Raw genomic sequence first — 72,089 nt, forward strand, 5'->3', positions numbered from 1 at the left:
GCCGATATCGGACCTGATCTTCCCCTTCCGACAATCTTAAGGACGCCCCGACAATCGTGATGACGTCAAAGATAATCTTATCAGATATTCCTGCCGTGTGTGGTGTGTTCAGAGCGCTCTGCTCTGCTTGGAAGGGCACTTTTAAATAGTCCACAAAGTACTCTGTTTGTTTACTCTGAAGTCACGTTTAATCTCGAGAGATTTTGCGAGATTTCCTGTCTGAGCTGTGATGTCCGTGTGTGAAATCTGTTCATGTGTGGTGTTGCTGTCCTTACCGTGTGGCTGAACACCACACACTGTACGACCAAACCTGTTAGATCTATGATTGTTTTTTTTTTTTTAATCTTCACATGTTGTCTCTCAGGTTTTGGAAACCTAAAGATAATTTTAACATCCTGCCGTGTGAACCAGGCTTAAGTTTTGTTTGGGTTCTGAATGCAACATTAGCTATTGTCATACAATATGTGACCATTTTTAGTGCTGTCATGGAAGCAATTTGGGTCAAGCCAAAAAAAAAAAAGTAATTTCTTCTATTACTGCCTAAGATAGGGTTGATAGATAGGCAAAACTTTTTTTTATATATATTTTGTTTTACATTGCAGGCTTACCAAATCAGCCAGCTTTTGGGTAATATTGGAATGGTGACATAGCGATAACAAACATTATTACTCCTCAAAATGAAGCCTGAAGTCAAGCCCATGCATTCAGCTTCATGTTTCTCTCTTTGTCTGATCACAGAAAATCCTGGGCATATGTTAGTTTCTACAACCACAAGATTGAGTAAATCAACGGTGAAAAATAAGTACAAAAAGTCCAGATAGGTCCAGGCTTCTTCTAGTGTTGCGTTGTTCTTCTCCATTCTCCCGTGAGCTGCAGAATTTTGGGTCCAAAATGCTATTTGTCCAGTTTACATCGTTGAGATCATCTGACTCTAAACACAGGAAATCATCATTGAAATCTTCTGTTGTGAAGATTTCCCTGAATAATTCCCTATTCTCCCATTCTACGTTATCTAGAATGCTGTCTTTGACAACAGTATTTCCACTTGCCACAATGATTCAATCGATTTTCTTTGTTCTGACGTACGCAGTTGGACAACTCTTTCTATATCGGGGAAATGGACTTGTTTAATCAATCAAATACGAGCAATAGACCTGTATTTATGATGTAAGCATGGGGGTCAGCCTTCAGATGATCCTTGGTGTTCATTGGTTATAATGCCGATTCTGAGTGTACCCTGCAAACACTAAATACAGCGGACCGGCAGATAATGAAAGTTTCTCCGGGGAGTGATATTTCCAGGATCGGCAGAGAGTATAATGCGTAACCGTCCACTGTATATCAACGACCGGCAGGCCTAGAGTTAAACAGAGTGAGATGTAATGCATCCTGATGATTATTTGTGCTTTTAAAACAGAGTTGTTGTGTATTTGAAGTGAAGGAAAGCATCACTGCTTTTAAACTGTGCACCTTGTCTGCTCCGGATGAAGCGACAGCAAAGGCTGACAAAGTGCTGCCTGCACAGACTGCTGATACTGTGCTTATGAATCAAAATCAGACAAAATGTACACTGATTTGTTGACTCCTGTTTTAATTTATCTGACAAATTAAAACATGGAAGGTTGGTCTGTCTTTTTTTTTTTTTTTTTTTTCCATTACTGCATTATTGAACACATTAGTCATACAAAGAAGCCCACGTTACAAAAATAGTATTGAAGCACTTTGGTTTAAATACATTGAAACATGCTGCCTTAGAATATTTTGACTGTTGATCTGCAGTGAGTATAGAAAGTCAAGACATATTTTGGCTTTTACGCATTTTAATTTCAGTTATATAGCATCCCCATACTTATGCATTCTATTATTTTGGGTTTGATATTTTTATTTAGTTTATATAGTGTAGACATATGTTTTTAGTGTGAGATTAAACATCTGCTATGGCAAACAAAATGTACCAGTAAAGTAACTTGAACTTGAAGGACATTGTTTTTAAAATTTTCATAGAGAAGTCTGTTTTGTTTTTGTTTTTAATGGGTCAAGTATTAATTAAAAAAAAGTGTAATTATTAAGGATACATAGATGTTCTACATCTGCTGTATATTTTAGTTTTCATGTTCTTATTTTGAGGCCTGCAAAGCCAAAGTGATATTCAGCTGTAATCATCTGCTCTTTATTTGTTGGCTGTGTTTTGGTTTTATCGTTTGTCCACTGCAGGAAGAGCCGGTGCCACTGGCGTTTTTTGTGCGTGGAGAAGCTGAGGTGGTGTCCAATTTGGGGTCTTGTGTGAAAGCTCTAGGCGTGGAAACAGAACAAGTGTTGCCGTGGTATATCAGCCTCAGGCTGTGTTCAGGGTTCGGGCTGTGACCCGGTGCACCACCAGCTCATTACAAGGACACACAGAAGCAGTCATCTCAACAGCTTTCAGCCCTACTGGCAAGTGAGTAAAGGCTGTCGGTTACTTCATCAAACACTGCCGCATGATCTGTTAGTACATTTTTTTGGCCAGCCACACTGAGGGATAAAATTATCATTAGACCACCAGGGGACAATTTAGGCAGTTTTCATGTTTGTCTGCAGAAGAAATCATGCAAGTAAAGTGCAACACGTGATCAGAAGAAATACAATTATATGTAGAACCACTTCAACAACAGGTTCAGGTTCTTATGTAAACCTATTTGGACAAAATTCAACATAGAATACACCTGCATTGCTTTTTTTGGTAATCCTGTTGCTGAAAGTTGCTTAATGCTGACGAATTATACCTTAAGGGTAGTTTTTCTGGCCGACTGATTCAGGTCCCCCCCCTCTGTCTGAGATGCTGCTGGAACCACGTGCTGGATTAGATGTTTTTGTAATGGACGGGGTACAGACTCTGCTGCAGGAACAGATCCACTGAGTGGCTTGATGTCCCCCCCCCCCCCGCCCGATTGTGGACTGGACACCTGCATGGACTCTCATCAATTGTTGTTGCGTTGTCTGTATTGTAAACTTTTGGTTTTTAGAATGGTCTAAGCAGTGTATCACCCCTTTGAGTCTGGTCTGCTTGAGCTTTCTTCCTCAATATTGTCAGAGGGAGTTTTTCTTACCACTGTTGCCTGTGTGCTTGCTCTGGGGGTTGGTAAGGTTAGACCTTACTTGTATGAAGCGCCTTGAGGCAGCTTTGTTGTGATTTGGTACTGTGTAAACTAAACCAAACTAATCCTTTCAGATTGGCTATAGACATGCTTGACTTGTCACCCTGTTGGTCTGAAAGGGTGTGTTGGAGTTACACAGTCGAGTTTTAGATTGAGAGGTTGTATTTATGAGAAACAAGTTTAAAGTGCATTGCTTATGTTTTATTACTTACTACTTTTTTGTTTTAGATTTTGGCCAGTGGTTCAGGTGATACCACAGTGCGTTTCTGGGACTTGACCACTGAGACACCCCATCACACTGCCAGAGGTATAAAGTCTTAGAATAATTATTTCATTAATCACAAGCGTAAGGCATCATGATTGTTTCTTGCACATGTCGATTACTGATGTCACTGAGCTGGGATATCCTTTATTTAAGGGCATACACATTGGGTATTGGTCATCGCCTGGTCACCTGATGGAAAGAAGTTGGCTTCAGGGTGCAAGAACAGTCAGGTGTCCATCCAACATGAAGTGATGATGTGACCTGTCTGACGTGTCCGATAATGAGTTAGTGTTTAATGTAAATTTTTGTTGCCTTTCTGTAGCTCTGTCTTTGGGACCCAGTGACCGGGAAACAAATAGGGAAGACTTTGACAGGACACACCAAGTGGATCACGTGGCTTTGCTGGGAACCACTTCATCTGTGAGTGATTCATTTGTTACTGACTTAACTGCTGATCTTGTTCTGCACCTTATTCTCATGCTACGTCCCAGCTTTGGTTATATAATTTTTTTTAAACACTGATCACATTGAAAATATGGCAACATAAACTAATCCCATTCAGGTGGTATTCCTTTTGTTGATCTGCCCTTAGCTTTGTAAATACATTTCCATTTGGCTAAATATTGGCAGCTAATATAGTGAGAGATTTTTCACAAATAACCAAATTTGCGCAAATGGAAGAAATTGGTACAGAATGTACTAATTTCTTCACCTCTTTTCCATGCCTTCCTCCGTTTCAGTAACCCAGAGTGCCGGTACTTAGCCAGTAGCTCCAAAGATGGCTCTGTACGATTTGGGACACAGTGCTGGGACACTATGAGAAGATCCTGACTGGACATACTCAGTCAGTCACCTGTGTAAGTGGGGAGGAGATGGACTTCTCTACACTTCTTCCCAGGATAGGACAGTCAAAGTCTGGAGAGCTAAAGATGTACGTGTGAGGTTGAGATGCTGATAAAATGTTCTGAATGATCACTACACAGATAGTAACATGGACTTAATGTTGTGCTATGTGTCTGGGTGTAGGGTGTTCAGTGCAGGACTTTGCAGGGTCACGCTCACTGGGTGAACACCCTGGCTCTCAGCACCGACTATGTCCTGCGCACTGGAGCTTTTGAGCCTGCCACTGCGACAGTCAACCCCCAGGACATTACTGGATCATGTAAGTGGGCTGTTTTGGATCTATAGCTAAGGATTTGAACATCTCTGCTCGGAACTGATAAAATGGCTGTTTTAAGGAGCACATTTGCTTTTGTGGCGAGGAAGAGTGCAGACTTAGATGTTTACAAGTCCTTTTTTTCCCCCACAGTGGAAGAGTTGAAGGAGAAAGCCTTGCAGAGATATAATAGAGTTCGGGTAAGTTGAAAACTAACATTTAGTGTAATTATGGCATTTATAATCATGTTTTATGAGTCAGGTCTAGTTGTTGGATGTAGTGTTATGTCATTGCATCAGCTCTGTTCCCCTGCTGCAGGGTACAGCTCCTGAGCGTTTGGTGTCTGGCTCGGATGACTTTACTTTGTTCCTCTGGAATCCTGCAGAAGAAAAGAAGCCTTTGTGCAGGATGACTGGCCACAGTGCTCTGGTCAATGAAGTGCTCTTTTCTCCAGATACCAGACTTCTTGCCTCTGCTTTTGACAAGTCAGTTAAAGTCTGGGATGGACGCACTGGAAAGTAAGCAAAGTTTGCCAGTTGTTACAGGACATACAGCCCAACAAAGCACACACTCCCCTTTGTGATCTGATTTTAGCAGTTCAATTTATACTCTGACCAGCTTCACCCGCAGGCATGTGGATGTCAACTGAAGTAAGGTGGCCTCTGCTGTGCTCCAAACTGTTTTGTAAATGTAGCTCAAGTGCAAAATGAATTTACTTGTTTTAAGGCTTTTTTTATGTCATTTGTGGCTCCAAATTTTATTGAACTAAAGGCGGATTTTTCCATTTCCGTTGACACAAACTTAATGGGATGTTTGGATCAAGCTGACATTTTAATTAATTAATTCCACATGTCTGCTAATATAAAAACAATTACAAATGTAAGCCATAAAATTCTTTGTTCCGTCGGTTTTCTTCTATTGCTAATGTAATGTTTTGCTGTTAAAGGACCTTTCACAGATTTAACAAATCATACATGTAGTGCAGGCATTTATTCTCCTCTTCCAAATGCAAATGGAACAAAACCACCACTTGCACTAAGACTGTGTCCATATTGACACAGTGATCTGTGAATCACTGACTACGAAAGGAAAACGGCAGCATTCAGAAGTATCTCTGGGTATTCACAATCATGCAACTTTCTTCTCCCTTTCTAGCACTCTAGTGGAGAACAAAATAGTGTTCATCAGTGCCATCATGTGGAAAGGAGGGGGATCCTAGCCAAAATGATTGAACTCAAGGAGTCAGTGTCTCTATTTGCTGTGTTGTGATGTGGAGATGAAATGGCTACTTGAAGGATGTATTGCTTGCTAGGTTGGGCCACTTAAAAAGAAAAAAAAAACTACCTTTCCTGAAACCTGTTTCAGACTGCTTTACCTCTGTGGCAGTTTGTCTGCATTACTGCAAGTGTTTTGTGTTTCTACCTGCTTGTAGGTACTTGATGTCCCTGCGTGGCCATGTGGGAGCTGTTTATCAAGTAGCATGGTCAGCAGACAGCAGACTGTTGGTCAGTGGCAGCAGATAGTACACTTAAAGTTTGGGACATCAAGACCGGGAAGCTGAACATGGACCTTCCTGGACATGCTGATGAGGTGAGGGAAGGACAAGTGAGTCTTCGATGATGTAAAGGTTGCAGAATAGAAATGTGAAGAAACTCTCGATAAGGCTTGGTCCCTTGTTTTTGGGGCCGTGTACTTGATCATCAACAGATTTCTATTTGGAGTGCTTAGAGTGCTGTGTTACTTTAAAAAGACACACATTTAAGTTTCCTATATATATATACACACACACACACATATATTTCTGCATTTTTATTATAAGTTATGATTTAATGTTTTCAGAAGTCTATACACACATTGTGGAGATCAGTGTTATGCCAATAGTAGAATATTTTATATTTGTTTCACAGTTTTTGTTATTAGCCTATAAAGTTGTTCATGGACTGGCACCGACCTACTTCGTTGATCTGATTAAACCCTATGTACCGTCCTGGGCTTTGCGTTCATCTGATGCAGGACTGCTTTGTTTCCCGAGGGTAATGAAAAAGTCTGTCGATCAAAGGGCATAATGTAGAGACCTTCAAGTCAAGACTGAAGACACATTTTTTTCGTAGTGTTTGGTTAATATAGTGTGTTATTCTGCTTTTTTATTCTTTTTAAATTTTATTCTTTTTATTTTTGCATTTGTGTTTTTAAACTTGTTGTTTTTAATTCATTTTAAACTGTTTTTTAACTGTTTTGTGTGAGGCAGCTTAGGACGCTTTTGTCGTGATTTGGCGCTTTTTTAAAATTGAAATTAATTGAATTGAATTGAAATTGAACTGCTGTGAGGAGCAGGAAGTCACGATGAATAAATCAACTAAAAGTTCCTTCAGGAAGCAGAGGATGAAAGGTCGCTGTTGTCAATGGCACCTTCTGACCTTTTACATCAAGTAGTGATCCAGTAAAGTCTCTGAGAAGACACTTCTGGTGAAGAAGTCTTTGTGTTGTTTATGTTTGATGTCATTAATAGGCTAAAAAAAAAAATACTGCAAAATTGGTATAGTTTCTGAGTGTTGAGGAGCTGAGTTAGGAGGGAGCAAAAGGTCTGCAACCTAACATCGTTTTTATCAAGGTTTCTTATTTAGACCTTTTTAAAAACGGTTTTGGAGATCGGATTTTATTGTTTTTATTTAGCTACCACTCTTGTGTATATTGTTTGAACTATTTTATTGAATTGAAGTGGACTTATAGTTCGGCATGTGGAATTTTCCACAACCTCGCAAAATCTGATGACCTGCATCTGCTCAGGTGTTCATACAGTAGTGGTTGTTTTCTTTCGTTTTGTTGTTGTTTTGTTTTGTTTTTTGGTTGTTTTTTCCAGCCTGCTCCATTCCATTCGTAAAAATGTATTCACTCAACAGCCTGATGCTCTAGAGGGCAGCATTATACTTTTTAGTGTACAGCTGGAAATAACTTTAGAACTTTGTTAGATGCCCACTGAGAGTTTATGGGCCAAGGGAAGCCAATTAAAACGAACTTCGGAGAACAAGTAAAGCCTCTGGCAGAAAGGCTGGGAATACTTCAACGTGTGCGCAGGATGCCTGTCCCTTCGTGGACTATACTGGATCCTATCGTTTACTTGACTTTGCTGCAAGCCTCCAAAATAAAGTTGATAATTTGCTTGTTCTAGTGAGTGCTAAGTTGTATGAAGAGTGGGTGGGATACTCCCAAGGACCTGCCAAATGGCAGTTATACCTTTAAATCCCAAGGTGCTGCCAAATGGCAGCTGCACTCCCTGGATTTACATCTCAACGACCCCCTTTCATTTGTAAATGCAGCCATTAGATCTGTTTTTTACTTAAACTTTCATAAAAACCTAAGTAAAAACATCTTATCAAGATTTTTTTGTCTTGACAAGTCAAATTTCTCAATTTAAGATAAAATATTATTTTTTGAGCAATTTTAACTTATCAAGATGGTACTTTTTGCAGTGCTTCTCTTCCAAAAACACAACAGCCAAATACAGGCAAACGAAAATAGGAAATTTGTGAAATCTTACCAGAAGAATTTTCAGAGTTGGAAGTCAGCGCAAGGGTTATTTCTTCTCCATCGGAGTCACACGGGTCAACATGGTTCAGGATCATGTCCAAAGCTTGCTCTGTGCTATAAAGCTTAGCCATCTCTGCGTCTCTCAGTCAACAGAGTGAGTATGTGTTGTGAGCTGTCTTTCCAGCACTTGCACATTCTGATCTAATGGCCCCCATGTACATAACAAAAGGTGGCCTAATGAGATGTAAAGTACCCCAGTGCTGCCATTTGGCAGCGCTTGGTAGATAGAGGAGTAGTGTAAAAATGCTGGCAATCCCAGGTTTTTACAGATGGATCTAAGAACCAGGAGACTGGCAAAGTGGCATGTGGGGTGTATATTCTGTAATATGAAGTCAGCAGAGGCCTGCGTGTAGAAGACCAAATGTCTGTATACACAGCTGAGATGATGGGTGTTCTATGGGCATTATGGTGGGTTGAGGAAAATGGAGTAAACTTGTCTTTATATGCAGTGATTCATCTTCCGTTCTTGCAACTGTACTGGAATGGAAATCTAGGTCAAGACCAGAGCTTTTGATGGAAATTTTTCATTCCTTGCATGGAATCCATGAAGCTGGGGGTGAGGTGGGATTTCTATGGGTTCCGGAGCATGTGGATGTGTAGGGCAATGAGGCTGCTGACACTGTTGCAAGGAATGCTTTGGTGAACGGAAGTGTTGATATTTCACTGGCGGTTGGGTTCTCCAGTGTTCAGAAATAATTAATAGATCGTTGAGAGAGAGTTGGCAGTTCAACTGGACACATGATAGTAAAGGCAGATCTTATTTTGCTATTCAAAACACTGTGATGAAACCAATGGAAATTTTAGCTGTAGCAGGCGGGAATGTGTAGTCAGGTTGAGATTAGGGCATTGTGGGCTGAGGAGTGGGCTGGCTCTGATAGGCAAACACCCAGATGGAAAGTGCGAGTGTGGGCAATTAGAGACATGTCCTGCTCCAGTGTGGCAACGTACTCCAGAGGAAACAACTGTACAGAGACCTGGGAAGTGCTGGTCTCTGTTTTACTCTGAAAGAACTCCTTATCATGAGCAGTTGGAGCAAAATGGAAAAAGTGCTGGGATATCTGCGGACCATTGTACTCTTCGGCAGAATCTGATCCACGTGTTTTTTTTTAAGCGAACTGTTGGGTATTTTCTCCTCCAAACATTTTTAAAACCTTTAACAAGACAAACAGAGTCAAGAAACACCAGTGAGACAGAAAGTCAAATTTTACGCGCGGAGTGCGGCCAGGCTGTACACCAAGGCTACACTAAAGTCTGGCCTGCTTTTCCGCTCTTTTTATTAAGAGACGCCCTCATCACATAAACAAAAAACTTGTCCTAAGGGGGGGGGTGATGACGCAAGACAAGTTTCTTCCCGTAACATAAACGCATACGTCAATAAGTGCAGCTGTAAGGAAGGACACTTTCTTTACACAGGTCAGCACATCTCGTTCGTCTGTTGCAGTATCAGCTGTTCTGCATCTGCCTGAAGTGTCCTGTCCTTCACACTCCTTCACACTAAGCACCACATCACAACAGTCAAAACGTTCTCTTACTCCCAGTCGTTAAGAGGCTGCGAAAACAAAGTTATATTATAATAATAAGTACATCCAGCCCTTCATTCCCAGCTCAGATTGACCCCAGAGTGCTAAAACAAAATTGAATTCTCAGGCTTGGTTAAGACAGGTGCAAAACAGCACAACACCGTTCTCATGAGAAAGAAGACAAAGCTAAAACAAGGTTGAATAACACATACATTCTCAGGGTGAAGTGCAAACAGCACAACACCGTTTTCATAAGAAAGAAGACGAAGGTACAAATGTTTAACAGTGATAACATATATATATATATATAATATATATATATATATATATATATATATATATATATATATATATATAAATAAAATCCTTAACATTTCCCACCTGTTTATCACCTGTTAAACATACAGTAGGCATCACCCAGCTTAGTTAGTTAGTTTATTAACTTAATCTATTCTGTCCATGTTTTTATTAATTGAACACCACCAACAGATGGAAGATTCGAATCCAGCTGCTATTTGATCAACCAGTTTATACTCGTCAGGCACTCCTCTGGGGACTCCTATTGCGTCAATATATGTTGGATTTCCTACTCCTTTCCAATCTCTTTTTACTCTATGTCTGGCTATGCCTTTCTGCCAATTCTCAGGAATAAGAGAGGCTGCATATGTCGTAACGTCTTCAGGGGTCATGGGTAACAATAATGATATTAATGCACAATAACCTGACACATTTCGTGGCAGTCTGTCAAAGATTCTGTTATCACCACACCACCACCATACATCACTCCTACCGACTGGTATAAATGAACTGTTTTTTCTGTATTATTCGACTACACCACTTGTCTTATTACTTTTTCAGCTCAAGCTTCATAGGCTAAGAGTGTGTTAACTCATCACGTCAACAGTTCAAGCTTGAACTGGAGTTGTGAGCTTTTCAATATCATCATAATTCTCAGTACAGTCATTACAGTTTTCTCCACTAAGGTCTGACTGTTTCAATGCTTGATATTTTGGCATAGTTTGTTGGAAGGCCAGATTACACTGTACAAATGTATTTGACACCATTTTGCCAACCATTGTTTTGATATAAGGGATCACACAACACATGCAAAGTCCAATCAGAATTAGGACTATAATAACTGGTGTCACCATTTTCAATAGTAACTGCCAACATGGTCCTGAAGTCAACCAGGACCAGGGATTCCACCGGTTCACGGCTAGGGTGTCTTTATGCATTGCATCACGAAGTTTATTCAGCTCTTCCAATGCGTCCTGCATATCCACTGAATGAATGGAGTCTGGGATGAAAGTACAGCATGTTGTGTTCAGCAGAACACAAACTCCTCCCTGTGAACCAGTAAGCAAGTCTAAAACCATGCGATTTTGCATCACCATGGTACGTAAAGCATCTATTTCAGTGTTTTGAGCTGCTACTATTTTTTTAGTTACATTCATGAACAGACCCAATCGATAATTCAGAGTTTCAATCAATGAATTTTTTCCCACTCCTATCCAGGGGAACAATGAATGTGCTATTTTATCTCCTACAGACCACAATTTTTTGGTCCTTTAGTACATCCGAGCCCCACATGTGATCATGTGGTAACACATCTGGGTATATCAATCTCCTCCGTCTGGTGCTGCCATTCTTCTCTGTGGAGGTCCTACCACATATGTATGGTCAGTCACCTGGGTAGGTGCACACACACCACCCCAATTTGGTGGGAGACTCATGTACAGTCTGGAACCATAAAGCCAATAGATGTCATCATACACCGGAGTACCATTTATAGGTGGTAGCAAAAACTTACTAACATAAGCACATGATTCATCCGTTCCCCATGGACAGGAGCCTGTATAATTACATCCCCGTCCAATGTGATGAAGATAAGTACCATCCACATATTATGTTTTGGTTAGGCTTAAATTATTTGATAAAACATACGTTTGGGTACACAGACGTTTCTTAATTTTACCTACATTTTTATTCCCTGTCCCGTAAAAGCAAATTGGGAATGGCCGTTGTGATGACAATTTAACGTGATGATATTTTTGCATTTCCCTTCAGTCTAGTCAATGGAGCAGCACTTGGGCACGCTTGTACGTCCTCTGTTGAAATCCCTATCATATAAGTGGTTGCACTGAGGCAAGTGGTGTTACATCTTATCAGATTTGCTGAGAACTGCTGCCCCCGAAATACAGTTTGATTATGCATCCGTATGATAAGACATTCTGTCACCCTAGCAGGGTACGGTTTAGCCGTCAGAGCTGGGTGTGTTGAGGATATAGGTATCTGTGAACAAACATAACAATTAGTAACGTAATTCCATTCCACCAGGCCAGGAATCCGAGGAGCACGAAACACACTAAGATCACAACGCAACCGGCTGCCCTACCAACAGTCCGGCAGCGGCGGCGCTGAGCACGCCGCTCCGGGGTCTGCTGTAGTTCAGTCATGATTGCTAGGATACAGTGTTGAACCACCTCACCTAATAGTGCAAGGATCTCCCTGCTTCACTGGCATTGAGACAATCTATTGCTAATTAAATAGACTCCCTTTGTAGCCAGACTTCCCCTTCCACTGTGGAGGCCGCCAACACACGCTGTATCTTACAGTGATGTATCCACGTTGATCTCTCCGCTATCTTTACTGCAGTTGGTGTTGTTAACAGCACTTGGTATAGACCTTCCCAACGAGGACTGGACTCTGATGAACACCCAGTCTCCTGGCTAGACTACTGGAAGGCCGTCCTGTGGAAGATCAAATTATTCGGCAGTAAATGTGTTTAAGTTATCTCGTTCTGTGTTAATGTCTTTTTCATAAAATTTGCTAATGTTTGTTCCTCATCTGCTGTTTTAGTATCCATGTCAAAATTGGTAGACGATATGGTCGTCCATAAAGTATCTCAAATGGTGGTTAACCCTGATGGTGTTGGGGTTATTCTCATATACAATTTTACTAGGTCCAACATTCAATCCAGGTTTGTTTTGTCTCTTCTCTACATTTCCTTAATCTTATTTTTATTGCGCCCTTTTATGTGCCCTTTGTCCTTTCCACTAATCCGGCACTGTGTGGTTGATAAGCACAATGATTTTTGAGATTGACCTGTAGCGCTTCTCCTACGTATTGCACTATTGTATTAACAAATGCGCTCCATTATCGAATAGACTGTTTCTGGTATTCCAAATCATGGAATGATGTCTTTGCACAATGCCTTAGCCACTGTAAGTGCACCTGCATGTTTTGTAGGGAACAATTCTACCCATTTTGAGAAGGCATCAATTATGACTAAACAAAATTCCTTCCCTTCATGTTTACTCAGCTGTATATAATCCATATGAATCACTTGAAGGGATATTGTGGTGTTGGAAATTTGCCTCTTTGGGGTCCTCAAATTGCCTTGTGAGTTGTGTTTTGGCACATGTCATGCATGCTCTACAATGCCGTTTTGCATATGCATCGAACCCATAAAGACAAAAATAGATTGCAATTGCGATATCATACCCCTGATGAGACACGCGTCACGCCATGGCTCATAATAGCTGCCCATTTAAACATATTTTTTGGCAATATGGGTTTCTTTTGTGGTCATATCCGGAGGGGGGGTGTCATATAGGAGAAAAATAGAAAGAGCTGTGCCGCCTTTGCGGTTTTGTCAGCAACGTCATTTCCTTTTGAAACACTGTCAGAGCCTTTGGTGTGAGCCGCACATTTGCATATAGCAATTTGTTGAGGCAACTTCACAGCTTGCAGTAGGGCAGTTAGGAGAGTGGCATGAGTCACTGGCTTTCCAGATGATGTCACCATTCCACGCTCCTCCCACAGTTTTGCAAACACATGCACTGTGCTGAAAGCGTACTGGCTGTCTGTATAAATTGACACAGCCGTACCTTTAAACAGATAGCAAGCTGCAGTAAAGCAACTAATTCCGCTGCTTGTGCGGAAAATGACGATGGCAATGAAGCCGAATCCAATACTTCTTGAAGTTGTGACAACAGCTATCCAGATTGTGTTTGTCCCTAAGCTTTGTCAGTGGAAGAACCATCCACCATACCAATTGTACTGTTTGGGATGGGGGTGTCCTGGAGGTCTGGCGGTGCTTTCGTACAGACCGTAGCTACATCAAGACAATGTGCGGCTCACCATCCTCAGGTAAGGGTATCAATGTGGATGGATCAATGTCGTACAGCGCTCTACCGTAAGTGTGTGGTTGTGATAATAGCAAGTACATGCACGAAAGATGTCTTGCTGGGGACAAAAAGGCTCATTTTTCGTCTGCAACAGAAGTGCAGAAACTGCATGTGGAACTTCCAGTGTCAACTGATGGAATAGAACAACATTACTGCTACTTTGAACAGCCATAAAGGCTGCAACAACAGCCTGACACATGGTGGTAGAGCACTTGCCACTGCATCCAATTTAGATGAGTAGTAGGCAACTGGCCTTAATTTTGAGCCATACACTTGAACCAAAACACTAGTCATGGACTCATTCTTACAATCAGCTGTTTGAATGAATGGTTTACTATAATCTGGTAGTGCCAAAACTGTGGATGACACTAATGTTTGTTTTACTTTTACAAAAGCTTCCTCAGCTTCTTTGTTCCATTCCACACGGTTGACATTGAAATATCATCCTTGTACATCAAATCAGAAAGTGGACTAGTCAATTCTGCATAGCAGGGAATCCATGCCCTGCAGTAATTAGTCAGTCCAAGAAATGACATCATCTGCTTTTTGGTTTGTGGTTTTGGAGCGTGCAAAATTGCTTCCTTCCTGTCAGACAGGATAGTACGCCCTGTGGCTGATAATTCATGTCCTAAATATTTTACTTTATCCCTACACAACTGAACTTTGTTTTTACTCACTTTGTGGCCATTATCAAATAAGAAACATAATAATGCTACTGTGTCAGTTATGCAGTTTTCTCGTGTGTCAGAGGCAATCAGAATGTCATCAACATACACTAATAGTTGCTATCTGCCGGTGGAACGAAATTGGCTAAACATGCTGACATGACTTGAGAATAAATAGTTGGACTCTCTGCGTAACCCTGCGGTAATCTGGTAAATGTATATCGTTGTCCTTTAAAGGTAAAAGCAAACCAGAATTGACTATCTGGGTGTACTGGTACAGAAAAAAAAAAAATGCATTACTGATATCTATTACAGAAAAACAACTAGAATTTAATCTCAATGAGCTTAACAGTGTGTGCGGATCTGGTACACATGGTGCTCTTTTAATCACAGCAGCATTTACTGCCTGCAGATCTTGAATCTATCTCCATCCCACTGAGGGCGGAGCCTTTTTTTACAGGAAATATGGGTGTGTTACATGGTGAATCTGGACATGGCACTATTACTCCTGCTGTTAATAAATTCTCTATTACCGGCCTGATTCCTTCAATTGCATCAGGTTTCAATGGATACTGTCTTACACATGGTCTGTATTCTGTTTTTGGTCTTATAACTACAGGTTGTGCATTTTTTATCAGTCCTACGTCTGAAGGACCTGTTGTCCACAATCCTGATGGTACAGAAGAGAGAAGATCATCCTCTTCAGTTGAGTCCTGAAGAGGATGATCGAACAACAGATGGCAGCACCGTGACTTGGTTGCGTCTAGTCTGCTACATAAGAGAAGAAGAAGAAGAAGAAATAACTAGACGAAGAAGAACGTAAACTGGTTCTTGCAGATGTACACGTGGGTTGGATTTAATACCTGTTTTTGTTTCTAAAGGTAAGCTTAATCTAATTTAAGGGACGATGTGGACATGCGTGATGTTGGCTACAACTTTCTGTAAAAGTTACCTTTCTTTTGTTGTACTGTAGTGGTTGAAACGAATTAATGCTTAGCTAACTGACAACAGACTAGCTGTGTGTTAGCGAAACGCTCAAACTTCGTGATAAATGTGTAAATTGGTCTCTATAGGAGTGTTTGTGAATTTGAGTGAGTGTAGCGATCAGGAGTACAGAATGATCATGTGAAATATGTCCACTTTTTGGCACAGATCAAGTTAAACGCCGGCTGCTAAAACCCTACAAAATCTACCTTAATACAGTTATAATGTACAGATATAATTGGTCCGACGATTTACCAAGACTGACTCCAAATATGAGTAAATTAAGTACTTTTATTTATTTATTGGTGGTTTCTTGTGGCATTTTGAAAGCGCCAAGAGAAAGAGTCCCCTGATGGAGACTAATCCACGGCGGAGTGTGGGAGCGTCAGCACAAACTGTTTGGAGGATGGAGGTTCAGTATTCGTAAATTCTTGTAAAATTGCGAAAATTGTTGGGTTCCGTGCGCAGCATTTGTATTTTTTATACATTTATTTATACTGCAATGCAAAATAAAAAAAAAAAAAAAAATTGTACAATGTTGAGTGAGGGTATCTTGACTCAACTCTAGAAATACGAGGTCTGTCAATAAAGTATAGGTCCTTTTTATTTTTTTCAAAAACTGTATGGATTTCATTCGTATGGTTTTACGTCAGACATGCTTGAACCCTCGTGCGCATGCGTGAGTTTTTCCACGCCTGTCGGTGACGTCATTCGCCTGTGAGCACTCCTTGTGGGAGGAGTCGTCCAGCCCCTCGTCGGAATTCCTTTGTCTGAGAAGTTGCTGAGAGACTGGCGCTTTGTTTGATCAAAATTTTTCTAACCTGTGAGGCACATCGAAGTGGACACGGTTCGAAAAATTAAGCTGGTTTTCAGTGAAAATTTTAACGGCTGATGAGAGATTTTGAGGTGATACTGTCGCTTTAAGGACTTCCCACGGTGCGAGACGTCGCGCAGCGCTCTCAGGCACCGTCGTCAGCCTTTTCAAGCTGAAAACCCTCCACATTTCAGGCTCTATTGATCCAGGACGTTGTGAGAGAACAGAGAAGTTTCAGAAGAAGTCGGTTTCAGCATTTTATCCGGATATTCCACTGTTAAAGGAGATTTTTTAATGAAAGACGTGCGGACGGATTGCAGCATCGGCTCGCAGCTGCCGCAACGCTCCGCCACAGGAAAAACACCTCTGTTGGAAGCCTTAAGGACAAGTTGGAACATGTCCAGCTGTTAAACAATTTCTCATATACTCACTCCACTGAAAGCCATCAAAAGCCGCCTGGATTTTACAAATGTTATCAACACGGAGGTGTTTTTCCTGTGCTGCCGCACCGCGCCGGCTACGTCCCGATGCGCGGACCTGTCTGCACGTCTTTCATTTAAAAAAATCTCCTTTAACAGTGGAATATCCGGATAAAATGCTGAAACTGACTTCTTCTGAAACTTCTTTGTTCTCTCACGACGTCCTGGATCAATAGAGCCTGAAATGTGGAGGTTTTCAGCTTGAAACAGGCTGACGACGGCGCCTGGGACCGCTGTGCGACGTCTCGCTCTGTGGGAAGTCCTTAAAGCGACAGTATCACCTCAAAATCTCTCATCAGCCGTTAAAATTTTCACTGAAAACCAGCTTAATTTTTCGAACCGTGTCCACTTCAATGTGCCTCACAGGTTTAGAAAAAGTTTGATCAAAGCGCCAGTCTCTCAGCAACTTCTCAGACAAAGGAATTCCGACGAGGGGCTGGACGACTCCTCCCACAAGGAGTGCTCACAGGCGAATGACGTCACCGACAGGCGTGGAAAAACTCACGCATGCGCACGAGGGTTCAAGCATGTCTGACGTAAAAACATATGAATGAAATCCATAAAGTTTTTGAAAAAAATAAAAAGGACCTATACTTTGACAACCCTCGTATACAACCCCTGGCAAAAAATTACGGAATCACTGGCCTCGGAGGATGTCATTCAGTTGTTTAATTTTGTAGAAAAAAAGCAGATCACAGACATGACACAAAACTAAAGTAATTTCAAATGGCAACTTTCTGGCTTTAAGAAACACTATAAGAAATCAGGAAAAAAGTTACTGGCAGTCAGTAACGGTTACTTTTTTAGACCAAGCAGAGGGGGAAAAAATATGGAATCACTCAATTCTGAGGAAAAAATTCTGGAATCATGAAAAACAAAAGAACGCTCCAACACATCACTAGTATTTTGTTGCACCACCTCTGGCTTTTATAACAGCTTGCAGTCTCTGAGGGCATGGACTTAATGAGTGACAAACAGTACTCTTCATCAATCTGGCTCCAACTTTCTCTGATTGCTGTTGCCAGATCAGCTTTGCAGGTTGGAACCTTGTCATGGACCATTTTCTTCAACTTCCACCAAAGATTTTCAATTGGATTAAGATCCAGACTATTTGCAGGCCATGACATTGACCCTATGTGTCTTTTTGCAAGTAATGTTTTCACAGTTTTTGTTCTATGGCAAGATGCATTATCATCTTGAAAAAATGATTTCATCATCCCCAAACATCCTTTCAATTGATGGGATAAGAAAAGTGTCCAAAATATCAACGTAAACTTGTGCATTTATTGATGATGTAATGACAGCCATCTCCCCAGTGCCTTGACCTGACATGCAGCCCCATATCATCAATGACTGTGGCAATTTACATGTTCTCTTCAGGCAGTCATCTTTATAAATGTCATTGGAACGGCACCAAACAAAAGTTCCAGCATCATCACCTTGCCCAATGCAGATTCGAGATTCATCACTGAATATTACTTTGATCCAGTCATCCACAGTCCACGATTGCTTTTCTTTAGCCCATTGTAACCATGTTTTTTTTTTTCTGTTTAGGTGTTAATGATGGCTTTCGTTTAGCTTTTCTGTATGTAATCCCATTTCCTTTAGGCGGTTTCTTACAGTTCGGTCACAGACGTTGACTCCAGTTTCCTCCCATTCGTTCCTCATTTGTTTTGTTGTACATTTGTCGATTTTTGAGACATTACTTTAAGTTTTCTGTCTTGACGCTTTGATGTCTTCCTTGGTCTACCAGTATGTTTGCCTTTAACAACCTTCCCATGTTGTTTGTATTTGTTCCAGAGTTTAGACACAGCTGACTGTGAACAACCAGCATCTTTTGCAACATTGCGTGATGATTTACCCTCTTTTAAGAGTTTGATAATCCTCTCCTTTGTTTCAATTGACATCTCTCGTGTTGGAGCCATGATTCATGTCAGTCCACTTGGTGCAACAGCTCTCCAAGGTGTGATCACTCCTTTTAGATACAGACTAACGAGCAGATCTGATTTGATGCAGGTGTTAGTTTTGGGGATGAAAATTACAGGGTGATCGCATAATTTTTTCCTCAGAATTGAGTGATTCCATATTTTTTTCCCTCTGCTTGGTCTAAAAAAGTAACCGTTACTGACTGCCACAATTATTTTCCTGATTTCTTATAGTGTTTCTTAAAGCCAGAAAGTTGCCATTTGAAATGACTTTAGTTTTGTGTCATGTCTGTGATCTGCTTTTTTTCTATAAAATTAAACAACTGAATGAACATCCTCCGAGGCCGGTGATTCCATAATTATTGCCAGGGGTTGTATAATGCATATATCAGAATATGTAAATCATATATGTAATATTAATTACTGTTTGTTTTTTTTTTTTAACTTAGGTCAGTGGATGAAGTTTCATCTCTTGAACACCAGAGGGCACAGCCGCCCAAAAAATTACATACGCGTATATGTAGCTTTTTGAGGAAGTACCACATTTCCAAAATAACACAAGAAACCACCAAAAAATAAATAAAAATACTTAATTTACTCCTATTTGGGGTCAGTCTGGCGAAATCGTTGGACCAGATATAATAAGGACACTGCTTTTATTTTGAGACTGTTTGTTTGTTGAACTAATACTTTAGGTAATTTTACATTAAAAATATCATGTCTTCCTTTGTAAATTTAAAAATTAGCACTTGTTAAAATTGGAATTTCATTAACATTTGTACAACTGATGCAACCCAGTCTTGTTCTGACTTCAACCTTTGCAAATACTCATAGCAAGACATTGTCTCTAGAAGTCTGTGGATTTATTCTTTAAACAGCTACTGTATATGTGTAAAATTTTCCACTTGTAGTTAAGAATCTGAACTGAACTGGAGATGTCGGCAGACGATGTGGAGCGGCTGTTGATCCAGTTTCAGGATGAGAGCGGGGAGGTTCTGGGTTCACCTTTTGATGTGCCTCTAGATATCACTCCAGAAAAGCTCCAGCTGGTTTGCAATGCGTTGTTACAAAAGGTAAATAGCTAACATAATATAAGCATTTAGACATGTTGGTGTTTGTCAGTGTGTGTAGGCATTTAACATGGGAAGTGGCTATTCATACACAGCCCGATTAATAACCCCAAATTCTATTCATACAGCCTTGTTATGGTTAGGATTAATAGTTGTGGTTAACGTAGTTTAGGACTCTACATAGCAATAGCAAGTGCATGTATAAGTAAGCAGCGTCATGATTATGTGACATGTATTGACCACTTAGAGACACTAGGTACCAGTAGAAGCTCACTATAGGCCTAGTTTAAAAAATAATGAAGCCTAACTGCTGATTTGCATTGCATTTGTCATGAACAAGCCATTATTTTATTGAGCACCATCCAGTTTTATTTGTGAGTTGCCTTTAGTCTTTGACAGGTACTGAAAATTTGATGGAAAAATTCCGCACGGTTCCAGAGATATGCACGAAATGTACCCCAAAAATAGCACCTTTTTCCATTAATTTTGTGTGACATTGATATGTAGCATTATCATTTAAAGTTGAATGTTAAAGAAATAACCTTGTATTTTGTCAGTGTGTTAGTTTGTGGTTCATACTAACACACAGTAATGCATTTTTGTAAAGGTAGAAATGTCATTTCCTAGAAAAACCATGTTTTTAAAGCAAGGTAAAACTGTCGCAAGCGTAACCCTCAGAATAAGTCCTTGATTTATTTGTGTCAAAACCTTAGCTATATCTCCTCTGCTTCAATAGAATAATTATATTACTTGTTCAGTAATACCAGGAACTAATGGACAGAATTTCTTTGTTTCAGGCTTCTGCAGACTAAAGAAGATACGTCCAACTGTTGTTGCAAGAGTTAAGCTCTAGCACATTATAGTGTATATGCATTGATAATTTCTAGCAATGACTGAACCGAGACCAATAGAAATAATGAAACTGATATATAACCATACCTAAAATGATAACATTTCACAAAAAAAGACCACTTTTAAATTTTGACGGTTATGCCACACTTTGGCTTCATTATTTTTGAACTAGGCCTATATGAATATGGCTACGTACAGAAAGCTACTGCCTTTAACACATGCACACTGAACTAAAGCCGGGTTCACACGGCAGGATAATTAGGCCGATATCGGACCTGATCTTCCCCTTCCGACAATCTTAAGGACGCCCCGACAATCGTGATGACGTCAAAGATAATCTTATCAGATATTCCTGCCGTGTGTGGTGTGTTCAGAGCGCTCTGCTCTGCTTGGAAGGGCACTTTTAAATAGTCCACAAAGTACCTCTGTTTGTTTACTCTGAAGTCACGTTTAATCTCGAGAGATTTTGCGAGATTTCCTGTCTGAGCTGTGAATGTCCGTGTGTGAAATCTGTTCATGTGTGGTGTTGCTGTCCTTACCGTGTGGCTGAACACCACACACTGTACGACCAAACCTGTTAGATCTATGATTGTTTTTTTTTTTTTTTAATCTTCACATGTTGTCTCTCAGGTTTTGGAAACCTAAAGATAATTTTAACATCCTGCCGTGTGAACCAGGCTTAAGTTTTGTTTGGGTTCTGAATGCAACATTAGCTATTGTCATACAATATGTGACCATTTTTAGTGCTGTCATGGAAGCAATTTGGGTCAAGCCAAAAAAAAAAAGTAATTTCTTCTATTACTGCCTAAGATAGGGTTGATAGATAGGCAAAACTTTTTTTTATATATATTTTGTTTTACATTGCAGGCTTACCAAATCAGCAGCTTTTGGGTAATATTGGACTGGTGACATAGCGATAACAAACATTATTACTCCTCAAAATGAAGCCTGAAGTCAAGCCCATGCATTCAGCTTCATGTTTCTCTCTTTGTCTGATCACAGAAAATCCTGGGCATATGTTAGTTTCTACAACCACAAGATTGAGTAAATCAACGGTGAAAAATAAGTACAAAAAGTCCAGATAGGTCCAGGCTTCTTCTAGTGTTGCGTTGTCTTCCCTTCTCCCGTGAGCTGCAGAATTTTGGGGTCCAAAATGCTATTTGTCCAGTTTACATCGTTGAGATCATCTGACTCTAAACACAGGAAATCATCATTGAAATCTTCTGTTGTGAAGATTTCCCTGAATAATTCCCTATTCTCCCATTCTACGTTATCTAGAATGCTGTCTTTGACAACAGTATTTCCACTTGCCACAATGATTCAATCGATTTTCTTTGTTCTGACGTACGCAGTTGGACAACTCTTTCTATATCGGGGAAATGGACTTGTTTAATCAATCAAATACGAGCAATAGACCTGTATTTATGATGTAAGCATGGGGGTCAGCCTTCAGATGATCCTTGGTGTTCATTGGTTATAATGCCGATTCTGAGTGTACCCTGCAAACACTAAATACAGCGGACCGGCAGATAATGAAAGTTTCTCCGGGGAGTGATATTTCCAGGATCGGCAGAGAGTATAATGCGTAACCGTCCACTGTATATCAACGACCGGCAGGCCTAGAGTTAAACAGAGTGAGATGTAATGCATCCTGATGATTATTTGTGCTTTTAAAACAGAGTTGTTGTGTATTTGAAGTGAAGGAAAGCATCACTGCTTTTAAACTGTGCACCTTGTCTGCTCCGGATGAAGCGACAGCAAAGGCTGACAAAGTGCTGCCTGCACAGACTGCTGATACTGTGCTTATGAATCAAAATCAGACAAAATGTACACTGATTTGTTGACTCCTGTTTTAATTTATCTGACAAATTAAAACATGGAAGGTTGGTCTGTCTTTTTTTTTTTTCTTTTTTTTCCATTACTGCATTATTGAACACATTAGTCATACAAAGAAGCCCACGTTACAAAAATAGTATTGAAGCACTTTGGTTTAAATACATTGAAACATGCTGCCTTAGAATATTTTGACTGTTGATCTGCAGTGAGTATAGAAAGTCAAGACATATTTTGGCTTTTACGCATTTTAATTTCAGTTATATAGCATCCCCATACTTATGCATTCTATTATTTTGGGTTTGATATTTTTATTTAGTTTATATAGTGTAGACATATGTTTTTAGTGTGAGATTAAACATCTGCTATGGCAAACAAAATGTACCAGTAAAGTAACTTGAACTTGAAGGACATTGTTTTTAAAATTTTCATAGAGAAGTCTGTTTTTGTTTTTTGTTTTTAATGGGTCAAGTATTAATTAAAAAAAAGTGTAATTATTAAGGATACATAGATGTTCTACATCTGCTGTATATTTTAGTTTTCATGTTCTTATTTTGAGGCCTGCAAAGCCAAAGTGATATTCAGCTGTAATCATCTGCTCTTTATTTGTTGGCTGTGTTTTGGTTTTATCGTTTGTCCACTGCAGGAAGAGCCGGTGCCACTGGCGTTTTTTGTGCGTGGAGAAGCTGAGGTGGTGTCCAATTTGGGGTCTTGTGTGAAAGCTCTAGGCGTGGAAACAGAACAAGTGTTGCCGGTGGTATATCAGCCTCAGGCTGTGTTCAGGGTTCGGGCTGTGACCCGGTGCACCAGCTCATTACAAGGACACACAGAAGCAGTCATCTCAACAGCTTTCAGCCCTACTGGCAAGTGAGTAAAGGCTGTCGGTTACTTCATCAAACACTGCCGCATGATCTGTGTAGTACATTGTTTTTTGGCCAGCCACACTGAGGGATAAAATTATCATTAGACCACCAGGGGACAATTTAGGCAGTTTTCATGTTTGTCTGCAGAAGAAATCATGCAAGTAAAGTGCAACACGTGATCAGAAGAAATACAATTATATGTAGAACCACTTCAACAACAGGTTCAGGTTCTTATGTAAACCTATTTGGACAAAATTCAACATAGAATACACCTGCATTGCCTTTTTTTGGTAATCCTGTTGCTGAAAGTTGCTTAATGCTGACGAATTATACCTTAAGGGTAGTTTTTCTGGCCGACTGATTCAGGTCCCCCCCCCTCTGTCTGAGATGCTGCTGGAACCACGTGCTGGATTAGATGTTTTTTGTAATGGACGGGGTACAGACTCTGCTGCAGGAACAGATCCACTGAGTGGCTTGATGTCCCCCCCCCCCCCCCCCCCCCCCGCCCGATTGTGGACTGGACACCTGCATGGACTCTCATCAATTGTTGTTGCGTTGTCTGTATTGTAAACTTTTTTGGTAGAATGGTCTAAGCAGTGTATCACCCCTTTGAGTCTGGTCTGCTTGAGCTTTCTTCCTCAATATTGTCAGAGGGAGTTTTTCTTACCACTGTTGCCTGTGTGCTTGCTCTGGGGGTTGGTAAGGTTAGACCTTACTTGTATGAAGCGCCTTGAGGCAGCTTTGTTGTGATTTGGTACTGTGTAAACTAAACCAAACTAATCCTTTCAGATTGGCTATAGACATGCTTGACTTGTCACCCTGTTGGTCTGAAAGGGTGTGTTGGAGTTACACAGTCGAGTTTTAGATTGAGAGGTTGTATTTATGAGAAACAAGTTTAAAGTGCATTGCTTATGTTTTATTACTTACTACTTTATTTGTTTTAGATTTTTGGCCAGTGGTTCAGGTGATACCACAGTGCGTTTCTGGGACTTGACCACTGAGACACCCCATCACACTGCCAGAGGTATAAAGTCTTAGAATAATTATTTCATTAATCACAAGCGTAAGGCATCATGAGTTTGTTTCTTGCACATGTCGATTACTGATGTCACTGAGCTGGGATATCCTTTATTTAAGGGCATACACATTGGGTATTGGTCATCGCCTGGTCACCTGATGGAAAGAAGTTGGCTTCAGGGTGCAAGAACAGTCAGGTGTCCATCCAACATGAAGTGATGATGTGACCTGTCTGACGTGTCCGATAATGAGTTAGTGTTTAATGTAAATTTTTGTTGCCTTTCTGTAGCTCTGTCTTTGGGACCCAGTGACCGGGAAACAAATAGGGAAGACTTTGACAGGACACACCAAGTGGATCACGTGGCTTTGCTGGGAACCACTTCATCTGTGAGTGATTCATTTGTTACTGACTTAACTGCTGATCTTGTTCTGCACCTTATTCTCATGCTACGTCCCAGCTTTGGTTATATAATTTTTTTTAAACACTGATCACATTGAAAATATGGCAACATAAACTAATCCCATTCAGGTGGTATTCCTTTTGTTGATCTGCCCTTAGCTTTGTAAATACATTTCCATTTGGCTAAATATTGGCAGCTAATATAGTGAGAGATTTTTCACAAATAACCAAATTTGCGCAAATGGAAGAAATTGGTACAGAATGTACTAATTTCTTCACCTCTTTTCCATGCCTTCCTCCGTTTCAGTAACCCAGAGTGCCGGTACTTAGCCAGTAGCTCCAAAGATGGCTCTGTACGAATTTGGGACACAGTGCTGGGACACTATGAGAAGATCCTGACTGGACATACTCAGTCAGTCACCTGTGTAAAGTGGGGAGGAGATGGACTTCTCTACACTTCTTCCCAGGATAGGACAGTCAAAGTCTGGAGAGCTAAAGATGTACGTGTGAGGTTGAGATGCTGATAAAATGTTCTGAATGATCACTACACAGATAGTAACATGGACTTAATGTTGTGCTATGTGTCTGGGTGTAGGGTGTTCAGTGCAGGACTTTGCAGGGTCACGCTCACTGGGTGAACACCCTGGCTCTCAGCACCGACTATGTCCTGCGCACTGGAGCTTTTGAGCCTGCCACTGCGACAGTCAACCCCCAGGACATTACTGGATCATGTAAGTGGGCTGTTTTGGATCTATAGCTAAGGATTTGAACATCTCTGCTCGGAACTGATAAAATGGCTGTTTTAAGGAGCACATTTGCTTTTGTGGCGAGGAAGAGTGCAGACTTAGATGTTTACAAGTCCTTTTTTTCCCCCACAGTGGAAGAGTTGAAGGAGAAAGCCTTGCAGAGATATAATAGAGTTCGGGTAAGTTGAAAACTAACATTTAGTGTAATTATGGCATTTATAATCATGTTTTATGAGTCAGGTCTAGTTGTTGGATGTAGTGTTATGTCATTGCATCAGCTCTGTTCCCCTGCTGCAGGGTACAGCTCCTGAGCGTTTGGTGTCTGGCTCGGATGACTTTACTTTGTTCCTCTGGAATCCTGCAGAAGAAAAGAAGCCTTTGTGCAGGATGACTGGCCACAGTGCTCTGGTCAATGAAGTGCTCTTTTCTCCAGATACCAGACTTCTTGCCTCTGCCTCTTTTGACAAGTCAGTTAAAGTCTGGGATGGACGCACTGGAAAGTAAGCAAAGTTTGCCAGTTGTTACAGGACATACAGCCCAACAAAGCACACACTCCCCTTTGTGATCTGATTTTAGCAGTTCAATTTATACTCTGACCAGCTTCACCCGCAGGCATGTGGATGTCAACTGAAGTAAGGTGGCCTCTGCTGTGCTCCAAACTGTTTTGTAAATGTAGCTCAAGTGCAAAAATGAATTTACTTGTTTTAAGGCTTTTTTTTATGTCATTTGTGGCTCCAAATTTTATTGAACTAAAGGCGGATTTTTCCATTTCCGTTGACACAAACTTAATGGGATGTTTGGATCAAGCTGACATTTTAATTAATTAATTCCACATGTCTGCTAATATAAAAACAATTACAAATGTAAAGCCATAAAATTCTTTGTTCCGTCGGTTTTTCTTCTATTGCTAATGTAATGTTTTTGCTGTTAAAGGACCTTTCACAGATTTAACAAATCATACATGTAGTGCAGGCATTTATTCTCCTCTTCCAAATGCAAATGGAACAAAACCACCACTTGCACTAAGACTGTGTCCATATTGACACAGTGATCTGTGAATCACTGACTACGAAGGAAAACGGCAGCATTCAGAAGTATCTCTGGGTATTCACAATCATGCAACTTTCTTCTCCCTTTCTAGCACTCTAGTGGAGAACAAAATAGTGTTCATCAGTGCCATCATGTGGAAAGGAGGGGGATCCTAGCCAAAATGATTGAACTCAAGGAGTCAGTGTCTCTATTTGCTGTGTTGTGATGTGGAGATGAAATGGCTACTTGAAGGATGTATTGCTTGCTAGGTTGGGCCACTTAAAAAGAAAAAAAAAAACTACCTTTCCTGAAACCTGTTTCAGACTGCTTTACCTCTGTGGCAGTTTGTCTGCATTACTGCAAGTGTTTTGTGTTTCTACCTGCTTGTAGGTACTTGATGTCCCTGCGTGGCCATGTGGGAGCTGTTTATCAAGTAGCATGGTCAGCAGACAGCAGACTGTTGGTCAGTGGCAGCAGCGATAGTACACTTAAAGTTTGGGACATCAAGACCGGGAAGCTGAACATGGACCTTCCTGGACATGCTGATGAGGTGAGGGAAGGACAAGTGAGTCTTCGATGATGTAAAGGTTGCAGAATAGAAATGTGAAGAAACTCTCGATAAGGCTTGGTCCCTTGTTTTTGGGGCCGTGTACTTGATCATCAACAGATTTCTATTTGGAGTGCTTAGAGTGCTGTGTTACTTTAAAAAGACACACATTTAAGTTTCCTATATATATATATACACACACACACATATATTTCTGCATTTTTATTATAAGTTATGATTTAATGTTTTCAGAAGTCTATATTACACACATTGTGGAGATCAGTGTTATGCCAATATTGACGTTTGACTGATTTTCTTTGAACTGTTCTTTTTCTGGGGCAGCATGATTGTACAAAAATCTGCGAAAAACTAAATAAATTAAAACAAAAAAAAGGAATTTGGTGCACACATTTGATTCAATCGATTTTTGTTCTGACGTACGCAGTGGGACAACCCTTTCTATATTGGGGGGGAAATGGACTTCTCTAACCAATCAAATACGAGCATTAGACCTGTAATTATGTAATTTGGGGTTTTTGACATCAACACAGGGTCAAAAATGAATCCACTTGGATTAGTAATTCACTGGTGCCAGGTGTTCCAAATGATGTTTTTTAACTTCTCAAGGCCTCTTAAATTCTTGTTAGTGATCATTTTACGAGGTCTGTCCATAAAGTATAGGTCCTTCTTATTTTTTTTCAAAAACTATATGGATTTCATTCATATGTTTTTACGTCAGACATGCTTGAACCCTCGTGCGCATGCGTGAGTTTTTCCACGCCTGTCGGTGACGTCATTCGCCTGTGAGCACTCCTTGTGGGAGGAGTCGTCCAGCCCCTCGTCGGAATTCCTTTGTCTGAGAAGTTGCTGAGAGACTGGTGCTTTTTTTCAATTTTTTTTCTTAAATGATCCCCCCCCCCAATTTCTTAATATAGGTATATGCAGTGGACTGGAGCCCTGATGGACAGAGAGTGGTCAGTGGTGGAAAAGACAAATGTCTCAGAATGTAAGATGCTGCAATCCCTTTTCTGTTATTTAAAAACCAGGCTCCAACACAGAATACCTGTCTTTCTTTAGATTTAACCCTTTGTTTTGTGTTGTTTTTTTAATTTGTTTTTTTTTATATATATATATTTCCAGATGGAGAAGGTAGCTGCACCTCTGTGCATCTTAATCTTCAGAGGATTTCCTATTGTGGCACCAAACAGTATTCACATCTCTCAAAGAGCCTGACAGCTGGAGCGAAGGCAGCGAGAATCTACTTAAAGCCCCTTTCACACTGGGGCTGTTCCCAGTGTTTCCTGTTGCGTCATGATGACGCAGGAATGTCTGCGTCAGGTACATGTAGCAGGGAGCAGAGAGGAGGTGAGAACGTAGTCTGCAGGTTCTCTGCACAGAGGAATCAGAGTGCAGTTGGATTGCAGCCAGACTGCACTGTCCTGTCGCTGACAATCAGTCTGTGAGTAGGACTTTTATGGATTTTATTTAAACACATTTGTGAGAGAAGAAGCTGCAGCTGCTTCACAGTGCCTCTCTTCACCAGACAGCTCCACACAGAGGAGGAGCTGCAGCTGCAATCAGCGTTTTTCTTTTCTGTGCTGTTTTTTTTTTTTTTGAGCGTGTTGTGTTACTGCATTGTGTAAAAAGTAAGTCCCTTCGGCTGCTCCCTTGTTTGCACTCAGGGTTGCCACAGCAAATCCGAGGTGGATCTGCATGTTGAATTGGCACAGGTTTTACGCCGGATGCCCTTCCTGACGCAACTCCACATTACATGGAGAAATGTGGCAGGGGTGGGATTTGAACCCGGAACCTTCTGCACTGAAACCAAGCACATTAACCACTTGGCCACCACTGCATTGTGTACACTGTATAAAAACAATCCTGCATGATTTATACTGCAGGAACATTGGAACACAGCAGGAATCATAAATTAGCGTCGTGTAACGTTGTCTTGTGAGGACTTGTGTGTGTGTGGCTTCCAGTCACGCTGAGTACTGTCCTGTTGCTCTGACTTGCACTGAAACCACTTAATTCTGTGTCGAGCAGAGGACGCAAACAAAAATGAAACATGTTTAATTTTTGGCATCCGATTTGCTTCCTCCTTTGCACCCCTCGCACTGTTGTGGCACCGAGCTGCATCGTCTCGGCACTAGGCTGCTTCCATGCGGAGTCGTCATAACGACGCATGACGCAACTGGGAACAGCCCGGTGTGAAAGGGGCTTAACCTTGTATTGAGGTTTACTGTGTTGTCAGCAATGACACTGTCATGGACTGAAGATGCATCTTGGTATTGGCATAGTCACATATTCATACTCTGAGGTACTGGCCTCAAACAGAAATCATCAGAGGGCCACTATCAAGCTCCTGCCCCTGTTCTGCAGCTGTTCCTGATTGCCAACATACAATATATCTTCCAAAGACCTGATCTGAAAATAAAAGTCACTTTGGTAACGTGAGCAGCTGTACGCATTGTTTCTTTATGTAATGTTTAGGGGAAAAGTACCTGTTGATTGGAGAGTATTCTTTGGTGTAATGATCGGTGCTTAAGTGCACACGCTTTTGTTTATATGTTCAAAAGGGAAATGGTTGTGCGTGATCGGGCCGAGCATCAGCACATCCCTTTTTTAGAAGAAGAAGAAAGTTGGTTAAATGGCCTCCTGAAATTACAAGGAACATATTTATCGAATGGGAAAGGACCAAAAAAAACAACAAACAGGTGAGTTATTTGTGAATTATTTTATATTTGTGATGAAATCAGATGTTTTATTGAACTGGGTGTCCTGACGAACATAATATTGGCTATGCTCGTGTATCAGCCCACCCCCCCTTTCAGGCAGAATTTCATGTGAAGAGCCCTGGGTGCTCCAACGGGTGAACGTGTGTGTGTGTGTAAGTATGTTTTTGAATTGTTTTGTGTGAAGAGCCTTGGGGCGACACTGTCGTGAGTTGGCGCTTTATAAATTGAATTGAAATTATGTATGTGTGTATATATAAATAAATATCTGCAGCCATCACCTGCTGACTTATTTTAAACTGCAGAAATCACAGCACAACTCTTGTTCTAATTTTGTGCAAGAGTACTTTAATTTCCAATGGAACAAACTGCATGTGCTCCCACATGGTGCGCCGCAATGGCAAAAAAATCGCTGTGGAAATGATTTTAGGTGATCGGCTATTAAGGACAGCCATGATCCTCAGCACATAAGCCATTTAGATTGTTTCATAGATAAACAGACTAGTTAGCTTTTATTGGAACGCTCAGCTGAGCCTTTGCGTTGCAAACAAGTGCTCCATCATGTAACCGTTATGTTGGGGTGTTTGTTTGTTTTTTAGACTGACATTAAAAATGGTGTTCAGCTGGAGCCAGAACTTGTCACTACGTGCTTCTTATTCTGTGATGTCGCATATAACCCAAAAACAGGTGGTTTTCTGTTTCATTCTCGAGCGCAGCATCTCCAGCTCTGTACTGTTCCCTTCTTCACGTATTTGCACGCACACGCACTGTTTGGTGACGTGTGGGACAAGACGTGTCAACGTGACATTTTTAACTAATTGTACCAAACTCGTACCCAACCATAGCATCTATACACAAATATGAACTGAACCGTGACCTCTGTGTAGCGAGACACCCCGAATAATAATATATAACTGTTCTATGCATAAATGTCTTTAATGTCACACTTTGGAACTCTGTATCCCTGGGGAGCTGTAACAACATCTTGGACAGTACGCAGTGTTATGACATTTAATTTAAGGGCCCAGTGTTCGCCACCATTACCAACTAGTATAAAATCAATAATAGCAAGTGGGGCAGTGTGGATCTAACGAACCCTGTCACTGGTTGTGCATAGCACAGTGCACCATCTAGTATGGTTTGTGGCATGCATTCAGTCTTTTATCTTGATGTTAAGTGGGTGAAAGGTGTACTGGCTAAGTAACAGGTGGGAGCACTAATACCTCTTCTGATATTAACACTGACGGCACCTCTTCAGCCTTTAATCCTCTCTGTCCCGCAGAAACCAGAGCCACAGACGACTGCTGCTTTGTCTCTCAGGGAACAGGTTCCACAGCATCTAATCTTAGCTGTGTGGTATCATATCCAGTCACCTGGCATTAATATTATTTCATGTTTGTCAACACAGATGTCACTGGTTTAATTCTTGTAACCTTATGCATTACCACATATAAACGAAAGCTATTTTTTCATGTCCACCAAACTTATCGGGCACCGTTTTGAGTAGATTACTTTTTGAAATAATTGTTTAAAATGACTCATCTAAACTTCACTCGTACAATTTTACAAATTGAAATTGAGTTGTTTTTTTTTTCTTAAGTGTTTTCCTGGTTGAAAATGTGTTAAACTTTTGAAGTTAAAATAACCCAATAACCTTGTGGTTTATATCTTATTGTTATTCGCCTTGTCCTATCAGTCACCACCACAGAAGCCCATCACTCCTTCAGAGTTGTCACAGGTGTCTTCAGACAGATTCATCACGCCATATCACAGTTTGTATTTCTTTGACTGATATAAATGAAGTCCAAGACACATCCAGTGATTTAGAAATGTTCCTGTAATCATCCCGTGATTTCTAGAAAGAAAGCTGACTGTAAACATAATCATTTAATCCTTATCGTGAGAACGGCTAGTTTGTCCAGCTACTTATGACCTCTGAAAATAGAGCAGTTGTATAAAAGGGATAGAATTCCTACCTAGTTAATGCAGTTATTCCCCCAACAAACAAACTAAAAAATAATTGAGGGGAATGCAGGGATGGCACAATACCAATTTTCCACATCCAATTAGACAAAAGTACTGTAACCTTCGACATCTGCCAATAGTAATTCCAATCAGATATTTTCTGTGCCTTAAAAAAAAAACAAAAAAAAAACTAATCTGTTAATAAATAATATTAATGGGGAGCTACTTTGCATGCTAACAAGACAGCCGCTCAAAATGTGACATTCTACAGCCAAAAAGAAAACAGTCCACCCTTAGATGTACAATAGAAGACTGATCGGATTTTGATTGCCCCCTCTTATCCAGTCCAGTAATTTTGGCCAATAGCGAACAGACATTGATCCAAAATACCAGATCAGTGCACCCTAGTATATTGGAAACAATTTTAAAAGCACGCATCCCAAACAGTTTGGTCAATTTCAGTCAAATGTCACGCAATGATAGCACAGCATATCAAGATATAAGTGAAGGAAAATAATTCTGGATGAGCATCCTGTTTATGTTTAATTGATGGATCATACTGTACAAGATTGACTTTTAGTGCAACGCCTGCTCACCCGTTTCATGGATTTCAGTGAAACTTAATACAGTGGTAGCACACCATGTGAAGATTTACATGAATGAAAACATTTCTGGTCCAGAATCTTGCAATGGGAGATCAGGTACATTTGTTTTTTTTGTCATATGTCAATAACATGGACAGTGGTTAGCAGATTTGTTCATTCAGGTGTTTCATTACAAAAGATTTATGGAGCTGGAAAGTATTCAGTGCTTCACTGTTTCCACATTTTATGTTACAGCCTTATTCCAAATGGCGTAAATTAATTTTTTCCCCTCAAAATTGTACTCGTAATACCCCATAATGACAACATGACAAAAGGGCTTTTTATTATTCGCATATATATATATATATATATATATATATATATATATATATATATATATATATATATATATATATATAAAAACTTAATCATGTACATAAGTATTCACAGCCTTTGCTCAATACTTTGTTGATGCACCTTTGGCAGCAGTTACAACCTCAAGACTTCCTGAATATGATGCTACAAGCTTAGTGCACTTGGGCAGTTTTGCCCATTCCTCTTTGCAGCAACTCTCAAGCTCCATCAGGTTGGATGGTGAGTGTTGATGCACAGCCATTTTCAGATCTCTCCAGAGATGTCCAATCGGATTCAGGTCTTGGGCTCTGGCTGGGTCACTCAAAGACATTCACAGAGTTGTCCTGAAGCCATTCCTTTGATATCTTGGCTGTGTGCTTAGGGTCATTGTCCTGCTGAAAGATGAACGGTCGCTCCAGTCTGAGGTCAAGAGTGCAAGTTTCTGGAGCAGGTTTTCATCCAGGGTGTCTCTTTCCCTCAATCCTGACTAGTCTCCCAGTTCCTGCCACTGAAAAACATCCCCACACCATGATGCTGCCACCACGCTTCACTGTAGGGATGGTGCCTGGTTTCCTCCAAACATGACACCTGGCATTCACACCTTCTTCTTCTTTGTCTTTCGGCTGTTCCCGTTAGGGGTTGCCACAGCAGATCAATCGTTTCCGTCTCACCCTGTCCTCTGTATCTTCCTCTGTCACACCAACCACCTGCATGTCCTCTCTCAGCACATCCATGAACCTCCTCTTTGGCCTCCCTCTTCTCCTCCTACCTGGTGGCTCCATCCTCAGCATCCTTCTCCCTATATACCCTGGGTCCCTCCTCTGCACATGTCCAAACCATCTCAATCTCGCTTCTCTGACTTTGTCTCCAAACCGTCCCACCTGAGCTGTCCCTCTGATATGGTCATTCCTAATCTTGTCTCATCAGACCATAGAATTTTATTTCTCATTGTGATTCCCCCCCCCCCCCCACATTGTCCTTATGGGGTGTTTGTAGATGTTTAAGGACAAAAATTAATTTCATCCATTTTGGAATAAGGATGTAATGTAAAAATGGAAAAAGTGAAGCACTGCGAAGACTTTCTGGATGAACTGTATAACACATGCATGCAACTGCTATGGCACACTTTTTTTTATTAAGTGGTTCAAGATGTTTCACAAGAAAATTCACAAAAAATCTTGTGAATTTTCTAGTAGAACTTACATTTTCAACAACAGTATTTTAAAGATGTGACCTTTCAAAAAGCAAACAATACTTAATATTTTTGCTGGACCATGAATTTTTTTTAAAGCATTTCTGTGGTCGGCATGATTGACAAAATCAAGAGACAGTGTGCATTATTTGCATGAAGAAGAGAAAAGTTGAGTTGGCAGGATACTGTTTTCATTGCTGCAACTAAAAAAAACAAAAAAAAACTTAAGAATTAAATGCACTGACTGACTAAAAGGTTTGTGTTTTCTCATGACAAAAACATTACGAGTTACTGCTGAGTTTGTGTATCCTCCCAGCTCGATGTGTGGACAACCACAGAATTGCCCTTGAGTTTGTTTTGGCAAAGGTCAAGATCATTGGGGTAAAATGTCAAAATTTTGACTTTCATGTTGACACCTAAAAAAAAGTTACACAGGTGACTTCTGGAATTGCACAGCAAGGTCAAATTTGCCAAAGTTCAATCATGTCTACCTGTCAGTTTGTTGACCTTCTCCTCCCAGGTTCTGTTGTTGATTTCTCTAAAACGTAGCAGGTCAGTGAAGGTTAACCCCAACGTTGCCCTTAAAAACTTCATTTCAGCAAAGGTCAAGGAGTTTGAGATTCAACAGAATTTCAACCAAATGTGGCACACAGGTGGCTTCCAGAATTGTCCCTGGGAGGTCAACCAGAAATCAATCATTTTGGTCACAAATCTCACATTACTGTAGCCCATACCATCTTCATGTCCAAGGGCAGTATTACCTAATTAGTTCAATTTTCTGACTAGTTACTGTGTGACTAGTCATCTTTCTTGAATCCTTTGGGTACCACTGGAATGACTTTGTATCAAACGTTATTGTATTTTTCAGACTAAGCCACACCAACTGACTCATGTATTAAAAAAACACACCAGGAAGAGGAGAAAGAAAAGTCGCAAGTTGCCCTTGTCTATAAGTTCCTTTAAAAAAAAAAAAGTGCTACCAACAATGCAACAAGAAGCAAAAGGGATTTAATCAGCACATTGTTTATCACGCAAACACCACATTAGAGAGCAGAAGTTAATGAGCTAATTGTCATTGTATGAGGCACAAAACAAGTAAACTGGTTCTTATCATTACTGTCTTGTCACTCATTACTTGTCAAAAAACAAACAAACTATAGTTTCCTATTATCCTACATTTACTCCAAGCTCTATATTTCATATTATGCTCCATGCTTTAGTGGTGTTGCGTTTTGAAATCGGTCTCATGTTGTGTGACATTCCAGCAGCTGAATGCTGTCCTGTCCGCTCCGTATGGATCAAATTTCAGAGCTCCGCTGACATCAAATGAGTTTTAGCAAGAAAATCCATTCCGGCCTTCAACAACTCAGATTTATAAAGGAAAACAAAAACATTTTCCACAGAGGTTGATACCATAACTACTAGGAATAATTTAGAAACTAATGGTGTAGTCTTTCCCCTTACAATAAGTGTTCCTTTCCCTGTGCCTTCTAATGCACACTCTTCCCTTCCTCTTGGTTCCTACATTAAACTCAAAACCTGTGGTTTTGAGTGGAGATTGTGTGGTGGTGGGGGGCCTTGTTTTTTTATTTATTTTTCCATTCAATTATATTAAAAACTGAAGTTTAATAAATAAATTATATATATATATATATATATATACACACTATACATATTGTGTATAAAAGTTAAAATGTTTTTTTTTTTAACTTCTGTATGTCATATGTTTTAGAGTTCAGTATTTTAAGGTTCTCTGCTATTTTAGCCTGACCCCCACTTAGTCAAAAAGAATTTGAAGGTCCTGCTTGTCTACCTAAATAACTGCTGTTTTGGCAGAAAGTCAGTAGAGCACCATCCAAGCGTTCTCTGGTGAGATCTGTTGCTAAAAGCATCCAGTTGTCTCACTAGTGTGGTCTTGCAACCATACAGTAAACAATGAAGCACAAAGAGTCTAGACACATGCATCTTTGTTGCTGTAATCACAATGCCATGACAAGAGAAACTATATCAACAAAGCTCCTCCAAGATGTTTTGAGTAAATATTATTTCTTGTAATTAGTTGCATAGAATTCAGTCTCCTGAACAGAAACCTAAATTCCTCACATCATTCCTTCTGATACGTGAGTAAATGTAGTCAACATTTGTGTTATATGACACCTTAAAAGATGTGCTGCTCTCATATGATGTCTCAGCTGTCAGTCACCCAGCCAGCTGTGCTTGTTCTCTTCCTTACGCTTTTTGAAATTTCTTCTGTAAATAGTGATCCCCACAAAACCTCTGTGTGTTGACTGAGGTTGACAAAAACAACAAAGCAGATGTCCTCTAAGACCATACAGTAGTGTTCAGAATAATAGTGCTATGTGACTAAAAAGATTAATCCAGGTTTTGAGTATATTTCTTATTGTTACATGGGAAACAAGGTACCAGTAGATTCAGTAGATTCTCACAAATCCAACAAGACCAAGCATTCATAATATGCACACTCTTAAGGCTATGAAATTGGGCTATTAGTAAAAAAAAAAGTAGAAAAGGGGGTGTTCACAATAATAGTGTGGCATTCAGTCAGTGAGTTTGTCAATTTTGTGGAACAAACGGGTGTGAATCAGGTGTCCCCTATTTAAGGATGAAGCCAGCACCTGTTGAACATGCTTTTCTCTTTGAAAGCCTGAGGAAAATGGGACGTTCAAGACATTGTTCAGAAGAACAGCGTAGTTTGATTAAAAAGCTGATTGGAGAGGGGAAAACTTATACACACGTGCAAAAAATTATAGGCTGTTCATCTACAATGATCTCCAATGCTTTAAAATGGACAAAAAACCAGAGACGCGTTGAAGAAAATGGATAGAATAACCAGAATGGCAAAGGCTCACCCATTGATCAGCTCCAGGATGATCAAAGACAGTCTGGAGTTACCTGTAAGTGCTGTGACAGAAGATGCCTGTGTGAAGCTAATTTATTTGCAAGAATCCCCCGCAAAGTCCCTCTGTTAAATAAAAGACATGTGCAGAAGAGGTTACAATTTGCCAAAGAACACATCAACTGGCCTAAAGAGAAACAGGAATATTTTGTGGACTGATGAGAGTAAAATAGTTCTTTTTGGGTCCAAGGGCCGCAGACAAATTTGTGAGACGACCTCCAAACTCTGAATTCAAGCCACAGTTCACAGTGAAGACAGTGAAGCATGGTGGTGCAAGCATCATGATATGGGCATGTTTCTCCTACTATGGTGTTGGGCCTATATATCGCATACCAGGTATCATGGATCAGTTTGGATATGTCAAAATACTTGAAGAGGTCATGCCCTTGAAATGAGTGTTTCAACAAGACAATGACCCCAAGCACACTAGTAAACCAGCAAAATCTTGGTTCCAAACCAACAAAATTAATGTTTTGGAGTGGCCTGCCCAATCCCCGGACCTAAATCCAATTGAGAACTTGTGGGGTGACATCAAAAAAGCTGTTTCTGAAGCAAAACCAAGAAATGTGAATGAATTGTGGAATGTTGTTAAAGAATCTTGGAGTGGAATAACAGCTGAAAGGTGCCACAAGTTGGTTGACCCCATGCCTTGGAGATGTGAAGAAATTATGAAAAACTGTGGTTATACAACTAAATACTAGTTTATTGATTCACAGGATTGCTAAAAAAGCAGTTTGAACATAATAGTTTTGAGTTTGTAGCATCAACAGCAGATGCTACTATTATTGTGAACATCACCTTTTCTATTTTTTTTTTTTTTTTTTTACTAATAGCCCAATTTCATAGCCTTAAGAGTGTGTATATCATGAATGCTTGGTCTTGTTGGATTTGTGAGAATCTACTGGTACCTTGTTTCCCATGTAACAATAAGAAATATACTCAAAACCTGGATTAATCTTTTTAGTCACATAGCACTACTATTATTCTGAACACTACTGTATGTCCTGAGGAACTCAAGTAGCATTTGGAACTGATGTCTCACTTCTGCATCTTTCCTCATCTTTGTGATCCATTTTTCATTTTGCTGATGGTATGTTATTACCTCAAACAAAGTGCAGAGAGAACTGTATTTAAAGTTCATTAACACGACACAGGGCAGCACAGTGGATTAGTGGTTAAGGGGTTAATATTGGATGGATACAGTGTTTGTACCTGTGTTCAAAAATTAAATTATAGTAGCTTTAATCTGTGAGCAGCAGAGAGCTGCGTCAGGCACTTTAGACAGAATAAATGTACGTAATCTTTCTTTTTTTCATTAAACATTTATGAATCGGGGTTAGCACTGTTGCCTCACAGCATAAGGTCATGGGATGGATTCCCACCTGTGGCCTTTCTGTGTGGAGTTTGCATGTTCTCCTTGTGTTTGCGTGGGTTCTCTCTGGGTGCTCCAGCTTCCTCCCACATCCAAAGACATGCAGGTTAGATGGACTGGAAACTTTAAATTATCCACAGGTGTGTGTGCGAGTGTGAACTTGTTTGCTTGTCTTTATGTGGTCATTTGGAACCATTTCCCCTTTTTGCATCTCTTCTAATGAGTGGCAACACGGGACCATCTAAACACCTCTCAAACGACCTGAAAACAAAGATTGTCAACATCATGGTTTAGAGGAAGGACACAAAAAGCTAACTGAGAGATTTCAGCTGTCAGGATTGTCAGGATTGATATAGTGAGGAAATGGAAGACCGCAGGCACAGTACTAGTTAAGGCCCAAAGTGGCAGGCCAAGAAAAATCTCGTAAGTTGAAGCGAAGGATGGTGAGAACAGTCACAGTCAACCCACAGACCTGCTCCAAAGACTTACAACATGATCTTTCTGAAGATAGTTTCTCTGTGCATCGTTCAACAATACAGCGCACTTTGCACAAAGAGATGCTGTAATGCAGAGGAAGCCTTTTCTGCATATACGCCACAAACTGAGTCACTTGAGGTATGCTAAAGCACATTTGGACAAGCCAGCTTCATTTTGGAATAAAGCTCTGTGGCCTGATTAAACTAAAATGGAGTTATCTGGACAAAACAAGGAGCAGTATGCATGGTTGAAAAAGAACACAGCATTAAAAAAAAAAACACAAAACACTTGTTACCTACAGTAAAATGTGAAGGTGGTTCCATCATGCTGTGGGGCTCTGTGACCAGTGCAGGTACTGGGAATCTTGTTAAAGTTGAGGGTCACATGGATTCCAGTCAATATTAGCAGATTCTTGAGAACAATGTTCATGAATCAGTGACAAAGTTCAAGTTGCACCGGGGCTGGATCTTTCAGCAAGACAACGGCCCTAAACACTGCTCAAAATTTACTAAAGCATTCTTGCAGAAGAACAAGTACAATGTTCTGGAATGGCCATCTCAGTCCCCAGACCTGAATATTATTGAAAATCTGTGGTGCGATTTTAAGCTGGCTGTCCATGCTTGGAAACCAACAAACCTGAGATGTTTTGTAAAGAAGAATGGTCCAGAATACCTGCAACCAGAATCCAGACTCTCACTGGAAGCTATAGGAAGCGTTTAGAGGTGGTAATTTCTGCAAGAGGAGGATCTACTAAATATTGATGTATTTTTTTTTTTCTGTTGGGGTGCCCAAATTCATGCACCTGCCTAATTTTGTTTAAAGAATTATTGCACACTTTCTGTAAATCCTATAAACTTCATTTCACTTCTCAAATATCACTGTGTTTGTCTGCTATATGATCTATTTAACTGAAATTGCTGATCCAAACAATGAATGATTTATAAAGGAAAATCATGGAAATCATCAAGGGTGCCCAAACTTTTACATACAACTGTATGTGGCCCTGTGACAGACTGGCGTCCTGTCCAGGGTGTACCCCGCTTCACACCCTATGACTGCTGGAATATGCTCCAGCCCCCTGCAACCCAATCTTGGATAAGCGGTTGAAGATGAGTCTATGTGTGTAACATGACAGTGAGGGAACACTGCAAATATTTTAGTGTGATGATATCACAATAAAGTGGTTACAACACCTGAATGTGTGATGAAGTACTTTACAGATATCTTAATGTCCAGTTTTAGCACTACAACAAGCTTCTGTGTCTCTAAACTACACCTTCATTGCTAGTTTAGTAAGTACTCAGTGAATCAGAAGACACATTTGTGGTTACAGTACAAAGTGTTCACGCAAATGTTTAAGTGTGAGCACTAAAGCGACCTATGTGGAACTTGTATTTTAAAACATTTCATTTTGCTGATATATTCATGTTTATTCTTCTAAAAAAAAAGGTAACATAGCTCACAAAGTCCAGAGTCATACTGAGTCTACAGCTTTGGCCAGTCAACACATAGTCTCCAAGCTACGCATCAAATACATCATAAATTAAAAAAAATTCAACCTTTCACTTTGTCCATTGAAAAAAGAACAATAAGTCAAAACTGAATTGTGTGGCAGACCAATCCATTGTTCATACAGACCTCATCAGTGCACCAGAATAAAAGGTCAGGCTGCACAAAGGTCCTACAATTCTGGGTCATGTGGCGTGCTACAACCAAGTTCAGGAGCAAGAGGCACTCGTTTGTGCTTTCCTCTGGACCTGTCGCTGTTGGGCTGGCCTACTGTGTCTTCCACACATCGTTGAGCAGTTTGACTACCTCTTCATAGATGACGAAGACTACGGCCACATCCAAGCACACGCGGCCAAGTCTTGGAACTGTCCCTTTATAAAACCTACAGGCAGAGCAAGATCGGATGTAAATGGATTGGATTCTGTACAGCAGTGCAATTGACAGAGTGGAGACATGTACGGAAGAGGAGGATCAGGGCCACTCACGCCTGTGGACCTTCATTCTTCAAGATCTGGAAAGCACAGTCAACTGTGTTTTTGTACCGGTGGGCTTCTAAACCCTACAAAACACAGTGCATTAGGAAAGAGCAAAGTTGACAAAAGTTTTAAAGAAAAAAGTTTTAGTGTGCATTTTCTACCTGCATCCTGGTCTTCACCACATCCAGAGGCGTGTTCCCAAAAACACTGGCTGCTCCCGCTGTTGCTCCAAATATAGCTGTGACAATGGGGTGCACTTCACATCGAGGGTCATCACCTTAGAAAAACCAAAGGCAAAAGTTTTTTTATTTAGTGTTAAAAGTGCAGCACAATTAAGAAAAATGGGTAGAATGTGCATCCTATTTGACTCTTGTTTTAAGGCAGATAGGCTTCCTCACCTTTGTACCAGTTGCGTAGCGCGTTCATCACATAGAATCGAATGGCCTGATTGCTTCCTTGTTTGAGCACAGTTGCTGTCAGACCCTGATAGGTGCCCCTCACACCTAATGATACACAGTACACTTCATTATCAAGAAAGCACCACATATATACTGTTAAGTCCAAACAGTTTACGTAAACTGAACCTTTGTCCTTTGCATGAAAAACAGTCTATTCTGCCGAAAGAAAAAGCACCCCTTGGGTCTGTCCTGCTCGTTTACCCTGTTCTCGGATGATCTCACTGACTCCATGAAAGAAGCCTCTGTAGCGTGGCCTGAGAGAACACTGATCATGGATCAGCTTCACCTGACGGATGATGTGGAGAGGTGAGTCATTTCATTTACATCACTTTTGGCAGATATGAAATGAATCTGCGATATGGCCTTCAGCTGTACCAACCTTGAGTGTTTCCATGGGGCAGACAATGAGGATGGCCTCTGCTACCCCTGCCCCTAAACCACACAGGAGGCTCTGTGTGTTGTCTAGGCGACCATTGGAGTCCCGCATGGGGTTGCTGAGCATCTCAAATGTGCCAAACCTGTGAAGAAGACAATCTTACTGTAATCTGAACAACATTTGTTTGTTCCTCCATTGCTCCAACGTCCTGTGGTGGATTTCCACTAAACTTGATATTGTACCATACATATTTTGTTTTGGCAAAAGGTCATTGGGGTCAAAGGTCAACATTTTCATTTTCACTCAAACTTGCCACACACGTACATGGATTCTGCAATTGGCAAGATGAGGTTAAATCTACGAAAGGGCAATGACTGGAGTCAAGGTCATTGGATCAAAGATCAAAATTTAATGTTTTGACACTGATCTTCACCAAAATGAGTGCACATATGGAAGTAGCTTCTGGAATTGCCCAGGTAAGGTCTAATGTCCCAAAGGTTAATCATTGGTGCCAAGTTAATTGAGGGTCAAAGGTCACAATTTAAATGGATATTGTCCTGCTGCTCCTAGGTTCTTTTGCTGATTTCTGCAAAATGTGGTAGGTCAACAAAGGCTGATCCTGAAACTGTCTTTAAGAGGTGAGGTGATAGTTAAGTGGTTAAAGCAGTGGGCTGATGACTAAAGAATCTCAGTTCATAATCCCCGTCAAACTGTAAAAATCAGTAATGGCTCTTGAGCAAGGTCCTTAATCCCCAGTTGAGCCCCTTGTGTAGCAGCACCCTGGCGTTGGTGTATGACTACAAGTCATTAACTTAAAAAGCTTCAAGTATGAAATGCACTCCATTTACTAATTTGGTCAAAGAATCTCCAAGGCACTCTTTTAAAACCTTAACTTTATACTTGCATTATGGTCATGCAAGACCTTTAAAACAAGCTCCAATTAAATTTCAGTTAGTTTTGTGTACCGTTGGTGTGAGATGTTCTTAGCTTTACAGTATTTAGTCTATATTTAGTTACCTTTATATTCCATTTTCGATTCAGTTAGCTTTACATGCGGTTTACTTTTTATTTAGCTTTGTATTCAATTACAGTAAAACTCACCGAAACAGTCATCGTATAAACTGGATATTCACACTCACGGGACAAAAGCAAGAGTCCCAATGCTTTTGTGTGGTTTTCCATGTAATAAACACTGTATATACCAGATTTTGTATAATGGATTTTTGCTCACATCGGACAAAACGTCCTGTCCAATTGCAATGTATTTCCATTAAAAACCCCTCATGTACCGGACAGAGCAGTCTAGACGTGTCCAGTAACAGAGGTACAAAATGAGGTTCAGCATTGACGCTCACCGATTTGAGGAAAGTGGGTACTGTAGTTCCTTGATTAAAAGCCTGGGTGTTTATTTTTTTTTTTTCAAACTGTGCTCAGAACTGGTGCCTAAATGAGGCAGGTGATTATTAGCAAAATGCTCCTTTCTGCCTGCACTGTAATATGGTGTTAAATTTCATCCATATCACTGGGTGTGGTAAACTAAAGACAACCTCTTTAGATCAGAGCCCTCTGCGTGGGTGCGAACTTAAATGACAGAGACAACAAGGACTGGGATTTGTCACTTTCCAGTTTCACTCCTTCCTCTCCCATCAAATTTTAAAAGTTTTTGCAGTGCGCATGCTGATGACATTTTGATCATGGATGAAATACGTTTGGCAGAAAAGTCTGCAAATATGACCAAGTTTACAACATGGAGTCTAAAAACTACAAAGACACTCAAATGACCTGCAATTCATGGAGTGAAACTGTATGTACCATAATGTTGGTTTGTAGGTTGATCAATCAATCAATCAATCAATTTTTTTATATAGCGCCAAATCACAACAAACAGTTGCCCCAAGGCGCTTTATATTGTAAGGCAAGGCCATACAATAATTATGTAAAACCCCAACGGTCAAAACGACCCCCTGTGAGCAAGCACTTGGCTACAGTGGGAAGGAAAAACTCCCTTTTAACAGGAAGAAACCTCCAGCAGAACCAGGCTCAGGGAGGGGCAGTCTTCTGCTGGGACTGGTTGGGGCTGAGGGAGAGAACCAGGAAAAAGACATGCTGTGGAGGGGAGCAGAGATCGATCACTAATGATTAAATGCAGAGTGGTGCATACAGAGCAAAAAGAGAAAGAAACAGTGCATCATGGGAACCCCCCAGCAGTCTACGTCTATAGCAGCATAACTAAGGGATGGTTCAGGGTCACCTGATCCAGCCCTAACTATAAGCTTTAGCAAAAAGGAAAGTTTTAAGCCTAATCTTAAAAGTAGAGAGGGTGTCTGTCTCCCTGATCTGAATTGGGAGCTGGTTCCACAGGAGAGGAGCCTGAAAGCTGAAGGCTCTGAATCCCATTCTACTCTTACAAACCCTAGGAACTACAAGTAAGCCTGCAGTCTGAGAGCGAAGCGCTCTATTGGGGTGATATGGTACTACGAGGTCCCTAAGATAAGATGGGACCTGATTATTCAAACCTTATAAGTAAGAAGAAGAATTTTAAATTCTATTCTAGAATTAACAGGAAGCCAATGAAGAGAGGCCAATATGGGTGAGATATGCTCTCTCCTTCCAGTCCCCGTCAGTACTCTAGCTGCAGCATTTTGAATTAACTGAAGGCTTTTTAGGGAACTTTTAGGACAACCTGATAATAATGAATTACAATAGTCCAGCCTAGAGGAAATAAATGCATGAATTAGTTTTTCAGCATCACTCTGAGACAAGACCTTTCTAATTTTAGAGATATTGCGTAAATGCAAAAAAGCAGTCCTACATATTTGTTTAATATGCGCTTTGAATGACATATCCTGATCAAAAATGACTCCAAGATTTCTCACAGTATTACTAGAGGTCAGGGTAATGCCATCCAGAGTAAGGATCTGGTTAGACACCATGTTCTAAGATTTGTGGGGCCAAGTACAATAACTTCAGTTTTATCTGAGTTTAAAAGCAGGAAATTAGAGGTCATCCATGTCTTTATGTCTGTAAGACAATCCTGCAGTTTAGCTAATTGGTGTGTGTCGTCTGGCTTCATGGATAGATAAAGCTGGGTATCATCTGCGTAACAATGAAAATTTAAGCAATACCGTCTAATAATACTGCCTAAGGGAAGCATATATAAAGTGAATAAAATTGGTCCTAGCACAGAACCTTGTGGAACTCCATAATTAACTTTAGTCTGTGAAGAAGATTCCCCATTTACATGAACAAATTGTAATCTATTAGACAAATATGATTCAAACCACCGCAGCGCAGTGCCTTTAATACCTATGGCATGCTCTAATCTCTGTAATAAAATTTTATGGTCAACAGTATCAAAAGCAGCACTGAGGTCTAACAGAACAAGCACAGAGATGAGTCCACTGTCCGAGGCCATAAGAAGATCATTTGTAACCTTCACTAATGCTGTTTCTCTGTACTATGATGAATTCTAAAACCTGACTGAAACTCTTCAAATAGACCATTCCTCTGCAGATGATCAGTTAGCTGTTTTACAACTACCCTTTCAAGAATTTTTGAGAGAAAAGGAAGGTTGGAGATTGGCCTATAATTAGCTAAGATAGCTGGGTCAAGTGATGGCTTTTTAAGTAATGGTTTAATTTACTTGCCACCTTAAAAGCCTGTGGTACATAGCCAACTAACAAAGATAGATTGATCATATTTAAGATCGAAGCATTAAATAATGGTAGGGCTTCCTTGAGCAGCCTGGTAGGAATGGGGTCTAATAAACATGTTGATGGTTTGGATGAAGTAACTAATGAAAATAACTCAGACAGAACAATCGGAGAGAAAGAGTCTAACCAAATACCGGCATCACTGAAAGCAGCCAAAGATAACGATACGTCTTTGGGATGGTTATGAGTAATTTTTTCTCTAATAGTTAAAATTTTGTTAGCAAAGAAAGTCATGAAGTCATTACTAGTTAAAGTTAATGGAATACTCAGCTCAATAGAGCTCTGACTCTTTGTCAGCCTGGCTACAGTGCTGAAAAGAAACCTGGGGTTGTTCTTATTTTCTTCAATTAGTGATGAGTAGAAAGATGTCCTAGCTTTATGGAGGGCTTTTTTATAGAGCAACAGACTCTTTTTCCAGGCTAAGTGAAGATCTTCTAAATTAGTGAGACGCCATTTCCTCTCCAACTTACGGGTTATCTGCTTTAAGCTACGAGTTTGTGAGTTATACCACGGAGTCAGACACTTCTGAATTAAAGCTCTCTTTTTCAGAGGAGCTACAGCATCCAAAGTTGTCTTCAATGAGGATGTAAAACTATTGACGAGATACTCTATCTCCCTTACAGAGTTTAGGTAGCTACTCTGCACTGTGTTGTTATATGGCATTAGAGAACATAAAGAAGGAATCATATCCTTAAACCTAGTTACAGAGCGCTTTCTGAAAGACTTCTAGTGTAATGAAACTTATTCCCTACTGCTGGGTAGTCCATCAGAGTAAATGTAAATGTTATTAAGAAATGATCAGACAGAAGGGAGTTTTCAGGGAATACTGTTAAGTCTTCTATTTCCATACCATAAGTCAGAACAAGATCTAAGATATGATTAAAGTGGTGGGTGGACTCATTTACTTTTTGAGCAAAGCCAATAGAGTCTATAAATAGATTAAATGCAGTGTTGAGGCTGTCATTCTCAGCATCTGTGTGGATGTTAAAATCGCCCACTATAATTATCTTATCTGAGCTAAGCACTAAGTCAGACAAAAGGTCTGAAAATTCACAGAGAAACTCACAGTAACGACCAGGTGGACGATAGATAATAACAAATAAAACTGGTTTTTGGGACTTCCAATTTGGATGGACAAGACTAAGAGACAAGCTTTCAAATGAATTAAAGCTCTGTCTGGGTTTTTGATTAATTAATAAGCTGGAATGGAAGATTGCTGCTAATCCTCCGCCCCGGCCCGTGCTACGAGCATTCTGACAGTTAGTGTGACTCGGGGGTGTTGACTCATTTAAACTAACATATTCATCCTGCTGTAACCAGGTTTCTGTTAGGCAGAATAAATCAATATGTTGATGATTATATAAAGAAGTGGAGCTCTTTGAGGGACAAATTAATCCAGAAAAAGCCACTGTTCCTGCAGTAAATTACAATAAGATGCCCAGCAATGTGATGGAAAACTTTAAAAGGGTCATGTGCATGTCGACGTCATTGCATGGCCATGGAGTTGTAAAAGTATAAATCGTGCTTTAGGATTTTAAGGTGCCACTCCACATTGGAGTTAGAAAAGAGTGACTCGACCAGATGTAATCTTTTTAATGCACGTAATGTCCGGCGCTTATTTAAGACAGGTATTTTTTTTTTCCAGATAAAGTTTTGACCCGGTCATTAAATGAGACCCTATTCAAGGTCAGGCGTTTAATCAAGGAAATACATAAGAATAATTGGTGCTGGGGATTCCCCGTAGATTGTTCTGCACCTCCTGACTGTAACTACAGTAATCCGTTGCATACATAACGGATTTCGATTATAATGGGCAAAATTTGCTGGTCCATCTGAATCCATTATATGTGAGTTTTGCTCTAGTTGTGTTTAAATTAAATTAGCTTTCAGTTAGCTTGACATTTTGTTAGCTTTACAATTAGCTTCACAATCTATTATCTTTACTTTCAATTGGCTTAATATTATGTTGCCTTTTATTTCGCTTTATATTCAATTAGTTTTAGAGTTTGTTTGCTTTGTCAGATAGTTTTCAGATAGCTTTACATTGTTAGCTTTTCATTCAGTTATATCTGATTTACCTTTGATTTAACTTTATATTAAGTATTTTAAATTCAGTTTACATTAAATTAGCTTTCAGATAGCTTTTTATTGCCTTAGCTTTACACAACTTTATATTCAGCTGTTTTGAGATGCAGTTTACTTTTCATTCAGCTTTATTTTCAGCTGACTTTATATTCAGTGTATGTTCCCAGATCTGAGACCTGAAGTATATCTACAGAAAACACAAATGTCAACCACTGCAAAGGTTTTACTCAGACCAGCTTCAGCTTGACATCATGACTCATTTTCTCATTCAGAAATAATGGTATGGCTGTAAAATAATCACCTGACTGCAGATTTTGGTATAGATCCATACAGCAGAGAGCTGAGACCTCGATACAACCCTCGCAGCCCGTGATCCTGCACGGTCAACTTCACACAGTCACCTGAACACACACAGGATGCAGAGATATTACAGACAGTAGTTTCTAGGAGTGTCACGGTACACAGAGGTCACCGTTCTTTACACACCTCGGTTTAGTACGAGTTCTGTTATTGAAAATTCTTGAAATCTTTGTTGAAATACACCTTTATTCATGTGAATGAAATGTTGTGGTGCTTGAAATGGGTTTACCAATGTAAATAAATGTAAAATAAAATCAGTCACGATTTCCAGATAAATGACTGTCCAAAAATATCAGCCACTGGATCAGACATTTCATGCCATTTGATATTATGCTTAGTCAAAAACAGTGTGTTTAAAATGTTAAAACACACATTAACCCCTTAACACCCATCGTCGCATATATGCTACAATCTCTGACTCAAATATGCAACTTACCAAATTGACCTGTATGCCCATTGTCGCAAATTTGCAACATACCATCATTATTATTCTAACATTATAACATAGTCATTACCAGAATACCCAATATTACTATCTAGTTCTTGTGCAAAAGTGAAATTAATAATCTCAACATTATTTACCATCTACTTAAAGGCAAAAACACACACAAAACATTTTTTTATATACAGCTATATAAATTCGGGCGTTAAGGGGTTAAAATTGGATGGATACAGTGTTTGTACCTGTGTTCAAAAATTAAATTATAGTAGCTTTAATCTGTGAGCAGCAGAGAGCTGCGTCAGGTACTTTAGACAGAATAAATGTAATCTTTCTTTTTTTCATTAAACATTTATGAATCGGGGTTAGCACTGTTGCCTCACAGCATAAGGTCATGGGATGGATTCCCACCTGTGGCCTTTCTGTGTGGTATTTGCATGTTCTCCCTGTGTTTGTGTGGGTTCTCTCCGGGTGATCTGGCTTCCTCCCACATCCAAAGACATGCAGGTTAGATGGATTGGAAACTTAAAATTTCCCTAGGTGTGCGTGCTAGTGTAAATGTGTTTGTCTGTCTATATGTGGACCTGCAAGAGTCTGGCATCCTGCCCAGGGTGTACCCCACCTCACGCCCCATGACCCCTGAGGTAGGCTCCAGCCCCCGTAACCCTTAATTGGAGTATAAAATGTCAACTTTTGTCATATGCTGATGGCGTTGCAGTAGACTCTCCTCATACGGGAACAGTGATCAATACTCTTCATCTTTTATTTCATATTTCAGACGAAAAGGATAATCGGGATACAGTCTAAGGACAAGATGTATACTGTGTATTCTACATACAGGTCTATGCACTGAACCACTGTATGTTTACCATTTTTTTTCCCAATACAAATACATGTATTGTAACACCCCTAGTAGTTTCTTTTCTTTGCAAAAAATAAGGAAATACACCAAAGCAGGTCAAGAAGGAATTGTGCTGTAAAATCAAAAGCATTTATCTCACACACAGATAAAAAGCAACAACTTAAGAAAAAAAATGAAATGTTGAAATGAAACACACACAGGAAAATTATATATGCCAATAATTAGGAATTAAAATAAAACAACCTGCATTTAATAAAACATATAATGCAAAATACAACCATGAAGAAACAAATTATTGAAGTGAAAATCTATTTATAAATTAGGCCATTGAAACCACAAGGTGATCATTTAATTAAAATATTGTGGGCTGTAATATTGAGTGCTTTAAAGAAATGGAGAAATATGCCTAACCCATGCTCCTTATTGTTCATTATAAAATACGTCATGCCAAAGAGTTGGAACGGTCATACTCAGTCAGCAGTATTGGCAACCCTGAATGTTAAAATCAGATTTTAAAATCTTGTGGCAATGCTAGCCACAAAACTGGATAGATTACGTATTGACTGTGTTTTTTAGGCCGACGAGGCTCGTACTACTTCACCACGTGACCGGACAGTACTGCCATTTACTCAACCATAGGCACAACGGACTCGCAGCATCACTTACTGAAACACTATGTAGCACACTTCCACACTTTAAAGCAACAATCTTTTATTTACATGCCATCAACAAGCTTGCCTGAAGAATCAGCATGAAATAATCACAAATAACATAATAAATGACTTATTCACAATTACAGTGTATCTGGAAAGTATTCAAAGCGTTTCTTTCTCCACATTTTGCTATGTTACAGCCTTGTAACATAGCAAAAATGTGGAGTAAATGGAGTAAATTCATATTTTCCCCTCAAGATTCTACTCACAGAACCCCATAATGACAACATGAAAAAATCTTTTTCATTTTTTTGCAAATTTATTAAAAATAATACAAAGCTAGAGACATTCATCACAAAATGCCCCTTGCACAGTATTATTTTCCATGCAAAGTGCAGTAATACGTACTTGTATGGGGTGGGTATTTGGTTGAAGCCTCATGTGTTTGATGTAAACTGGGATATACAATAAAAAAATTGGAGATTGGCATAATATTTATTAGAGGATGTGACAAACAGTGACCATAAAAAGTCGGTCACGGTCGCCAGCCTTCAAAACAAATGCCTCAGGTTTTCTTGAATATGATACAACAAGTCTGGTGCACCTATCTTTGGGCAGTTTTTTCCCATTCCTCTTTGCAGCACCTCTCAAGCTTCATCAGGTTGGATGGGGAGTGTCTGTGCATAGCTATATTCAGATCTCTCCAGAGATGTTCAGTCAGATTCAAGTCTGGTCTCTGGCTGGGCCACTCAAGGACATTCCCAGAGTTGTCCTGAAGCCACTCCTTTGATATTTTGGCAGTGTGCTTACATGACATCTGGCATTCATGCCAAAGCATTCAATCTTTGTCTCATCAGACCAGAGAATTTTGTTTCTCATAGTCTGAGCGTCCTTCAGGTGCCTTTTGACAAAACTCCAGGTGGGCTGCCATATGCCTTTTGCTAAGGAGTGGCTTCCATCTGGCCACTCTACCATACAGGCCTGATTGGTGGATTGCTGCAGAGATGGTTTTCCTTCTGAAAGGTTCCCCTTCCACAGAGGAATGATGACGCTCTTACAGAGTGACCATAGGGTTCTTGGTCAGCTCCCTGTCTAAGGCCCTTCTACCCCAATCGCACAGTTTAGACGGGTGGCCAGCTCTAGGAGTCCTGGTGGAACTGAACTTCTTCCATTTTAACATGATGGAGGCCACTGTGCTTGTTGGGACCTTTAAAACAGCTGAAATGTTTCTGTACCCTTCCCAGATTTGTGATGCATAAAACAAGCATGCAGCCAAAGGAATTGTCTGTAGATGATTCCTTATTTAGTTTTTTTTTTTATTTATGTATTATTAGTTTTAATAAATTTGCAAAAATCTAAGAAAAAATAAAAATAAATAAATAAATAAATAAAAGCTTTCTTTGCATTTCCATTATGGGGTATTGTGTGCAGAATTTTGAGGGAAAAATAAATTTCATTAATTTTGGAATAAGGCTGTAACATAAATAACATAACATAAAGGATTGTGAATACTTGCTGGATACACTGTATGTTGCCCTAAGGAGCTTCACAAGAGTTTGGTCTAACTTTACCAACCTTACCAACTAATTTCAACAAATCCATGATGGTATACAGAGGCAAAGCTATACAAAAAAATAAATAAACAAAAATGGTCCAAATACTTATGGATCCAATTGTACATACACATTGTACATTTTCACTCAACATGTACAAATACCATCATTCACACCTCATATATGATACAATATGTGTGTGTGTGTGTGTGAGAGGAAGTATATCTGAATTTGACACAGACTGTATGCATGTAAGACAAAGATTATCCTGTATGTATTTGTAAGTGAGAACATATTATGGGAGTAATATATGTATGCGAACATCTGTGTCATGCATGGCTCCGCATCCAGCAGCCCAACAAATCATCGTGACCTACCGATCCCTCTGTATCTGGGTGGGTTGGCTCTCTCATCCAGCTGTAGTTGGGTCTTGACATACTCTGTCGGGAAGGTGATACAGATTTCTATTCCTCCTGCAATGCCCCCTAAGTAAGAAGGAGAGACGGAGAGATAAACATGCTTTCTGGAACTATATCAGTTTTGTTTGCTTCTACACCTTACATGAGGTAACAGCAGTGTAGAGTTTATTATACATCATATTCATATGCCGGAGATGGAATCTTGAACAGACATTGAACTGAATCTTGAAGGAATTTTGAAATTTATATATATTTATATATATATTTATATAACGGCTGAGTGGATTCTTGTCATTTGATTGGTGCTTTGTATGTCACATGACATGGATTAATTCATCCCATTTGTGTTGCATTGCATTCAGAGTGCGGCTTGGTTCCATTTAGAGTGCAAAAATGGTTCCATATGTTTGGTACCATTGCACTCTCACGTGCATGCATGCACGCACATCCTTGTGCACGTGCACATACTCATGCACAGGCACATGCGCACACATGCTCATGCACGAGTATGTGCACGCACATGCACGCGCACCCACCCACACACACAAAACCAATCCACTGTGCTGCCTGGAGGTTGTTAGCAGGAAGAAAGAACAAAACCTGGACTCATTTCTGACGTGATTTTTTTTTTCTCGCTGCACTGAGGACGTATACAGTCTTATTTTTGTTGTTCACGCATGCACAAGCGCCGACCAGGTTGCGTGTGTGTGCGCGCGCGTGGGGGACACGACTCTCCTGAGACATAATTAGAGCTAACTGACACTGCTAATTCTTGTAAGATACACTCACAAAACAAATCCACTGTGCTGTCTGTTAGCAGGAAGAGAAAGAAAACCTGGACTCACTTCTGACGTAATTTTTTTTTGCTGTACTGAAGAGGTACACAGCTCGACCGAGCTGGTAACGTGTGGGACATCAACATGATGACTTGATTGAGTTAACTGACGCTGCTCCACACACACACAAAATCCACTCCACTGTAAGTCGTCTAGATGCATGAAAAGCTGCTAATATGAAACTCCGATGTGATTTTTGGCTGGACTGAGGAACTACAAAAAGTCTTTTTTTTATGGAAGTCCGAAGTCAGTGCACAGCATCACTGGACTACATGTCACAGTGGAACACCAAAATGTAAGTCCCTTTTCTGTTGTTTATAAATTAATAAAATATCAAATTACAATGATCTATTTTAGCCATTATATAAAACAAATAATGAATGTTTTTACATTCTTTCAATGGTACGAATATTTCATGAGGTGAAAGCTGGAGCAAACCATTCAACTCGGCTTCGCCTCATTGAATTGTTTGTTCCAGCTTTCACCTCATGAAATATTCGTACCATTGAACTCATAAACATTCATTATTTGTATATATATATATATATATATATATGTGTGTGTGTGTGTGTGTGTGTTTGTGTGTGTGTATATATATGCTTATGTTTCCAGTGCCCTTGACTGAAGGAGCAACTGGAGCAGATGTGGAAGATCCAAAGTGGTCCCAGTGGTAATAGGAGCACTAGGAGCAGTAACCTCCAAATTGGAAGAGTGGCTCCAGCAGATTCCAGGCACAACATCAGAGGTCTCTGTCCAGACTCATTCATCTTCAAATCACTTATCCGGGATCGGGTCACAGGGGCAACAGCTCCAGTCGGGGACCCCAAAACTTCCCTTTCCTGGGCCACATTAACCACCAGACTAGGGGATCGCGAGGCATTCCCAGGCCAGTGTGGAGATATAATCTCTCCACCTCGTCCTGGGTCTTCCCCGGGGTCTCCTACCAGCTGAAGTGCATGGAACATATCCATACAAAGGTGCCGAGGAGGCATCCTTACCAAATGCCCAAACCACCTCAGCTGGCTTCTTTCAATGCAAAGGAGCAGTGGCTCTACTCCGAGCTCCTAATGAATGACTAAGCTTCTCACCTTATGTCTAAGGGAGACACCAGCCACCCTCCTGAGAAAACCAATTTCAGCTGCTTGTACCCATGATCTAGTTCTTTCAGTCATGACCCAACCCTCATAACCATGGTTGAGAGTAGGAAGGAAGACTGACCAGTAGATTGACAGCCGCATCTTTTGGCTCAACTTCAAATGCAATACCGTTGCTGCTGGTGATTCTCTGGCCAATCTCACACTCCGTTGTCCCCTCAATCATGAACAAGACCCCAAGGTAGTTGAACTCCTTCACTTAAGGCAAGACCTCATTCCCTACAGGCAATCCATCGATTTCCTGCTGAGAACCATGGCCTCAGATTTAGAGGTGCTGATACTCATCCCAGCCGCTCCACACTTAGCTGTGAACCAACCCCATGAGTGCTGGAGGTTACATGCCGATGAAGCCAACAGGACCACATCATCTGCAAAAAGCAGTGATGAGACTCTGAGCTCACCAAACTGAAGACCCTCCTTTCCCTGAATATGCCTCGATATCCTGTCCATGAATATCACAAACAGAATTGGTGACAAGGCACAGCCCTGGCGCAGGCCAACCTCACCAGAAAGGAGTCTGACTTACTGCAGACAAACCAAACACAGCTCTTACTTTGCGATTACAGAGATTGGATCACCCTGAGAAGGGACCCCCTCACTCTATACTCCCGCAGCATCTCCCGGGGTACTTGATCATACGCCTTCTCTAAATCCACAAAACACATGTAGACTGGATGGGCGTACTCCCAGGCCCCCTCCAAGATCCCTGTGAGAATAAAGAGCTGATCAGGATGGAACCCGCATTACCAGTGAGGCTGATAGTGTGATGCACCTGTAGTTGGCACACACTCTCTGGTCCCCTTTTTTAAATATGGGGACCATCACCCCAGTTTGCCACTGTCCAGATCTCTACGCACTGTTGAAGAAATGGTCTCATTCAAGACAGCCCCTCCACACATTTCTGGAGGAATTTTATACAGTAGTGTTCAGAATAATAGTAGTGCTATGTGACTAAAAAGATGAATCCAGGTTTTGAGTATATTTCTTATTGTTACATGGGAAACAAGGTACCAGTAGATTCAGTAGATTCTCACAAATCCAACAAGACCAAGCATTCATGATATGCACACTCTGAAGGCTATGAAATTGGGCTATTAGTAAAAAAAAAGTAGAAAAGGGGGTGTTCACAATAACAGTATTGTGGCATTCAGTCAGTGAGTTCGTCAATTTTGTGGAACAAACAGGTGTGACTCAGGTGTCCCCTATGTAAAGATGAAGCTAGTACCTGTTGAACATGCTTTTCTCTTTCCAATGCTTTAAAATGGACAAAGAAAACCAGAGACGCGTGGAAGAAAACAGAAAACAACCATCAAAATGGATAGAAGAATAACCAGAATGGCAAAGGCTCACCCAGTGATCGGCTCCAGGATGATCAAAGACAGTCTGGAGTTACCTGTAAGTGCTGTGACAGTTAGAAGACGCCTGTGTGAAGCTAATTTATTTGCAAGAATCCCCCGCAAAGTCCCTCTGTTAAATAAAAGACATGTGCAGAAGAGGTTACAATTTGCCAAAGAACACATCAACTGGCCTAAAGAGAAATGGAGGAATATTTTGTGGACTGATGAGAGTAAAATTGTTCTTTTTGGGTCCAAGGGCCACAGACAGTTTGTGAGACGACTCCCAAACTCTGAATTCAAGCCACAGTTCACAGTGAAGACAGTGAAGCATGGTGGTGCAAGCATCATGATATGGGTATGTTTCTCCTACTATGGTGTTGGGCCTATATATCGCATACCAGGTATCATGGATCAGTTTGGATATGTCACAATACTTGAAGAGGTCATGTTGCCTTATGCTGAAGAGGACATGCCCTTGAAATGGGTGTTTCAACAAGACAATGACCCCAAGCACACTAGTATACGAGCAAAATCTTGGTTCCAAACCAACAAAATTAATGCCTCACAGATGTAAAGAAATCATGAAAAACTGTGGTTATACAACTAAATACTAGTTTAGTGATTCACAGGATTGTTAAAAAATGAGTTTGTACATAATAGTTTGAGTTTGTAGCGTCAACAGCAGATGCTACTATTATTGTGAACACCCCCTTTTCTCCTTTTTTTTACTAATAGCCGAATTTCATAACCTTAAGAGTGTGCATATCATGAATGCTTGGTCTTGTTGGATTTGTGAGACTCTACTGAATCTAATGGTACCTTATTTCCCATGTAACAATAAGAAATATACTCAAAACCTGGATTAATCTTTTTAGTCACATAGCACTACTATTATTCTGAACACTACTGTATAAGTATTTATTATAAACACAACAAGAGATGATGTAACAATGATTGCAGTGTGTCTGTTAATTAGGATTTCTAAATGTGACATAAACCTTATGATGAAATCATTTTTTTACCCGAGGCCATCAAATATGGCCATCGGGTATTGCGAGGACTCAGTCCGTGCATCTGTCTGTCCGTCAGGCTGTCTGTCTGTGCTCAGCATAAGTCCAGTCCTAAATACTGCCAGAGTCTTCAAATTCACAGGGAACATTGTTGGGACACAGACGTTGGACAAGTTCAAAGGCATCTGGCTAATGGTCCGGTCACACGGCGATCGCTGAACTAATGAAAAAAAAGTCACAAAACCACAAATCGTCAAGAAAAAGTGGACGAATGAGCCAGCACTTCTCCCATCACCGAAAAGCCAGGCGAGTGCAGAGCGCATAAAAGACCGAAACGAAACCAACAAAAGAAAAACAAAGCGAACGGTGACCTTGACACTTTGCAGCTGTGAGAGCTAGTTGTCTTGACAACAGGTTTGTCAACGTGTGCATGCACATGCACGTTGCAGCCAGAGACGGGTGCAGCGTGCATAAATAGTTAAAGTACGTAGTTGATCAAATGCTCTTTCTGCTATTGTTTCTGTATGAAAACATTGCTTTTCGTCCCACACATGGACGAGTCACTTTCAGCTCGTCAGATCTTTAGTTATTGATCAATTCAGATCTTGTCAGTGTTCGTGCAAGACATTGGACTTGGGAGAATGGACGAAGTTGGACAACAATCAAAAGGAACACTGACAGTATGGGAACTACGCAAATGATGAGGAACCGTCAAGACAGAAAGCAATACGGATTTGTTCACATTTTTCAACAGTTTGAAAATTCTGACGAAGCGGCAGCTACAGAAACGAAGCTGGACGACGGTTAAACGATGTCTCCGAAAGTCAACATCAGTCCAGATTTCTTGTTTTGTTTTGGCTTTGGGGTCCTTTGTTAATGCCATGTGATCGGGGCTTAACCTTGACCTATTTTAAGAGGTTAAAAAGTCACATTCTGTTTCATTCTGTTAAAGGTTTGTTTGTTTTTTTGAGTGATGGGGTGACAGCCAGTCAGAATAGAGTGGCACCGTGACGTGAGTAGCAGGTCTCTAAAACTGCTTAATTTATGTGTTTAGATAACATGTTTCTCATATATTTTATAAAAGCTAGCGTGAAATAAACCACTTCTAAAACTGAAAACACTGTTTTGTAACCTGATAACACCTCTGGAGTGATTTACAAGACATATCGCAGACGTCAGCGTGCACACTACCTTCCCCTACTCAAAGTTAACGTCCACTCTTGTCGAAAGCTCATAAACGTAAATATTGTTTATGACTGATTGATAAGAGGGCTTACTGAACATGTACAAACTGTAGTGAAGACAATATATCTTAATAATTAATGTAAATAACTTTGCACAATTCCGGAAATCTTGCTCAGTAGCAAAATTCAGATATGCTCCTATTTTGGAATATTTCCAATTCACATATTGCGCAGAACGGCTGTATTTTAACCTAAATCCAAATGGACCAAAAGGCTCATTTTGGTCATATTACTGATATAAGATTGTGAATTCTTTTAATTCTTAACAAATTTATATTGCGCAAAAGAAAATCCGTCTATATTAAATGGAATAAAAAAAAACGAAATGCACACCATGATTAAAAAAAATAAAAATAAAATTCCATGACTGGACTTTTGCAGACACGCATAAATGAAAACAAAGGTGAAGATGCACAGTACAAAAATGTCCCAAATCTGCTCTGTTGTTTCACTGCGCTCAAGCGTGACGGGTGAAATGTGCGCGTTTGTGTCGTGGATCAACCTGCTAGGATGGCCTTTCCAGGATGCGTGATTTTCCTCCCTTTGCCTGCAGCAGCAGCCAGTGCTCTCCTCGCCGAGCAGGGCTGCTGCTCGCCCGACGGAGCGCCCCGCCCCGCCTCGGCCCGGCCCCGGGATGGAGGCTGCTGGTCGCGAGTGGATCCGGGGACGCCCCGCCGGACACCGCAGCTCTCACACGGACCGTCACAAACCCAAAACGGCTTCAGCAGCGAGGACATTGTCGGACGTCTGCTCTCACAGTGACACACACACTGTCAACAATAAATGAAAGGAGACGGGAGGGGGCGCAGTGACGTCACCGATATTTGTTGTCGTTCCTCTTTGTCTCTGTGATGTTCAATACCGGTGTCCTGTGTGTATTACCGCCACCAATTGGACTGGCGTGTGAAACAACAGACTGGCATATTATTTTTAAATTTCAACTTCTTAAATGTGAATACTTTCTGGGCCGCCGCGGAGACACGTCACTTCCGGCGAAGTGGCGAATCCTTCTTTGTCTTTCGGCTGTTCCCGTTAGGGGTCGCCACAGCAGATCAATTGTTTCCATCTCACCCTGTCCTCTGTATCTTCCTCTGTCACACCAACCACCTGCATGTCCTCCCTCAGCACATCCATGAACCTGCTCTTTGGCCTCCCTCTTCTCCTCCTGCCTGGTGGCTCCATCCTCAGCATCCTTCTCCCTATATACACTGGGTCCCTCCTCTGCACATGTCCAAACCAGGCCATCCATCCATATTCGTGATTGATTGGAATGAATCACTTACATAAGTCCCACAGAAATCATAGAATGAAGTCATATAGCCTGTAGTCAAAAGCACAATATTACATATAGACATATCTATATTTACTTGTAAAATTAAATATTGTTTTGTGTAGAGTTTGCAGGGTATACATCAGCCCTTTGATGCCTTCCATTTGACTTATTTCTTTTCCTCTCTGGCAGGACACTGAATATCTTTGGATTGTGGACAATCAATACATCATCGTGAGCTCTGGAAAACTGAACCTGTTTCACCAATTTCTGATATTTTATGGCCCAAACAACTAATCACTTGATTAATGAATGAGACATCAAAAGCAAGGCACTTTTCTCTCATGGTTTCATTTGTAAACAAACTAATTCCGGACAGTTTATCGACATTAATGGTAACTCAGTCATTTTCACAAAGTGAAAATATCACACATATCTTTTAAAATAATGCACTAATTCTGAAGGTTGGAGCATTAACCAACATGTGCCAAAAGGTATTATGGGAAAAGAGTCTTCTCTCAATCACTCCCCCTCCTCCCCCGTCAAAATGCAAAGAAAACTGCCATCTGCTCAATCATTTACTTTGTATGTGATGGTTGTATTTGTTTTACATTAGTAAACTTGCCAGCATTACAGATTTTGCAAAGACGTCTGCAATAAATGATACTGTCACAGAGTCAAGACTTCAAATATAAATGAACTCATCTGCAGACTGCAAACAGCTGGAGCGATTTCTGTGTCCCTTGTAAAGACAGCAATAAAACTATAAAACTTGTTTTCTGAGTTTTGTGTGTGTGTGTGTGTGTGTGTGTGTGTGTGTGTGTGGTGTGTGTGGTGTGTGTGTGTGTGTGTGTGTGTGTGTGTGTGTGTGTGTGTGTGTGTGTGTGTGTGTGTGTGTGTGTGGTAAAGCTGTCAAACTTTTAGAGAGATCCACTTCTCTTGGAAGTGACCTTCATGCCATTGGGAGCTCAGCTTCACTCTGCACAGTTTCTCCAACAACTCCTTCAGAGTTGTCACAGGTTTTTTTATGGCTTCCCTCACTCGTCTCCTACTTTTCTGAGCACTCTGTGTACTCCAGACAGGTTACCTTACAGTACCATACTGTTTGAGTTTCTTAATGATTGATGGAAATTAAATCATATTCAGTGATGTGGAAGTGCTTGCTTGTCTCAAAAAATAAATAAATAAATAAAAAATGCCTGACTGTAAAAGGGATGACTTGTATTAAAAAAAGAAAGAATTCTTATATTTGATTTCTTCAATTACTTGTGGGCTCTGAACACTGAAGCACTATGTATCCAAATAGCCATGATTCCTAAATCGTTACGGTGCATCCAGAAAGTATTCACAGTGCTTCATCTTTTCCACATCTTGTTACAGCCTTATTCCAAAGATTAGAAATTCTTTTATTTCCCTCAAAATTCTACACACAATACCCCATAATGACAATGTGAACAAACTTTTTTTTTGAGATTTTTGTAAATTTATTCAAAATAATAATTTAAAAAATATCCTAAGAAATTACATGTATGATTATTCACAGCCTTTGCCTTGAAGCTCAAAATTGAGCTCAGGTGCATCCTGTTTCCACTGATCATCTTTGAGATGTTTCTACAGCTTAATTGGAGTCCACCTGGGGTAAATTCAGTTGACTGGACATGATTTAGAAAGGCACACACTATCTACATATCAGGTCCCGCAGCTGATAGTGCATATCAGAGCACAAACCAAGCAGGAAGTTAAAGACCTCTGAGACAGGATTGTCTCAAGCCACAAATCTGGGGAAGGGTACAGAAACATTTCTGCTACTTTGAAGGTCTCAATGAGCACAATGGCCTCCATCATCTGTAAATGGAAGAAGTTCTGATCCACCAGGATTCTTCCTAAAGCTGGACACCCATCTAAACTGAGTGATCAGGGTAGAATGGCCTGGCCTAGAATGTTCAGGGACCAAGAACCTGATGGTCACTGTGTCAGAGCTCCAGCATTCCTCTGTGGAGAGAGGAGAACCTTCCAGAAAGACAACCGTCTGTGCAGCAATCCACCAATCAGGCCTGTATAGTAGAGTGGCCAGACAGAAGCCACTCCTTAGTAAAAGCACATGGCAGCCTGCGTGGAGTTTACCAAAAGGCACCTGCAGGACTCTCAGACCATGAGAAACACAATTCTCTGGTCTGATAAGACAAAGATTGAAGTCTTTGGCGTGAATGGCAGGAGTCATGTTTGGAGGGAACCAGGCACCATCCCTACAGTGAAGCATGGTGGTGGCAGCATCATGCTGTGGGGATGTTTTCAGCAGCAGGAAGTGGGAGACGAGTCGGGATTGAGGGAAAGATGAATGCAGCAATGTGCAGAGACGTCTTGGATGTAAACCTGCTCCAGAGCACTCTTGAACTCAGACTGTGGTGAAGGTTCATCTTTCAGCAGGACAATGACCCTAAGCACACAGCCAAGATATCAAAGGAGTGGCTTCATGACAACTCTGTGACTGTCCTTGAGTGGCCCAGTCAGAGCCCAAAACCTGAATCCAATTGAACATCTCTGGAGAGATCTGAAAATGACTGTGCACTGACGCTCCCCATCCAACCTGATGGAGCTTGAGAGGTGCTGCAAAGAGGAATGTGCAAAACTACACAAAGATAGGTGCACCAAGCTTGTGGCATCATATTCAAGAAGACTTGTGGCTGTAATTGCTGCCAAAGGTGCATCAACAAAGAATTGAGCAAAGGGTGTGAATACTTATGTACATGTGATTTCTTGGTTAATTTTTTTTATATATATAAATTTGCAACAATTTCAAAAAACTTTTTTCATGTTGTCATTATTGGGTGTTGTGAGTAGAATTTTGAGGGGAAAAAAAATGAATTTCATCTATTTTGGAATAAGGTTGTTACATAACAGTGCTGTGAATACTGTGCTGTAAGGTCACAATTATGTTAAAACCCTTGAATGAAAGCTGATAGTCTACACTATAATCACATCCTGATTCCTCCATTTCAAATCCATTGTGGTGAAGTACAAAAACAAAATTACAAAAATTGTGAAACTGTCCAATACTTGCAGACAATAAAGTGTATGCTTATTGACAGTCTATGTCCATGAAAGTAAACAGCTTGAAGACAGAAGTGTACTTTTATATCACAGTTTTGCTAGCTGGGGTTCTTAAAATTGCCTGAAATATTTGCAAACCCCCTAGCAAACACTGTTATAGACATTAATGAAGCTCCACTGTTGCATACATGCAGTTTATTTTTATTAATATGTTAAACTGGAAAAGCAAGTGAAGCTAGATTCCAAATGTAAAATACGACATATACAAAGTTGCTACACATACTGTAATGGCTGCACACACATCAAAACATTGATATAGACTGACACCACTCGAAAAAAAAACCTCTTAAAATGTGACATTTATTCTCATGATAACCCAAATTATGTCTTTGACTTCCTCACTCCTTCAAACAGTAAACACTTTGCCTGTGAAGAGACAAAGAATGCAGTAAAAGTTTAACCATGTAAACACAAATGTTTAGTGGAGGGTGTGAAATTGTGCCTCTGGTTGTGTGTGTACCAACCTCATGCCAGCGCAGGGTGTCACGGGGCAACCCCAGATGACAGTGTGGGCAGGTGCACATCTGCTCAGCCACGTCCGGGTTCCTGTGGCCCCAACAGGGTCCCTCGTTTCCCCACAGGGGGCGACACGGGGCGTGAGAGGAGCAAGCGACACCAAAGTGAGGCCGCGGATCGGTTTGATAGTTCACGTTCTGTCCACTAGATGCCACTGGTGAGAAAGGATCTGTGTCTTGCTGCAAAACAGGAATAGAGGAGAATTATTCCCATTCCAATGTTCATTATGGGGTATTGTGTGTAGAATTTTGAGGGAAAAAAAGGAATTTCAACATTATTATTATTACAATGTCTCTTGTAACAAATGAGTCCCTTCCCTCCACACTGTGAACACAGTAAGTCACAAAGAATAAATAATACCATACTGGAACTTGCCACAGTGAAAGGGTATATAATGAGTACAAACTCCTTCAAAACTGGTGAGCTTTGATTTACCCAGTCAATCAAAAAACAAATTTATTTTCCAGATATAATATCCCATACATCTGTCTGCCACTTGCTGGATGGTTAGTAGATGCTGGATTGATGATGGATTAGTTGTACGTGTGGAAGACAAAAAATTCCTGAATAAAAATGTACATCAGAGTAAATAAATAAACTATTTTGTGATTGTTTGACGGTTATTATGCTCTAAAAACTCAAATAATACAGATCAAACCAGCCAGCAGTGAGGATTTTGTATGAGTTTAGCTGCAAAAGAAAAAGAGCAAAGATGATTGAGTTAGGTGCGCAATGAATGGGTTCTGTGAGAGAGAGAATGTGTGTGTTTTCAACAATAAAAAGTCACTAAATCAGATAAATAAACCGTTATTTTTAATTGTTTAAAAAGCATTTACATTGTAAAACACACACTGGTCTTCAACTGCTTATTCAAGATTGGGTCGCAAGAGGCTGGAGCCTATCCCAGCAGTTTGTCGCAGGGCCACATTCACACTTGCACGCACACCTACAGACAATTTAAAGTTTCCAGTCCACTGAACCTGCATGTTTTTGGATGTGGGAGGAAGTCGGAGCACCCAGAGGGAACTGGAAGGAACACAGAAAGGCCACAGGTGGGGATCAACCCCATGACCTTCTCGGTGTAAGGGAACAGTGCTAACCACTAAGCCACCGTGCTGTCCTACATTGTAAAACTCAAATGAAATTCATCTGAGAGGTGATGCGTACCCTGTGCACTCTACACACCACAATATAAACGTACAAGTAAATACATATATGTCTGTAATAGGGATTTTGAGCATGTATGATTTTCTCTTATGACTTCTGAGTGACCTCATTAGCATATCAGTCAATTGCAGATATTTTGCTGATCACCATATACTTCAGAGTTGTGGTTAACATTGTTGCTTCACAGCAAGAAGGTCCTGGGATCGATTCTCACCTGTGGCCTTTGTGTGTGGAGTTTGCGTGTTCTCCCCATGGTTAAGTGGGTTCTATCAGGGGGCTCTGACATCCTCCCACATCCAAAGACATGCAGGTTATTGTCTGTAGGTTTGAGTGCGTGTGGGTGTGAATGTGTTTGTCTGCGTATATCTGGCGCTGTGATAGACTTGCCCAGGGTGTACCCTGCCTCATGCCCTTTGACTGCTGCAATGGGGTAGGCTCCTTCCCCCCAGTGACCCTTAATTGGACTAAGCGGGAATAGAAAATGGATGGATATGTTACCACCTGTGCTGGAACTTGGGGCCGAAACTCAGAGTCCAGAGACCTTAGGCAATACCAGCAGGGTTCAGGTGGATGATCTGTGGAGACAGAAACCTGAAAGAACCACACTGACAGCTAAAAGGACAAAAAGTGCATCCCTCCACCACGGCCCCACAATCCCCTTCTCTACTTTGATCAACAACTATTTATTTCAGTTGTCACCTTTGATCCTGAGTGTCTTTTATCCTGACTGCTGAACTTTGGTGCTGATTACTGATGTTTGATCTCACCAGGGGCTCTGTGTGTTCCTGCACTGGAGTTGCCTCATGTATTGTATCCAATGTAAAACTTGTGGCAGTTCAGCAATTTAGATCTGCTCTGGATCCATTGTGGCAACCCTGCTCAAATGGGTGCAGCTAAAAGGCAGAGGAGGACTTTTTTCATCAAAGCATCAAATCTAGACTTGCATCTCAGATGTACCTTCTGGCAAATTGTAGCTGAACTTTCAGGTATTTTTTGTTTGTTTGTTTTAATAAAACCCTCCTCTGTACCACTTCATCATGAAGCTGAATAACTGGTGATGCAAAATGCAAAACTTGCACTATGCACAATTTCTCCAATCATAACCAGAAAAGTCTATAACTTCTTCTGGGTTGTCTGGGTGTCTTGGTGGCTTTCCTCACTCTTCTCCTTCTTGCACAGTCACTCAGTTTTTGAGAACTGTCTGTGCCATACAGATTTACCATAGAGTGCCTTGGAAATGTTCATGTATCCATCCCCTGACTTGTCTAAAGAAAACTGGCAATAAAGCTGATTATTTTTAGGAATTATACCAAAGGGGCCCATTACTTATGCAACCATCATCTTGGATTTTATATTTTTTATTAATTTATATCAAGTTGTAGAGATTTGATTTCAGTTTCAGTTTAAGGAACATAATTTTCCACATTTTTATATTAAGAAACCTGATTTACTTTTTGTATTTGAAATGGCATAAATAAATTCAAATGGGTGAAATGCCAAGGGGCCGAATACTTTTGCAAGCCACTGTATAAGGTCCCACAGTTGACAGTGGATGTCAGACCACAAACCAACCATGAAATCAAAGAAATTGTCTGTAGACCTCCGAGACAAGAATGTCTCAAGGCACAAATCTAGGGAAGGGTACAGAAACATTTCTGCTGCTTTGAAGGTCCCAAGAGCACAGTGGCCTCCACCATCCATAAATGGAAGAAGTTCAGATCCACCAGGACTCTTCCCAGAGCTGGCCGCCCGTCTAAACTAAGTGATTGGGGGAGAAGGGCCTCAGTCAGAGAGGTGACCAAGAACCTGATGGTCACTCTGTCAGAGCTCCAGCGATTCCTCTTTGCAGAGAGGAGAACCTTCCAGAAGGACAACCATCTCTGCAGCAATCCACCAATCAGGCCTGTATGGTAGAGCGGCCAGATGGGAGCCACTGCTTAGTAAAGGCACATGGCAGCCTGCCTGGAGTTTGCCAAAAGGTACCTGAAGGACTCTCAGACCATGAGAAACAAAATTCTCTGGTCTGATGAGTCAAAGATTCAATTCTTTGGTGTGAATGCCAGGCGTCATGTTTGGAGGAAACCAGGCACCATCCCTACAGTGAAGCATGGTGGTGGCAGCACCATGCTGTGAGGATGTTTTTCAGCAGCAGGAACTGGAAAACTAATCAGGATTGAGGAAAAGATGAATGTATGAATTGCTGTCAATGGTACATCAACAAAGTATTGAGACGACAGCGTGAATACTTATGTACGTGTGATTTCTTAGTTTTGTATTTTTAATAAATTTGCAAAAAAAAAAAACTTTTCATGTTGTCATTATGGGGTGTTGTGAGTAGATGTTTGAGAGGAAAAATGAATTCAGTCCATTTTGGAATAAGGCTGTAACATAACAAAATGTGGAAAATGTGAAGCGCTGTGAATAGTTTCCGGATGCACTGTACATATCCCATATGTATTCTTCAGGCTAACGTGTTACTGAATATTCTTTAATTTGAATTCTTGTGATATATAGACTATTTGTGGCTGTTTTTGTACTCCAGTGTGACTTATAAAATATAGTACTTTTGAGATATTTTTGGCACACCAATAGAGTGATGATCATACAATGTTCAATATATTCATACAAGAAGAAACACACCCTGTTATCTGGAAGAAACCTCAAGCAGAACCAAACTGTATGAAGGGGCCATCTGCCACAGCCAGGTGAGTGCTGATGCATGTGTACTTCAAAGTCAACAAACTCTGCAACACTTACTCTGTGCGGAGGGGGGATAGGATGACACTGAAACTGGATTGGCCCCCTGATCTGTTGACAGGAGGTGCTGTGGGAGGCAGTCAGCGGCGTCCGGTGTGTTTCTGCCTGTCAAACTCTCCTGTGACAAGGTCTTTGTGTCACTGATACATAGAACATGTTGACTGCTGCAAACACCAGCAAAAACTTCACCAATGTATGGACAATCAAACATATTAAGAAGAATTCATGTGGGCTTTTGGAGAAGCTGAAACTTTCCTTAATTTGCCCATTAACTGAAACAGAATGGCTTTGTTGATGTTTTACTCCCTGCATGAGGATGCTGACAATGACAACTTTTCCAGTGCTGCAGCCTCTCATGTTGCTGACCTGACTGTGATACCCTTCTCCATCAGGAGATCTTTCTTGAAGCGTTTGTGGCTCATTGTGCTCACTGCAGCAGTTCTGACTGAGTTCACCCTCCTGGGTGGGAGGTGACTCGCTGTGGTTTGAGGGAGAGAAGCAGCAAAGTTTAGAAAATGTATGGAAGGTTGTCACACCATGAGCTGAACCTCTCCGGTGAAGGCCAGGAAGCTATGAGGCAGAAACATTCACACGCTCCTCACCTTTGGGTGCTTTCCTCATCAGCTCTTTTCTCCATCATTCCTGAGTTCACGTCTCCCACCAATAGTCGACGAGGATTTGTTTTCTCAGAGGCTATTTTGACTTTTCCCTCTCTCTTCCTGTTCTCCTCTGTTTTTGTCTCTCTTGCTCCCTCCCTCATCTGTGTGAAACGGAAACCCTGGGTTTTTAATATTTAATGTGTCTGAATAGCTCACAAGCAGGCTTCTGTAAAAAGTAATCAGCCAAGGGCTCCGATATCTCGGTGGTGTAGTCTGCCTTCACATAAACAATCCCCCTCCTCAGACCGCTGCTACATAAACTGATCCCATTTGTAAATGTGCACACAGAATGTTCCATTTATCTCAACATTGTATTCATTAATTAGCGCGTGCAGCGCATTCTTGTGTGCAATATTAAAATCACTTTTTAAACTGACACCCTCCGATTCTGTTTGAAATTAGAAGTTAGAAATTTTAATCAGTGAATAACTGAATGCTTAGTGTTTCATAAAATTTTATTTTTCATTTATCAACACACAGGAAAAAAAAAAATAAAATAAAAAAAAATATATATATATATATATATATATATATATATATATATATATATATATATATATATATATATATATATATATATATATATATATATATATATAGGATTGATATCCTGTCCAAATTCCATAATAATAACAGTAAATAATAGAACGCAATGCTAAGATACCCTCGACCGTATGAGCATTGTGTTTTTTATAATTTGTAGTTGTTTAAGTTGTTAAGTTAGTTGTGCAAATCAAGGGATATTTGTAGATCACTCTCTGTGCATTTGCAGGTATTAATGAGACAAATTTAACTCCTTAGGAACAGTTTAACTGTTTATTTGTTTAGTGCATAATAATAAACATCTCAATGCACTTATAGTAAAATAAATAAAAATAACATTAAAACACATATATAACTAAAATTATAAATTAATATTAGCTTAAAATGCTTGTTTAAAATAATATAACTTTAAGTGTCTCTTAAAATTGTCCAAATTTAGGGTTTTAATGTCACTGGGTAGAGAGTTCCACATGTGGCGCAGCGTGTGTGAAAGCTCGGGTCCCAACCTGAGTTCGACATCTAGGAACCTTATCTAACCGAATGTAGGAAGTTAGCTTTGAGCGAGCAGAAGTTAGCAACCCTACGGTCAGATTAGATACAAATGAAAGGAACAATCAGTTGCCATTAGTCGTTTGATGGACGTTTCTGAGGTGTGGCCAGCTCATGGTTACAGTACTTGGTTTTATTATGCAGAATGTTTAATGATGGATTATAAAGGACAGGGAAATCTGACACTGTCATTATGAAATGTGTGACACTCCTGTATCACTAGTTAGCTTGCTAATATCTCTGTGAGATGTCTTGTAAATCATTTCAGTGGTATTATCTGGTTACAAAACATGTTTTGTTTTGTTTGTTTGTTTGTTTTTTTAGATATATAGAATTGTTCATTTCTAAATTTTCTAAATTAAAAATTCTAAATTTCTAAATTTTACAATATGTTACAATATTTTACAATATGTTAGTGAAAAATGCCAAACATATTTGATTTATACAGAAATACAGCTGTCTCTGAGTACATCCGCCATCTTGGATAATTGTGTTCGAGCAAGTAATGTTGCATTTACACATAACGATGGCGTGTTACGAATGCCACAAAGTATACATTCTTGGCCACTGATCACAAATGTGATGATTTGGGGCAGAGGCATCAAGTATCCTCAGAAACTGATGCTGTTGTGAAAGTGTAGGTACACGGACCCACAACAGGGGGCGCAATGAACGGACAATGGAGAAAGGTGAATAACAAGTTTTACTGTTGTGAAATTAGCACAACTGATACAATAATTCACAATTTGGAGGTGTAAGCCGAAATCTGCTGGTGTCCTGTGGGCAGGCCCGAAGGTAGGAGACGTCCGTCCTAGTCGAACCGGAACCACCCAGATTTCCTCTGCCACCGAAACCCAGAAGTACTGGAACCGCCAAGTCCCGAATTCCCAGGTGGCCACTGCCTTCGCTCGTCGGATCCGGTACTGCTGGCGGGAAAGAACACAAACACACAGGTTGGGATGCGACCGCACCCAGTAGATGAGAGGGGCAAGCCGCCTCCACCTCTTGTCACAATAAGCAGGAAGGTGAGTACTTATCCGATCACTCGGTTTTCGGTAGTCAGCTGTCCTGAAAGGTTTAACAAGTATTATAGTATTTTACTTAAATAAGCTGCAGAGAAGATTACCTTAGGCTCAAGGCGATATCTCGGCACTGAGGTGGAGACGCTGTCCTGCTGATATACTCCGTCCTGAGTGCAGTCAGCTGTGTCCAGTAATGGGTGACAGCTGTCATCCTGACAGCCTTCGTCGGCGGCAGCGCCCTCTGGTGCCTGGAGCCCGCACTCCAGGCAGGGCGCCCTCTGGTGGTGGTGGGCCAGCAGTACCTCCTCTTCAGCGGCCCACACAACAGATGCAACCTGTTACCACGTGTTATGATTAATGGCACATGTTACTGGAGAATTATCAGGATACGCACAGTCAAGAATAATGTTCCACGCTGTTGTGTGTTGTTGCGCGCTATCTCACGTAACAGCGCAGCGTTAAGTTCTGTCACGTTGTAAATGAGGCGATTGTCTCCACACACACACCCATATTCATTCTACCATCAGTTGCTGAACAATTCAGATCGCTCCAGTTTGCTCCTCAAAATCCACACCAGAAGAACTTTGTGACTGCATGCTTAGTTGGGCTTTGTGCCATGGAGTGGTGCAGAGAGGAGGAGGAGACGGAGAGAGTCAGATGTGTGTCTCCACGCAGCTCTCATCTCGCTCATTTTCACACACATCAGGCACATGCAGCAGGTAGAACACCTGCAGGAGCGCACTGAGGAGCGTTAGAACGAGACTTAGCTGAATTGTGTCACTGTCCTTCTTCTGCATACTGCAGCAATGAAACTGAATGCAGTGCAACAGGGTTTAATTGTGCGCACGTCAGAGAAGAATGCTGTCACGCTCTATTAAGGATCAACACTAATCAAGACGGATCAACACACTCAGTTGCGACCTCCACAACATAAGGCGAAATGAGGTTGGTGCGTGACATTCGTGGAAGGTTTTTTGACAGCCAAAAACATGCTCCATGAAAAATCACAAATATCATGCACCAACATGCACTATTAAGAATCCTATTCAGATGCGTTAAGTCATGTTAAGAATGTCAGGAATGTGCCAAGGATGACGCAAATATGACATTTGCAACGCGTCTTGCCTATGTGTAAACGCACCTTAACCAATGTATGTGACACTGTCTTCATGCTGCCTTCACTCAGATTTTCAGTCCCCATGTCGCATCTCTAAACATTTGCATAAAACAGACTCGCCTATTTTGGCCCCACCCATTAGCATAGCAGCTACTTTTCTCTTGTCGCTGTGAAATGCCCACTCTGGTTGAAAATGAATGGCAGCTTGTCATTTAGCCTGTGTCGCTTGTAGCTAATGTGACCAAGGGGTAGCAAGTCAATTATATTAACTGGGTGTGAAGCATGTTTGTTTCCTTCTATGATATTGAATTCTCCAATAACCTGAGAGCTTCTTGCAGGATTTTGAATTACCTCATTAGTTCATCAAAACAAAGATTCAGGAAAAAAAACAAAACAAACACATTTAGAAAAGCTGGTCCTTTTATTCTCCATTGAATGCATTACGCTTCTGTAACTTTAAAGAGTCTAGTTTCAATCTCGTTGCAAAGTGAAGGGAGTGGTAACATGGCGAGCGGTAGTTTCCGCATTCCTTTGACAGTGCTCCATCTCACTGATCTGTATATATTATACAAATAATGAATGTTTATGAGTTCAGTGGTATGAATATTTCATGAGGTGAAAGCTGGAACATACCATTCAACGAGGTGAAGCATTTATAAACAGAAAAGGGACTTACATTTGATGCTGTGCACTGACTTCAGACTTCCATAAAAAAAAGACTTTGTGTAGTTCCTCAGACCAGCCAAAAATCATGTCAGCGTTTCATGTGAACAGCTCTTCGTGCATCCAGACGGCTTACAGTGGAGTGAATTTTGTGTGTGTGTATGTTACAAAAATTAGCAGTGTCAGTTAGCTCAATCAAATCATGATTAGCTATTTATTTTCTTTCTTTCTTTTATTACTTTGACACTTTCTTCCCTTCTATTCTCACTTATACATATCTCACTGGAACAAATACTCAATTCTAAAAATGATCATTCTTTAATCAAAGTTTATACAAGTTGTGTGGAATCATCAGCAAGCTATCTATCTATCTCTCTCTCTCTCTCTCTCTCTCTCTCTCTCTCTCTCTCTCTCTCTCTCTCTCTCTCTCTCTCTCTCTCTCTATATATATAGTTAACCATTCCTGCTTCAGTCTCCTAACTCTTTTAGTTGGGGGACACAGGGAAGATCCGTCCTCCAGGGCCGAAGGCAGCTCTTCCTCCGGGGTTAACTCCCTCGAACGTTCCACGCTGCTATTGTGTGGTGCAGCACAAACAAAGCAGGCAGTATTGTGCTGAAGAGTTGCTGCTTTAATTATAAACTATACTGTATACAGCATGAGCCCTGCTACCTGCCCGACCGCCGTCACCAAACTTCTCCACAGACATACACTGCTACATGCATCATGTCTGCTCTGCCGAGTCCTGCTCTCAGCGGCGCGCCATGGTCACGTGCACGCACTCGCTCGCTCTCACTTGCGTTCACACACACACACACACACACACACACACACACACACACACACACACACACACACACACACACACACACACACACACACACACACACTCACTGAGCTAAACACAACACATTAGACACATCCAACAACACTACTCCCACCATGGACTGGCAATTAGCAATAATTCCATTCCATATTATAAAGAAAAGTTACCACACAGTCTCTATTAATGTAGGCCTAAATATGTGAAGAGATAGCTGTGTCCAACCAGTACATTCTAATGTAAATATTAAAGTAGGTAGGTTTAACTGTAAGCACAAGTGTCTAAGCAGTGATAAATTTTATCTCATTACACAGTTAACAAGTGAGTAGAAATATATATAGAAAAATGCAATGACCTTATTAAGAAAAGAGTACATTACATATTAAGCTACATTTCTACAACAATCGGGAATAACTGACTGGTCTTATAATCACAATGCATTCAAATGTTGCGAACTGCAAGAATATAAAACATTGTCTTTTCAGCTTTTTTTTTTTTAACAATGAAAAAGTGCTTTGTAGCAAAAATGCAAAACACTGTAAACAATTCTAGAGTCTCAATAAAACTATAACGTGTTTAGTGCAAATATTAACTTCAAAAGTGACTTACTCAGTGACCCAGTCCCCATACCGATTTGGTCTCCTGTGCTGACGTTCAGGACGTGACATGGGCTGACTCTGGTGGTCTGGCTCCTCCACCGCACTCCCACCATGGTCAAATATCACATGGGAAGGAGT

At 40.6% G+C, this 72,089-nt stretch overlaps 2 protein-coding genes, 1 long non-coding RNA gene and 1 pseudogene across 4 annotated transcripts; 3 read left to right on the top strand and 1 right to left on the bottom strand.

The window, feature by feature from the left end:
- LOC117516575 overlaps window positions 1–6,190 on the top strand; it is a 7,438-nt pseudogene extending 1,248 nt beyond the window's left edge.
- Window positions 6,191–15,326: 9,136 nt separating this feature from the next.
- On the top strand, window positions 15,327–28,368 carry nle1 (notchless homolog 1 (Drosophila)). 2 transcript variants are annotated; one of them, XM_034178368.1, is made up of 13 exons: window positions 15,327–15,399; window positions 19,632–19,793; window positions 23,122–23,342; window positions 24,283–24,362; window positions 24,476–24,552; window positions 24,645–24,742; window positions 25,063–25,255; window positions 25,351–25,486; window positions 25,634–25,680; window positions 25,799–26,001; window positions 26,921–27,080; window positions 28,013–28,083; window positions 28,218–28,368. In XM_034178368.1, exons 2-13 carry the CDS (start codon window positions 19,656–19,658, stop codon window positions 28,228–28,230), a joined length of 1,437 nt encoding a protein of 478 aa, XP_034034259.1. In that variant the 5' UTR covers window positions 15,327–15,399; window positions 19,632–19,655; the 3' UTR covers window positions 28,231–28,368. The 2 variants fall into 2 exon arrangements, with proteins under 2 accessions (XP_034034259.1, XP_034034260.1); XM_034178369.1 differs by lacking the exon at window positions 15,327–15,399 and having other exon boundaries at window positions 19,617–19,793.
- Window positions 28,369–31,199: 2,831 nt separating this feature from the next.
- Window positions 31,200–53,977, top strand: LOC117517374. Its single transcript, XR_004562714.1, has 3 exons — window positions 31,200–31,210; window positions 42,148–42,158; window positions 53,816–53,977. It is a non-coding gene; the product is annotated as an uncharacterized LOC117517374 (long non-coding RNA).
- Window positions 40,088–57,950, bottom strand: slc25a1a (solute carrier family 25 member 1a). Its single transcript, XM_034178370.1, has 9 exons — window positions 57,660–57,950; window positions 51,535–51,642; window positions 47,592–47,691; window positions 41,496–41,634; window positions 41,318–41,402; window positions 41,057–41,161; window positions 40,820–40,935; window positions 40,668–40,741; window positions 40,088–40,564 (listed from the first exon to the last, which is right to left on the bottom strand). The coding sequence occupies exons 1-9, from the start codon at window positions 57,892–57,894 to the stop codon at window positions 40,450–40,452; spliced, it is 1,077 nt and encodes a 358-aa protein (XP_034034261.1). The 5' UTR covers window positions 57,895–57,950; the 3' UTR covers window positions 40,088–40,449.
- Window positions 57,951–72,089: the final 14,139 nt, after the last annotated feature.

Source organism: Thalassophryne amazonica, chromosome 9, assembly GCF_902500255.1.
Source record: "Thalassophryne amazonica chromosome 9, fThaAma1.1, whole genome shotgun sequence".
Taxonomy (NCBI): Eukaryota; Metazoa; Chordata; class Actinopteri; order Batrachoidiformes; family Batrachoididae; genus Thalassophryne; species Thalassophryne amazonica.

Coding starts and splice junctions, on each gene's coding strand:
- nle1 (XM_034178368.1), top strand. CDS start 19,656: ATGTCGGCAGACGATGTGGAGCGGCTGTTGATCCAGTTTCAGGATGAG. Junction 25,487..25,633: donor CCAGGACATTACTGGATCAT/GTAAGTGGGCTG, acceptor TTTCCCCCACAG/TGGAAGAGTTGAAGGAGAAA. Junction 25,681..25,798: donor AGAGATATAATAGAGTTCGG/GTAAGTTGAAAA, acceptor CCCCTGCTGCAG/GGTACAGCTCCTGAGCGTTT.
- slc25a1a (XM_034178370.1), bottom strand. CDS start 57,894: ATGTCCTCGCTGCTGAAGCCGTTTTGGGTTTGTGACGGTCCGTGTGAG. Junction 40,936..41,056: donor GCTACGCAACTGGTACAAAG/GTGAGGAAGCCT, acceptor GGTTTTTCTAAG/GTGATGACCCTCGATGTGAA. Junction 40,565..40,667: donor AAGAATGAAGGTCCACAGGC/GTGAGTGGCCCT, acceptor CTCTGCCTGTAG/GTTTTATAAAGGGACAGTTC.